The sequence below is a fragment of the Pinus tabuliformis genome, chromosome 5_2, assembly GCF_031772625.1.
Source record: "Pinus tabuliformis cultivar Carrire ecotype Pingquan chromosome 5_2, CPIR1, whole genome shotgun sequence".
Taxonomy (NCBI): Eukaryota; Viridiplantae; Streptophyta; class Pinopsida; order Pinales; family Pinaceae; genus Pinus; species Pinus tabuliformis.
The window spans coordinates 64,370,892-64,442,980 of record NC_142306.1 but is presented as its reverse complement, the minus strand read 5'-3'; positions in this window follow the sequence as shown (position 1 = coordinate 64,442,980).

The window sequence follows — 72,089 nt, the reverse complement described above, 5'->3', positions numbered from 1 at the left end:
GAGTTTCTGACAGGGATAGCTTCTACCCACATTTTGAAATAGTTTGTTGTTATTAAGATCCACTTGTGTTGATTACTAGATGTGGGATTTCTTTCACCAATAAAATATAAACCTCACTGCAAGAAAGGAGCTTCTACTAGTATAGGAAACGGAAGTAAACAAGACAGTTTATGTTTACTTGTAAATATTTGACAAGGAATACAGCTCCAAACCTTTAACCCAACTTGAGAAAATAGTTTAGGCCAATAGAATCTTGCTCTCAGTATCTTGTGTGCAGTTTCCCTCCAAGCATAGTGACCTCCACATACTCCTTCATGAAACTGCTTAATCACTCCTTCTATTTCACTTTCAATCAAACATAGCAAAATAATATTCAAAGGATATTTCCAATACATATTAGCATTAACTATACAATATTTCATAGACTTAAGTCTAAGATATATGCATTGATTCTTTGTGAATTCAGGAGGACACTTGAAATTTTGTAAAAAATGAACAATATCCTTATACCAATCTGATAGCATAAACTTGTCATCAATGTGCAAAGGAATTTCTTGTGGGGTTGAACTAGAAGAGGGTTCTTGTGGATTCTTCTTCCCTTCATTAGGAGAAGGTTCTTGTGTATTCTTCTTTGAATTTGTATCTAATAGTTGCATAATTGAATTAACACCCAAGACTTTGCAATTTGATTCTACTAGTAATTTAGCCAATCCTTGTCCTTTCACTAATTTAGTTGGTTTGATGTCCAAATCAAACTCTAGAATTTTAGCTATCCACCTTCCCCTTTTTCCATTTGTATTAGGTTGAGTGAGTATTGTCTTTACTACATTGTTGGGTATGTTATCACCAAAATAAGAGTTTACATTGTTCCTAGTCATGGTCTTAGATAAGTGTCAATTCATCCTATGTTTTAATGGGTAGGTGATAGGTTAGGAGTCTCAAAGGTCTCATTTTTCATATCCAAATAAAGTCTAACAACCTTATTCCATGTCTCATAAGTCTCACATTCTGTTTAGAAACTCATATCTTAAACCATTTTGAAAATTTTTGGAATTAGCCTCGAAACCATGTTTTCGTAGCGCAGACAGTGTAAAATGTCTATTTTGCACTATGAAAATGCTGCTCTTTTCGTAGCACTTTTCCCTGCGCACTACGAAAGCGCAGATTCGTAGGCAGTCTTGTCAAAACATCAATCCATTAAGATTCCGTTAAATTTTCATTATTAGGTGTCAGCTAGGAGTCAGTTCTTAAGCATGCCACCATCCAAAACTCATCATTTCGAATTTAGGGGTCATCATGATAAGAAATTTCAAATTCAAAAGGGTTGGCTAGTTTCTTTTTACAGTTTGCATGAAAACCCTCAAACAGATTGTTTTTCGAATGGTAAGCTTATGGTAATTTTTTACCAAGGTTTCTCTCATCCATAATTCAAGCAAGGCTAACCACCATAAGAAAGCGAGGTTGATCAACAGAATTTCAAGTGAGGCTGGTTTGTTACAGGAATTCAGAAGCAAAGATGACAGAAGAGAAGAAAAGTCACAGGTCTGGTCATTGTTTAAGAATAGAGCCTGAAAGCACTGAGGTCTTAGTCAGAGATAAATCAGTTGTAGAAGCCTTCAAGAAAGCAGGATGTTGGAAGTTTTGTAAAAAATTGCAGGGAGGACATACTCAGGTGACAAAGGAGTTTGCACTACATTTCACTGGCACAAACACAAAGATTGGAATCCTAAACTTGCAAATTTCTCCAGAGATCATAGCTTTGGTGACAAAGATTCCTAGGGGGCAAGATGTATGGTTCAAAAACTTCAGATTTGACATGGAACCATGTAAAGTGTTCCTAAAGCCAGAGTTTGCAGAAACAGACTTAACCAAGGCAATTCCAAGGAACTACGTCAAAGACACCTATGCCAACTTGCTCTTCAACATTCAATGTTATTTTACCTGTGAGGGCAGATATCATAAGGTTTATTCATATCATTTTAAACTCCTGTTGCATTTTACTGGTATGATTTCTTTAGATTTGCCTTTCTTCCTGTATCAAAGTATAGCTAAGATGGTAGATAAAGTGCAAATGAAATCTCAAGGACATGAAACTTCCCTGTTTCATCATGGTCTAATTAAACTGATAGTTTTACATGAACTTAAAAGGATCAACAGAGGATGGTCTTCATTTTTTTTCTATGTGGTTTTGGAGGGGAAAATTAAGATACAGGCATTAGCCCTAAGGTTAAAGAAACTCCATCAGCAGAAACTAGCAAGTTTGTAATTTCTAGGGCAAAGAGATTTGTTAAGCTGAAACCTAGAAAGAAGGTGAAAGAACAAGTGAGAAAAACATCAGTGGTTATTGCTGAGACTCCTAAATCCACAAAGGAAAATATAGTTGAAGTTAAAGAAAGGCCACAAGAGCAGTCATCTACCAAACCAGTTCAAAGGAGATTGACTAGAATTCAAATTGCTAAGGAGAAGGGTAAATCAGTGATCTCAGGAGAAAGTCCAAGCTTGAAGGGTAACTTAAATGATATTTTAAAAGCCATTGATATTGAAGAATCCCCTTTGATGCAGGTAGATGTCATAGAATCTGATAAAAGAAAGTCGAAGAAGATGAAATCCTCTAAGAAACTGGAATTTGAGGATGATGTTACAGCATTTGTGTTCAAGCCCAGAAAGCCCTTAACCAGACAATCTAAAAAGATACAAGAGTCTAATGTTGAGTTAGGAAAAATAGAAGAAGCTTCTGCTGTTCAGGAAGAGTTGATAGACCTTTCATCACCAATACTTGAAGGTGACAAAAACAGAGTTTTTTCCACTCAAACAGAAAAAGTCAGTTATGAAGAAATGGAAGAAAGGTTAAGAGCAGCCAATAATGAAATTTCTAGATTAAGGATGAGAGCAAGAAGGCACACTGCTGAGAAGACAGATTTCAAAAGGATAAAGGCCCTCTGGGAAGTTGAAAAGGTTTCCAAACCAAAAATAGTCAGCAGTGAAGCTCAATACTTCACTTGGACTGTTCCTGCAATCAAAGAAGCCAAATTTGTAAGGAGGATGAATGCTCAGTTGAGAGATACTAACAGGAGATTGAAGAGACAGATTGAAGACCTAGAAATACAGTTAACAAAATCTGAAGAGAAGGCTACAACAATAATGAAACAAGGTAATGAAAAAGGGCAGTAAAGGATATATCTTAAATCAGTTTTGGTATTAAAAAGAAGGTAATCTATGAAGAATAACATCTTATAAGTTTAAGTTGTTTTGATTTTTGGTGATCATATCAGTATTTATGAAATTCTGGAAATTCCCAAACTGCAGATTTTTGAAAACCATGTTGAAAAAGAGCATACTCAGCAGTTTCGTAGCACGCAACGAAACTGCGAAAGGTGACCTTTAGCACCTTATAGATGTATTAGGAATGTAAGGTCTGATAAATTCCAAGTTTTGATGATTGTTGGTAGACATATGAGGATCATAGATGAAGTTTCAGATGGCAGTGATGCAGAAAGAATGGTTCAAGGAAGTATCCCATAAGTGGTATAAACGTTGTGCTACGAAAACAGAATATTTTCATAGCACAGTCATGTTTCATCCTCTTTTCCATCTGTTCGAGGTTCTCTTTTTGCATAGGTGGAAGAATGAAGTTTAAATGGATTGCTAACACATGCCACATATAAAACTACTCGAATATAAGCATAAAGGATTAAGGGCTAAAAAGGAGGAACTTTGTCTCCTTGTTTTCAGGACAGTTAGGTCATGACTCAGCGGGGTTTGTAACAATACTGGAGATAGCATAAAGCTCAAAGACATGGATTAGTAGCTGATTAAAGAATTTATTTAAGTCATAGATAAGGTTGTTGAAAGCATGTTTTAGGAGTTTCACTCTTATTTGTATCAGGACTCTTAAAGGCAATTAGTTGTCAAGTTGTAATTAAGTAGTTTGTTTTATGAATAGATAGGTGTCAATGATAGGAATTCAAATTCTCCTAAAGATGGATCATAGAATCCAAGGTTGTAAAAACTCTATACAAACCATGAGAATCGAATTCCTCGGGGTTGGCATTTGTATTAGCAAAATAAGTTGTGTTATGGGAGCAGACTGTGTGTTTTTCAACTTAATACAAAGATCAGTTTTACTACTCAAGATTCACAAGGGGTTTATGTGTTTGACGTTTCTATGGCCTTTTTCAATTACTTATTTGCAGTGGTATGAGCTTGTGATACTTAGAATTCATTGGAAAATTCTATAACTTCCTTCACATGCTTGTAAACTGTGTTGATTCACTGTGTTATTGTTTCACTTATAAACCTAAACTTCAACTGCCTTGACTTCCATGTTTTTCTGATCATGATGTTTTGTTGAAGACTATCTTGACTCCATAGCCCAATAAATGTTTGCTAATCTTTGATTCAACCAGTTATACATTTTTGTCCATTTTTATTCCTAGAGTTAGCCATCTAATCATTAATCAAAAATCTTAAACCTATTGAGAGAGCCCTCTCAGGTTGAGGAGGCTAAGCCTCAACCAAAATATTGGTTTGAAAGAGTTACTCGGAGTCTACTTGATCAACAGCCTATCAAGGTCAGATTTTGTGATAACAGGGTACATATGTTATTATTTTAGAATGTAGTACATAGGTTCTGAAAGCCTTCAAAGCCTTAAATAAAGCATACTAGACTTGTTTTTCAATAATATCATACTTTAGTTCTACATCCCTCATGGCTTTACTAAAGAAAGAAATCGGTAACTAAACAATCTTCATTATGTTGTAGTAAGACAGTTGCTATTGTAGTGTGTGATGCAAAAGAGAAAATACTAAAGGGCTTTGAGTAGTCTGGACTGGCTAACATTGGTGCTTCTAAGAGTGCCTTTTTTATCTGGGCAAATGAAAATCTGGACTATGCATTCCATTTAACTTCATGATTCTTCTTGAGCATGTCAATGATCTCCTTTACAATTTCAGCATAATTAGGTATAAATATTCCTAAGAAATTAATATTTCTTAAAAATACTTGAATCTATTTCTTTTTTCTTATTAAATTGATCAACTGAATAGCTAATATTTTTTTAAGATCTATTCTGACTCATTCCTTTGAAATAATGTGTCCCAAAAATTTTCCTTCCTTCATAGCAAATATTGACTTTTTGGGATTAAGAGAAATCCCAAACTTCCTACACTTTTTAAAAACCTTTTTTAAGTGTTTAATATGTTGGGAATCTGATTTAGAAAAAAATTAAGGTCATCGAGGTAAATAACCATGAATTTATTTGTCTCTCCAACAAAATCCAAGTCCGTAGCTCTCTGGAAAGTTGCTCCTGCATTTATTAGGCCAAAATGCATCTTGGCATACATAAATGTACCCCAAGGTGTGGTAAAAGTAGTTTTACTCTTGTCATCTTCATTGACTAATATTTGGTTGTATCCTGAAAATCCATCCAACATTGAAATCTTGTTTGATCTTGTTACCTTTTGAAGCAAATAATCCATCTTTGGTAAAGGATAATTATCCTTCAGAGATAATTTATTCAGATTCCTAAAATCAACACACAACCTTATTTCTCCAATGTTTTTCCTGACAGGGACCAAATTTTCTATCCAATCAGAATATCTTAGAGGTACTATAATTTTTGCATCAAGTAATTTCTTTACCTATTTTTCAATTACTAGCAACAAAATTGGATTAATTCTCCTCAACTTCTGTTGAAATGGTTTGGTATTTGGTTTTAAAGGAATCTTATGTTTAATGATAGATGTATCATATGTCTTCAGGTCTTCATATTTCCATGCAAAAACATCCTTGTACTTTTTGAACAATTTAATGTATTTGTCCTTGATGTCCTGTGGTAGCGTTCCTGAAATTTTGATATTTTTTATTTCTTCTAGAGTGCCAATATTATATTTGTGTAGATCATCTTGTTGGGGATTTATAAGTGAGGAATTAAGAACATCATTTTGATCAAATAATATTTAAAGGGGAAGTAATCCTTTATTGGAAAGCTAAAAATATCATGATAAGTTATCTTCTGCTTCAAATTCTCATCCTGCTAAAATATGTTTTCCTATACTTCCTCATCGTTTTCCTTATCAATATGTAAACATGGAAATTCTTAAATTTCTTTCGGTAATTTCTTCAATTGTTCATCATCTTCGAATATTTGTCAGTTCTTCACATTTTCTGGGATAAAATTTTTGTATCTAACTTCAACTTGATAATAATATTTGGAAATAATCTAGAACTTTGCAGGTACTTACTAAACCTGCCAGAGAATCTGCTTGTACATTATCCTCCCTTGGTATGTCTAAAACATTGAAATCCTGAAAATAGTTTTCTATGCAATCCCATACCTCATTCCTAAAATATTTCAATATGGGATGTTTAGTTTGACAGGAGTTCCTAACTTGTCTCACTATCAACTCTAAGTCACCAAACACTAATAATTTTTTAACTTTTATTCTCTTAGCTAATTCCAATCCAAGAATTAATGCTTCATATTCTACTACATTATTAGTGACTTCAAATTCTAATTTGAAATACTGACTGATAATTTTCTTTTCTAATGAGATCAAAACAATTCCAACTCTAGATCCATCTCTGGAAGGAGCTCCATCAAAATACAATTTCCATATGCCATTCTCTAAAGACTTAGGAATATTTACAGTTTCTTCAAATATATTTTATACAATACATTATTCATTTACGGCTAAAAAGAAGCACCCTAAGTCTTTACCAATGGAATAAATAGGGTGGTTCACATCTTATTTAGCATCACATACTATATTTATAAATCTAACCTCTTTGTACAATCTCAAATGTTCTCCCCCATAAACTGGAATGGTGGCATATGACATGTCTATTTGAAAGCTTACTCAATCTTATCACACCAAGATCTCAACAATAGCATACCAAATGTGGGAGGGATATATGTGACTACTATATCCATTACCACACTTTTTACAGGGATCTGGGCTAAGGTCACTACCAGATCTTTAATTAATCCCAAACATTGCACCTTTTTGGAGTAAAAAATGTACATGTCATGATAAGGTCTTGTTATCTACAGCTATATTTGATCGATAATTATTTTTTGCATCAAATTATGGGATTCCCTAGAATCTAACATACAATTATGGAGAATAAAATCATGGACCTTTGAAGTTACATAAAAAGGAGGAACAATTTCATCCTAAACATCATGACTTGGACCAAAAATAACATAAGGTTTCTCTTCTTGCAAACTTATCACATCACCCTCAACATCCACACTTGAAGACTGAATCCATTTAGACACTTGTTGTTTATAACTAGAATTTCTTGTTAATTCTAATAAAGGAATTGGAATTTTGTCTTTTTCTAATTCCTTTTCTACATTAAAAGAAGTAGGTTTTTCTAGTTTTGAGTTATCTTGTGACTAAGACTATTGTTGTGAATATGAAGCTTCGGAAGTTTTATCTTGTGGTACATTAAAAGTAACTCTATTTATTGGTCTACTTGGATTTTTTCTTGGCCTTAAATCATATCTTTTATTAAGTTCAGCAATTAGAAATTCTGAAGAGAAAAAAAAAAAGCTTTATATTTAGAAACTTCATAAAATTCCACATTCTAGACTAAAGATTGATTTTGGTTCACAAGAACAATAGCACCTTCATAAGGTTGAACAAAAAAACAATTTATATCATCTGCAACTTGTGTTACTTCCTCAATATCTTGGTCATCAATCATTAATGAAGGCTGAATTTGTTGATTTGTATTAGGTCTTTCTCTCTATATAATTTGGGGTTGGAAAGTTATTTTATAAGGTCTTGGAGGTTTGTTCACATTTTGTCACTTGTCTAGGATGATTTTCCATTCTAGAGATTTTGTTAGACAAGTTTCTCAAGATTGTAGTGATCTCATCAATTTTATGATCCTCTTCCTTAGTCTTTGATGATGAACCAGCTTTTGCTTTTTCCTTCAACTTTCTCTCTGCCTTCTTTGGTTTTTCTCTCAACTTCCCTAATGTTTCTCTATTAGCCTCAACTTCTATTGCATCAGTTTGCATATCTTCTAGAGTTGTAGATTTCCTTTCCCTTAACATTAATGAAAAGTCATCATCAAAAGCCTTAGAGAACCTAACTTTGGCTACAGTAGCTAGGGGTTTAACATCTGTAGGCATCTTATTATAAATTTTATTAAACCTTTTGATAAAATTAGATACAGGTTCATTAGGATTTCTTTTGATATCATCAAACTCAATCAAATAATACATACGATCCTTCTTGATTCCTTGCTGATTTATAAAAATATTGGTTAACTCTGCCCATGTATGAATAGAATTTTCTTGCAACTACCTAAACCAAACCCTAAAATTTCCTTCCAATGATTGAACAAACAACCTCATGTATACATCTTCATGTTCTATGTTTAGATTATCTGCAAAGTCTAAGAAAGCAGATAAGTGATCTTTTTCATTTAATCTTGTTTCTCCATTGTATCTAGGTAAGTGCTTTAAATATCCTTCAGGGAAATCATGGAGTTGAGTTGTTGGTGGTAATGCCAATGTTGCATATCTAGTAGCCATAATTCCCCCCCACACCATCCATGGTTGGTCCTGAAGCTAGTTGTTTAGGAGATGAAGACCTTTTTGGAGACTAATGTTTTGGGGTTATGGACTTCTTTGGAGATTGAGGATGGATAATTAACTTTTTAACCTCAGGAATGTTTATCTGTTGATCTCCATATGTAAGTGGATTAAATAAACCTTAAATTATTCTTCAAGCTTATCAGAACCAACGAAAAGGCATGAATAATAGTGGAGATAAAATATCTTGGTTTAAGTTCAAGTAGATGTAAATCAAGTTCAACTTTTATATCAGATGATTCTGACAATGACACGGGGAGTTAAAATGATTTAATTTGGTTAACTAATAGAGTCGTTTGCAAATATATTCCCTTAGAAAGAAGCTCTAAAACTTTAGGAGGTAAATCAGACAAATCAGATGGTATTGGGATTTGTTCTAGTTGATAAGGTTGTGGGAGTAACTCTGGTGGAATAGAAGAAGAATATGCTTCAAGTCTCTGTCTGAGAGAAGTTGTCCGAACAAGTATTTATGGATCCAATAGTAGTGTGAATAATTCAGGATTAGAATGAGATCTAGTGCATTTGCGTGAACCCATATTTTTAACTTATGAAGTAGCTAGGTGAAATATTTTAGCCTACTAGCCTCTTACTCACCATTAAGAGGAAAGTTCATTCATTGTCCCAGGGAAAAATAGCTTGAAAATTTGATCCCCAACAACGATTCCTATCTGATGTTGTATCTTTGTAGACAGTCCTCGACTCAAGAAGTGTGCCAAAGCATCAAGTATGAGGGGTATGTATGAAGTGGATGATCCAAAGATACAAATAATTCTTTACGCTTGTAATCCTTATTCCTTAAGATCAATCAAAGTGTTGGCGTTCCATTATAACAACATATAATCTTTATAGGTTCTTTGAAAGAAGAATGAAGAAGAACTTAGAAGACTAGGGAAAATTTTAAGAACCCCCCCTAAATTTACATGTATAATAAGTGGGCGAATCTCCGTGGTATATAGGAAAAATGGAAGCCGATTTTATCAATAATATGATATGTATATATAATTTTTTGGCGAATCTCTCACCAGGAATGGCGAATATTTTACTCAATTATAAAATCTTGTGTTTATTGAATACACAAATGAAATCATTGCATTTCTTTAAAATATCTTTTGAAATCAAAATTACTGAAATTACATATCGATAACCTAGTGGGTGTAGGATAAAATTCACTCGTGCCATTCACAGAAAGCATGAGAAAAAACCTAATACTATATATAAAACCAAGAAAAATTCAAATTCATGACTTCTAGGGACCTCGTAACCACCCTGCCAATACACAAGTATGTTGTTGTTTGCAATTAGAAAAATTACCCAAATTACAATCTGTTTACTCCAGCATATGTTGGAAAGTTATAGAAGGATGACTAGTGCAATCAATTCATTCCTTTTAGCCCTGGATTTGTTTCAGTTTAAAACAGAAGTATACAAATATACTTGTCCAATGTCTATGCTTTAACCATTCACCTTAAGATGTTTTTACAATATAATTTCCTAAGTCTATTTAATATCTTCATTATCATAAAAACTAACCTATATCCATCTTAACTCCACATCTACCACTCTTAGGGGGATGAAATCTATTTATCCCTCTGAACACTTGGTAGACCCAGAATTAAGATGGATCTAAGATTATAGAATTTCCCCTTTAAATAGTTTATGCTCACATGAATACCATGGGTTATCATAAACCTGGAGCTTAAAAATTACTATTAGTAATTTATAAAAATTAATAAAATTAATAGTTGATTTTTATTTTATTTTTTATTTTAACCAAGCTAAAATGTTTAACATACATTAAATTACAACATCCATTTTTACTCTTGATCGGATCAAATATTTTTTCACTCTATGCTAGTTTTCATATCACGATATTTGATACATACAGAGTAAATATTTTTTCACTCTATGCTAGTTTTCATATCACGATATTTGATACATCCAGAGTAAAGATGGATCTATGCTGGTTTAATTCCCCCATTTAAATAGGCTACATTCCAGGTGAATACCATGGGTCAATACCATGTGCCATTTTTATTTTTATTAATACTAATATTAGGGTTAATAATGTTTTTTTGCATGGTATTAATAACAATCTAGTCCATGGTATTTGTCCCATAGTATTTTGCCCATAGGTTTCACCTAAATATAACGCATTTTTTTAGTGTTGTAAATATAAGGTGACTTATGGAGTAAATATAAAAAAATAAATAAATAAATAAATTATTTGTTTACCATACCTCTCGTTTATTTATATCTTTATTAATTTACCATACCTCTTTTACAAATATGGTATTTGGCCCATAGGATTCACTTAAATAAAACCTCTTTCTTGAGCCTTCATAAATAGAACGAGGGTTATGGACTAAATATAAAAAGAGGTTTTATTTATTTACCATGCGTCTAGTTTATTTATATTTTTATTTATTTACCATACCTTTTGAGTAAGTATAAAAATACGTTTTATTTATTTACCATACCTCCACTTTACTTATATTTTTATTTGTTTACACCCTTGCATGTATATAAGGTGACTTATGGAGTAAATATAAAAAATGTTTTATTTATTTACCATACTCTCATTTATTTATATTTTTATTAATTTACCATACCTCTTTTATAAATATGGTATTTGGGCCTTTGGCCCATAGGATTCACTTCAATAAAACCTATTCTTGAAAATGGGCGAATGGATTCACTTAAATAAAACCTATTCTTGAAAATGGGCGAATGGAAGGTTGTAACTCCTAATTTCAAGGGCTAAATTTACCTTTTTTACCCTCTCCCTTAAAATAAGGTGGGCTATTTGAGGTGATTTGTAAAAATGTACTATGATACAAAATATTCGCCCACTAAAAATTTAAAACCCCTTAATTTCGCCAAAGGGCGAACATTCGCCCCTCAAATTTTCTATGTAGAAGACTAAACATTCTCCCTAAACATTGTATCATCTAATATTAGAAGAAATGCATAGATGAACCTTTACAGTGAACAAAAATACATTTAAGCATAGCATGGAAGCACCAATCTATTGATTTTTGGGTCACCAATTAATCAAATTGCTCAATCTTTACTCAATATAGAAAATAACTTTTCTAGGGATGTCGGGGAGGCTGATACTCAGCCCTTCCATTCCCAATGTCCTACACTACCTCAAAAATAAGCGTAAATAGATTATGAAAATCATTGTAAAACACTCACAAGTACACAAATGTTGTCACAAGTAGAAACCAAAACCCCTTGATTATATTCAGCTAATTATTAAAACAGTATTACAAAAAACTACTCCAGGTATTAACCATTTCTTATTCAAAAATAAAGTATATATAGAGTGTTTTACAAAACATCCTATTTTCTAAAGGATTTACATTAATGCTCAAGTGTCTTTACACATTTATTTATTAAAATCAAAACAATATATTGCGGCATTATAATATTTGCACACAAAATTATTATGAAGTGCATATAAATAAAACTTTTTTGGCATTTTTAATGAAAATTTAGAAATTTTCATCATAACAAGAAAATGGTACAACACCTTCAAATATCCATGCAATCAATAAGCTTACTTTATTTTTACAAGGAGATTCTCAAGCAAGTTGTTCCTAGGGTAGTTGGTCATTTTATGGTGGACTATTTAGTTCCTTGGGGCTAATTTGATGGGGTTTGCCATGACCAAAATAATATTGTTGGCATTGTGTTTACTCTTTTCCTTCCTCAATATCATTATTTCATTTCAAATTTAATATGGGTCGAGGGACTAATAACCTTGGTGAACTTATTTCTCTCTATTTACATGTTTATATTTACTTGAGGAAAGAACAAGAGATATCTCCAACTTTTTGGTGATGCCTGATTGGTAATCAATTGGGTGATTGAAGAGTTCATATTCAAAATATTGAACTAATTGATGTTTTTGAATGCTAAGGAGATTTCCAGAGCTTTCCAAGATATCAAATTCTCACATGTCTTCCAAGAACATAATCAAGAGGAAAATATTCTACAAAAGGAAGGTCTAGAGCTCATAGAGGACCAACTTCTGCTTTCTGAATTTTGTGAAGGCCATTGTGTTGTTAGAAAACTGTGTAATATTGAATATATATATATATATATATATATATATATATATATATATATATATATATATATATATATATATATATTGTGGTTAAGTCTATAATAGATTATTTGGACTTATTGATGACAAAATTCTCTTTTTTGTGAATCAATTGTTTACTCTATTTTTTGTAGCTTCTAGTTCCGTGTTTTCGAGGCATTATGGTATTTGCTTGGAGCATCTTATGATTGTATTTACTATTCTAAATGAATACAAAATATAACAGTCACAAGTAATTAACATGATAAAAAAATTCACAAGGACCATGATCCCTAGTACAGGAGCCCTATATTTGTTGTATTAAAGTTGTAATACAAGCAAGTTTTGGGTAGTGTAAATTCTTATGTACTTTGTTGATTCACTTTTGTACATTTTTCATTATGAAAAGTGCTTGTGTTGTAGCATTTTAGTGTGTTTGTGATCTTGTTTTAGACATAGACTTGATTTTGAAGTGTCAAGGAAAAATCAACATGGTATCAAAGCTACTATGAAGGGATAGCTGAATTAGAGTGTGCACAGCGAAGCAACTTAAGAGGGAGTTGTGAAATTTCGAAAACATGGAGCAGAAATTAAGGACATGCAAATGTGGTCTTGACTGGCTAGGTGATGAGATAGGTTGGGAGGTCTGGTGGAGAACCTGGTTAACAACATTTTTTTATGTGGTAGGTTGTAGATCATGGGCTTCTGATGACTTATTAAAGATTGTTGGGATTGCTCAAGGTGTGGTTTGGCATGAACGAGTTAGCTTTGTGTGAAGGAAAATATGATGGCAAGATAGTATCTTCATTGGGTGGTGAAGTTGCACATTCGACATTGGATTCGTGTGCATATGAGGTATTTGACCCAATAGGATGAGATCTCTTATTGAGCTAAGTTGCAATGGTCTAGAGTGATTAGACCGAGTGTTCGACCATAGCTCATACTAACCTTGGAAGGACACGACTTCAATAGAACTTTCTAGGAGGGAAATCAGAGTGAGTCAGTGGAGGTTATGTAGCCTCAAATGGATTCTAGATTCAAAGGGAGAATGCGAAGGATTTCCAACTTCCTATGGAAGTTTGAATCTTTATGTTCTGGTGAGATTGAAGCAGGGACATTACTAAGAATAGTGTGGTTCATTCTACAAGGTATCCTACAATGGTGGCCACTAGAGATTGGGCTAATGTGGTTGACGATGATGAGATATGTCTGAGTGGTGGAAGTACCTCCCTCGCTAAGAGGGATTGTTGAAATGTGTAGCATGGGAGGTACTCCCACAGCCCCTAGGATATTGGTTTTATGACGAGTTGACCCACATAAATGTGGTTTTGTGGGAAATGTACCCAAGAAATGGGATTTGTAACTAGAGTTGTGAGTGAAAGACCCAAGTGAAAAATGATTATTTATTCATTGGGTGCATGAGGCCACCCATGATGGCCTAAGAGGCACACAGGGCTACAATGGAGTGGGAAAAAACAAATGAAAGAAATTGTGATTCTTATGTTAGTGCCATTTTTGCATGTAAGCTCAAGTCATATTGGGCTAAAAGACATGACCGTTGGTGAAAAGTGTCTCCACTAGGATCATTCTAAGAAGATATAAGATGAAGCTCATTCGGTATCAAACGTGCAATCATATCAAGGGAAAACAATTGCCAAAAGTAGCCACAAACCTCAAGAAGTTGATCTACAAAGAAGAAGGAAGGATATATTTTCTGGTTTCTTATGTTCCAGTATAGGACGAGTTAGGAGTTGTTGGATATGTGGTTTAAGTTCTTTTTTTATAGGTGTTTTGTCTTGGAAAGAAGGTTGTTGGTATCTCTATATGAGGGTTGTCATACTTTAGTGTTGTGTGAGAGGACCGAGCCCTAATTTTCTACTGTAAGGAGGGACGAAATGCTCAAATGACAGCTAGAAGAGGGGTCGAGTATCCTTAGAGTCCATAGAAGGAAGAACAGAGCCTATGTGCTGAGATACAGGGTCCAAGCTGAGGAAAAGGGCCACAAGAAGACTTACCTCAGGGACAAAAGACCTTAGGAAGTTGCTAGTGCAAGACCGAGAACCTCAAGCCTTGTTAAGGTCAATTAAGGGTATCAGAACTTGTGTTTTCTATGTTGATGATTGCTAGGTCATATAAGATTGAAGTATATCGTACAAGAAGATTTAGGACATTATGTTGAAGAGCTTATGTATAGTGAAGTTAAGGATACTAAATCACTGTGTCGTTGGAATAGTCAAGGTTTAGCTAACAGTGATTTAGTGTGTACATCCACTGTAAGAAGCCATATTTCTTGAGCCCTAAGTACAGTGACTTATTAGAAGTTGAATTAATGTTGTGTGGTTGTTTTTCAATGGCCTAAGTACAGAGAATTCAAGTGGTAATTCATTATCGTGAAGGGTGTTGTAGAAGACCTTATGAATAGTGAGTTTTCATGAAGTAAGAGCACTATTATAAGTCACTTTGTGTAGCCCATGAATAGTTACCCTTGGAGAAGCATTGTCACTGAATGCAGGTAGATTGAAGAGTTGGTATGTGCAAGAAAATCTGATGCAGCATAGGACCTTGTGAGCAGTAGAGGAAAAGGTAGTGGAGTAGCATTATACTCTATGATTATAGGTGGAAAAGGACCTGCTAGGTGTTCAAGGCAAGTGGATGTTAATTTTTCTTAGATCTATATTGTTCTTTACTTTAGATAATTGCATTTCATTGTTTATATATTGAATTCACCCCATAACATCATGACATAATTAACAATATATGAAATTATGTAGAAAGAACAATATCATCATCAATGCAGAAAATCATAAAGGAACAATAGAAGAAAAGCATTCACACATAGAGACACCAGGATTGGCCGGAGACCATAGAAAAACCCCATAGGGCGGGGAAACCCTTTCAAATTCTTCTTCTTATTAGATTTTCATAAAAAATTTAGCAAAAAGAGAGAGTACAATAAACCATTCTTCATTCACAAGACTATCTAGAAAAATTAACCAAATCATATCCCAGAGATGAACCCAACAATAATACTAATCAAAATCATGATTCAGAAGCCTACGGTCAACTGTCAACATCTGCGGTCAATTGTCGAAATCTATGGTCAACTATCAAATGAAACCCTAGGACCCATATGCACAAAGAGAGATATATTTGCAGTTGAAACTTTTCGATCGTATGCAAGGGCTTGCGTGCATGCGGCTACAACCGAAATTTTCCTGTAGAAACCCTGTGGCTATGAACCAAAAACCCTAATCACACGTGCGAGCTTCGAACCCTGTAATTTCATACCTATACGAACGAATTCCTCGAAAACGAATTTCAGACCTATGCAAGCCAAAACCAAAGAAGAGAAAAGAAGAATGTTTGATGGTTGTCTCCAAATGCGGGTCACTTGACTTGTCTTTATAGCCATCCAAGGGTGTCCAATTTCACTTTTGGTTTGACCTGTCCTTTTGTGCACATGTGGGTTTCCACATTAAAAATATTTTTTTCTTTAACCAAATTAAATTCTTCCAATGGCTAGAAAGGGTCTTCCTTGATGAGGAAAAATTCCCAATGGAGGGAATTTGTCCCTGAGTTTCCAAATTAATAGTCCCTCTTAGCTAGGGAGAAATTACCAACTGCAACACATGTCCCATCACAAGTATCTTAACATCATCAAATGTCGTCTTTGTTCATCTCTACTCATATTTGTTCATCCTTGCTCATATATGCTCATCCCTTCTTATCTCTGCTTATCTCTACCCATGTGTTGAACTCTAAAATCTAAAAGAATAAGAATTTGACATAAGAGGGGAGCCCAAGCTACCACCCTCAATAACATCAAAAAGCTTAGCTCAATCCAGAACAACATTAGGGAGCCCTTCTCAACCTGGAACCACATAAGCGTTGAAATATGTAACTAGGTTTGATCTTCATAATGACATATGTAATCATGATTTTATCTATTAGATGTAATGACAAAAATAAATTTATTATTGTGAGTCTTAAGGCATGGGTTTCATGCTCAAGATAATTTATTTTATAGGTCAAAGCACCCATTGAGTGCTTCCAGGTTTGTCATTAAGTCATTAAGTTATTGGCATGTATTGATGATAACCTTTTGGGCATGTTACATATTATAAAGAAAAAGAGTCAAAGTTGAGTCAAAAGAACCTCCAAGACCTAGTCATAATGGAAAGATCAAGTCATCCTACACACATGGACAAGTCGGCCTAAAAGAAGAAATTCAACCCTATGAGAAGATTATATAAATGATACTTCGACCTCACTTGGAGATACACACTCTACTCACTCAAGTTCGATCACAAGGACAAGAAAAAGTGTGAAAAAAGAGGAAGACGAAGGAAGAAAGAAAAGTCGAATTGTTTTGGATTTGTTTTTGGGTTACTTCTCTCCACACGTGCAAAGGAATTAGGGTACATATTGTTGCAATAAAGCCGAGTTGCAGAAGTGAATATAGGTCATCAAGAAGAGCTATTTTGGAAATTAAATTCTTTAGGAGAGAGAATATATCCAAGCAAAGGGGAGAGGAGAAGGAATACACCATTATTTCTCTCACGTGCAAAGGCTAGGGTTTTTGTAGAAGAATCTATTGGGTAGGTCGAAGTTGTAGAAGAATCTGTTGCGTAGGTCAAAGTTGCAGAAGAATCTGCTGGGAAATTCAATGTTGCAGAAGAATCTTTTGGGCAAGTCGAAGTTGCAGAAAGAATTTGTTGGGCAGGTCGAAGTTGCAGAAGAAGATGATGAAGATAAAATTTGTAAAACTTGCCAGAAGCAAGGTGTGAATTGGTCTTGGAGGGTCTTAGTCAAGGGTCAAAGGTCTTGGAATTTGTCAATTGAAATTCTATAAGAAGAGAAATAATTCTGGTGGGTTTTCCTCTCAAGTTGGAGAGATTTTGGCCCTGGTTGATCACCTACATCTTGTGTCCTATTGTCTCATTTATTTTACTATTTGGTAGATGTTTGATGATATAAGAATACTAATAATAATCAAGTGAAAGAAGAAGCTTAATAAGTTAAGTAAAAATATATCACAAGAGCTTATCGAAGCTCAAAAAATATCCCAATTCTAGTTGCCCCTAGATTTCTCAATAATCAGGGAGACCAACTCAACCCAGAATCCATTAAAAATGAGGAAGGTCCTATGGGGAACTCTCACATCATGTATATGATAGTGGGGAAGGTCCTATGGGACACTCTGACCCCAAGTCATCTCATAGGGGATCATAGGTCCTCCACCCTATGTCGAGCAATAGGAGAGATATCATATCTCATCCATCCTATTGCCTACTAATCTTCCCAACAATGGCCCTAAAGTTTCATTTGGTAGAACACTTGCATCATAATCCAACTTGGGTGAGATACTTGACTTACCAAATGAAAGTATCACACACCCCCAAGCCTCCTCAACTCTTTTGCTAGACGGGGAGGTCCAATCCCAAAAATCTCGGCTTATGAGTATGATGCCAACTAGGGTATACTTTGTTATACCAAGATAGGGGAGCATACATCTTCCACCCTATGGGTGAAATATAGGGGTGATACCCTATTGTCCAGAGATCCATCAACCCTATGAGCCCTCAATGCTCCATTCCCTCCCTAGGGAGCTCAACCAAGGGTTAGTAGTTATGCTCAGTGTTCTCAATTAGTCCGGACCCTTGCCCAGGAGGGTCACCTCCATCAATCCATGGTGCTCTTTGTAGATCATAAACATATCAACGTGCTCATATCTAGTACCAACTCAAACAATTCACTGAAGAATTCAATCATACTTCTTTATGCAATTCTTTCGAGCAGCAATCCTCTGTTTTCCTATTCATACGAAACATCAATCAAATATTATGTTAAATAAAATACATGTCATAAAAGGATACCTTATTCATCTTCCTTATCATGTAGGCAACAACCACAAGTCTAAGCTTGTCTAATACAACAAAATTGTCTCAATCTATGAAGATATCTATGTCCGAGCTATATACAGGATTCTCTTCCAATTGTATCCCGCTCTTGTTTCTTGCAATATATCATTGGCATATCCAGAACATGCTCAAACAACTCTATAAAGAGATTCATTAACCAATTGTCTCGTAGATATCCATGCTAGCTACAAGTACTCAACCTCACTCACGCTTAAGACTATGAACTTCTATTTCCTTCTCATACAACATATCATGGTAGATACCAAGTTAAATCAGCACCCAGATGTGCTCTTCTTATCAATAATGTTTCTTTCCTAGTCAGCATAAGTGCATCCATGAAATCATACATCTTTTGTAGTATATCTTAACCAAGATTGATTGTCCCATGCAGATTATTTCAAAATATTTTTCCCTTATGGTGGAGGATTCAATCTATTTCAAAGCTACAACCGCAATAAACCAAAATATTCACCCTTACTTTTCCTTTATTTCCATCGTTTATCTTCCCTTCCCAATCAATCTCTATTGGCCCTATTTCAGTTCTTCTGACTCAATTGTACACCAATCACTAGTAAAAATGAAATAGCAATTAATGTAAGCACAGTCGATTGGAAAGCAATAGGCATGGTTGTGATCTTGCAAGCTTGCAATTAGGAATACAAACATTTCAACCTATTTTAGTAGAATGACATGACATCCGTTTACATCCATCGATTTGTGGAGGATTTAATGCAGACTTCGACAGTGATCACCCAACGGAAACCCAATTTGTACTCAAGGTGTTCACTGCAAATCATATATCCAGACATGTGTTCTCAAGGAAAATTAATGCCTCAACCAACTGTCAGTACTCACAGGAATCTGCCAAGTTAGGTTCAACAACATCTCTGCATAATTTCCTTAAATTCAATTCCATAGGGGTGTCCAAGGATTTTCACTCCGCCTTTCCAAATATTTCCACTAGCTTCATGTCATATTTTCCTTTCCAAACTTTTAATCCCAAAAATTAATGCATCATGCCAGATTATTTATTTTAAACTTCGAGGCCAATTCCTTCTCACTTTGATTATCAGAGGCTCAATACATGTAAATAATAGATCATCAATCATATAACACCAAAATAAAAGGCATATCTTGGACCATTTTGAAGTAGAGTTTCGGATCGACACGACTTCCAAGCTTCACCGGGTGGTTTTCAATGTGGACATACCAGGCTCAGGGAGCTTGCTTCAGACCATACAAAGCTTTTTGCAAACATGACACTGACCAAACCAATATACTAAGCTTCAAACAAGTCAATATTGTGCGATCAAATCAACCACCTCTTCTTATCAAGCCTTAACTATAAAACCAAAACTAATATCAAAGCCATGAAAGTTTTTGCCAATATTACTATAAAAAATTTCAATCCAAGTCACCTAGTACTAGGATAAAAGTTGTCTACTGTCTTAACAACAAAAAAATCAATATCAAGCCAAACTTCATCCAATCATCCACGTGATCATAATATGAATAATTTATTTCACTTAATGTAAATGCATATACCAAGGACAAGTCATATAAATGTTTTACATACATTCACTGTGAAATCTCTATAATAACCAGAATAGAAATTACTGCATACTGAGGAGCAATCATTTATCGTCATAATAGCTCCAATGATCAAATCAAAACAACTAACATACTGATATGCATACTATAGACCCATGCAAACACAAGATGAGTTAAGACATTCACATTCTCTACAACATAAATATATTTTCATAAGATAGTAATCATGTCAATTATGAAATTCTCCTCAAGATTTTATTAGTGATGATTCTCTAGATTTCAACCCTGCAACACAAGTAAGAGTAGATTCCAAAAGGTAGGTCACTTCACATTTTCTAGAGAGGTTAACCTTCATTCTAATCCCTGCAACAAATCAAACATAATGTAGACCTTAATGTTCATTTTTTTTCTATAGAACTTTCTATCATGTGCTTCATTATTGTAGGTATGTCATACTCCTAGTGCGCTTTTGGTTTCACGCATAAGCTTTTAGTTTTTATCCTACAGGCTTAGTCACACCCATAGGCCTTCTTCTGTGCAGATTGGAGGCCTGTAGTTGCACCCATAATCCTTTCTTCCAGCGACTGGGGCTTGGACTAGGAGAAACCCTTTCTACTCAAATTAGAAATTTCCAAAACTTTGTCCTTCATCAAGATCATATATTCATGTCCATAAACATTGCTTCGATAATCAAGAGTCTTCTATTCATTTACTGCAAATAATAGGTGTTGGAACCTTATGGAGATTTTCTCCCTCTAAATGGAAAGCCTCTTCAATCATGATTTATGACATCAACCTGTTTATCATAATATTGTTATATATAAACAAAACTATCAGATCATGGAGTCAAACCATTTCAGGTTCTCAAATATATATGCATCATGGTCATAACAAATCATCATTCAACTACTTCATCATCACATATGAACATGTCATATAAGTATATCTTCATACTTCAAGGATCATAATCATAACATCACTTCTTCATTACATTATTCAATCATCAATTCAGGGCATCTAATTCTACCACATTGTGAACTTTACTAAGCTTATCAAATCCTAAAAAAGATCAACAAGAAGATCATGAGTATCAATCTTACTTTGATCATCAGTGTTACCATACTTTACACAAGCATTAATAATAGTATCAAGTTACCATCAAAGTTTTTAGCCTTCTTTATAAAATCAATAAATCCACCATGTCTAATAAAATGTAAGATACTTTCCAAATATCAAGAGCACCAATATATCACTTGTTCCAGAAATAAAACTTACTTTCATATGCATGTATGAGTCATTTATGAAGGTGATATTCTCACCATACCTTAGGGATTAATTTACCATCCAATCTTGCAGTTAAATCATACCACTGAAACAATATACTTCACATACCTTGTAGTATGCATATACCTTTGCAACTTGTAACACTTATGTGTCATTGGTAGTTGTAGTACTTGCATATTGTAATTTCCATATCCTACTTTGAAAATTTTCAAAAACTCTCTGCTCATGTACTTCTTTCCTTTTCCATCATCATCTCTTCGCTTCCTTCACTAACTCTCTTTTCCTACAATTTAGAAGATCCTGAAGAAGGATCTGCTTATTACATCTTATCTGGAGGTTAGACAGATACTCAAATATTCATGTAGGAAATATAAGCAATAATCAAAACAATAAATCTAATATCACAAAGAAATAACATAAATCTAAAAGGTACTTATCTTTAACAAAAAGTGATTATCTTCCACTTGAGTCATCCTTCAAGGGTTATTATTGTCCATTATCCATATAACAATGTTTCCCTCAATATTTCCAATCGTCTTCATCAACAACCAGGCCTAATTGAGACTAGCCCATTTAAGGTTACACTGAAATAGTCACAAGTGCTAGAACAACATCTCATTGATTATGTTATGGTTTCAAGACTACATAACTCAAACCTTTTTCATACTCTAGGATTTCTTCCAAACCCTAACTTCATATAATCCATCAAACCCTAATAACCAGATTACCTAGGCTTTCCTTAAAACCCTAGCATTCTTTTAGGTCTCTTCCATCTTCTCTTGCTTCCATCAATGGTGTCTTCACAGGGGTGATCTTCAATGACTTTTCTTATGCCCAACTCTAATTCCATGTTAATTTTTCTTAGGGTTATAGTATTATTTTCTTTAGATAATTACATTTCATCATTTATATATTGAATTCACCTCACAGCATGATGACATCATTAACAACATATGCAATTATGTAGAAAGAACAATAGCATCATCAATGCAGTAGAACATAATCAGAACAATAGAAGAAAAGAATTCACACATAGAGACGCTAGGATTGGTCGGAGACCAAGGCAAAACCCGACAACGGGGAAAACCCTTTCAAATTCTTCTTCTTATTATATTTTCATAAAATGTTCAACAAAAAGAGAGAGTACAGTAATCCATTTCTTCATTCACAAGATTATCCAACAAAATTAACCAAATCATATCCCAGAGATGAACCCAGCAATAATACTAATAAAAACCATGATTCAGAAGCATGCAGTCAACTACCAACATCTATAGTCAAATGTTGAAATTTTTGGTCAAGTGTCAAATGAAACCCTAGGTCCCAGTAGCACAGAGAGAGAGATATGTGTGCGGCTAAAAGTTTTTGGTCGCACGTAGAGGCTTGTGTGTGTGCGGCTGCAGCTGAAATTATCCTATGGCAACCCTACGGCTGCAAACCAAAAACCATAATCACATGTGTGAGCTTCGAACCCTGTAATTTTGAACCTGTACTAATGAATTCCCTACAAACCAATTTTAGACTTGTGCAAGCCAATACTAAATAAGAGAAAATAAGAATGCTTGATGATTGTCTCAAAATGAGGGTCACTTGACTTGTATTTATAGCCACCCAAGTGTGTCCAATTTCTCTTTTGGGTTGACCTGTCCTTTTCTGTACATGTGGGTTTCCACATTAAAAATATATTTTCCTTTAACAATTAAATTCTTCGAAGGGCTAAAATGGGTCTTCCTTGATGAGTAAGATTGTCCAATGGAGGGAATTTATCCCTAACCTATCAAATCAATAGTGGACTGAAAGGGTTGGTGTAAGTGCTTCTTTAGCAAGTAAGTCAAGTTGTTCTTGTTCAAGGGTATATTCATGGTCATGTGTTGTTGACATCAAGAACTAGTTTTCATTGTATTAAGACTAATTCTAAGGGCCATAGTCCCTTGTACGGTAGCCTTATGTTTGTTATATTAAAGTTGTAATACAAGAAATTTTTGGGTTGTGTAAATTCTTGTGTACTTCATTGATTCATTGTTGTACATTTTTCCATTGTGCAAAGTGCTTGTGTTCTAGAATTTTAGTGTGTTTGTGATATTTTTTTATACACATACCTAATTTTGAAGTACCAAGGAAAAATCAACACACTCAAATTTCACCAATGTGCTTAGATGGAGAAGGATATGTGTGGAAGATAATGGAGGTAATGGTTTTATCAGTTGATTTTATCTTCAATTTTTTTGTATTCTATATATTTTCTTACAGGTGGAAGTTCCAAACCAAATCTGAAGTCCATTGAAGAGGGTCTAATATCAATCATAAACTCAAAGGTCACATTCTATCTAAAGAGGTTCGGTCATTCAATATTTAGTTGGATGACTTTTGCTCATGTAGGGTTGACTTACTCATTGCTCAGAGGGGCCAAGTTACTCTTTCGTAGCTAGTTGAGTTTCATCTTTATAAGGGTCGAATGCAGTTTTTGAAGGCCAAGTTCCAACACCTCTGTGGGACAAGTTTCCTATCTGAAAAGGGGGTCGCATTTTCTCTCTTTGTTCCTACACTAGACACCTTTATTTGAGGTAGAGTTGGGTCTATAGGGCAGAGTTATATTCACTAATAGTGGTTATGTATTCTAGAATCCTATTGGTTGATGTTTGCTGGTGTAAATGGATTGTATTATGCTCAATATACTAAATACATATATGAGGCTGAGTGGTCATTGCAAGGGAATGAAGTTCCTAGTTGTAGCTTTATTGTGCTACTGAGAATCTAAGGTTGAAGTTGACTGTGCATTGAAGACTCCATTGGTTGTGTATATATCAGATTTTTATGCCCACTGTGTTTATCTCTCATATTTACTAAGTTTATGAAAATGGTTATATGTTCATAAAATGTTTTTGTGTATTTTTTGTTGTATTTTAGTGAAAAAAAAGGTGTTTTATGACTGTTATTATTGTTACCAGTGGTGTTCGTTCTTCTTGAGTTTAATATAAACATCAAGTTGTTGTTATCAATCATTCTCATAAGTTATTAGTTTAGAATTGTGTGTATATTTGAATGTAAAGTTAAATAAATACACCTACAATAGTTGTAAACAAACTATTTCACAAAATACCTAAAAGGCCAAGGCCATATAAACTTAAAAAAATTGTTGGGATTTCTAAGGTATTCTTGAAGGGGTATCTTACGGTGGTATTAGAGCATGTTCTTGGAAAGTTTTTAGGTTTGAGGGGAAACCTTAGATATAGAATTGATGAGTCATAAACAACAATGCTTTAGTGGTGTTATTTATAGGATTTATCAAACTAGAGATCCCAGTCCTTTGTGGGAAGAGTAAGAAGAAACACTTGAAACACCTAACAAGGGAAAAGGAGAAGAACTTCCCTCTGAAAAGGACAAGACAATCATGGGAGACAAAGAAAAATAGAAGTTTAACAACTTGTTGAGTGTCATGAATGAATTGGCTAAGGGTCAAAAGGAGATGGTAGAGTCAATGAGGAACTTAGGAAGAAAACGGGGTTCCATCGGAACCCCTACAAGGGAGCAGCCCATAAATACCCCAACAATGGTTAGGGTTCTAATAGTGGAGAGGCTAGCAATGCATGTACAACTATACACAACCATCCTCAAATATATAGAAAATCTTCCAGACCCACCATACCACAATTTCTCAATGAGACAAAAGTTGAACAAGGGGAGAAAAATGACTAGCGAATTCCCTTTTGGGATTTTTTGGTGGAGTATAGGAGGTTGGGATAAGATTTCCAAACTTCCATGAGATTCACAAATTTCTGCAACCATCAGATGAAGAACAAGCCTAAGGGTGTGTTGAAAGCAATGAGGTAGAATAATGAACTCCGAAAGACACTAGGAAAGGTGTATATTCCTTATTTTGATTGACCATCGAAATGCTCAGCTAGATCATGGGTCCAAAAGTTGGACACATACTTTTATTTACATCATATGACTGAGATTTCCACCATTAAGTTTACTACACTACATCTAGATGGGAATGATGGTTTAGTGACCATGGATCATGCCAACATCACCTCATACACTAAGTTTACTCAAAGGCTCATAGAGCACTTTGACAAGAAGGATCCAAAGCTTCATTTCATGGAGTTTGGAAAAGGAAGACTCCCTCTTCATAAAATTGTGGTATAACTCTATATGAAAGGGATCAAGATAGCCTATGGCATGTTGAAAATGGCTTCTCTAGACACATGACAGGTGACAGAAATAAATTTGTTTCTTTTAATGATGTTAAGAAAGGAAAAAATGTTTCTTTTGGTAATAATTCTCCTACTATTATTAAAGGCAAAGGATCTATGGTATTAAAATATAAAACCAAAGCTCAAAATATATTTTCTGTAGATGGATTAATTAATAACTTTTTTAGTGTCAGTCAAATGTGTGACCAGGAACATGAAGTTATTTCAGGTCCAAAGGATGACACAGAGAAAGTTGTAATCAAAGCAACCAGAACTCCATATAATGTATGCAGATTAGAAGGTGAAAATGAACATTTTTATTTGAGAAAGACTAAAGAAATTTGACTATGGCACAAGAGGTTGGGACATCTCAGTTTCATTCAACTAGTTAAACTAAGCAAGAAGGGAGCTATTGACATGCTAAATATAATGCATCCTTAAGATAGCATTTAAAAATCTTGTCAATTTGATAAGAAATTAAGAGTTCAATTCAAAGCAAAAGAGTATTATTCATAAATTCCTTTTGAAATGATTCATACAGAATTTTGTGGACCAATAAAGAGTAAATATCCTCAAGGTGAGCATTATTTTGTACTATTTATCGACCACTACACTAGAATGTGTTGGGTTAGTCTTTCTGAAATTTAAATATGAGGCTTTTAAGAAATTTAAAGTATTCAAGGATTTGGTTGAAAATATAATGGATCTAAAAATCAAATGTATCAAATATGATACAAGGCGTGAATTCATATCAGATGAATTCTTTGATTTATGTGATCAAAATGTCATCAAAAGATAATTCTCTATAGCCAAAACTCCTCAACAAAATGAAGTTGCAAAAAGAATGAATAGAATTGTTTAGCAAATGGCTCATGCAATGCTTGATGAATATGTATTATCTCATACTTTTATGGGAGAAGTGGTCAACGCACTCAACAAAGCCCATGTAATAGTTAACAATGACAAAACACTACATGAACTATGGTATGGAAAACCTGCAATTGTCAAGCACTTCAAGGTATTTGTAAGCAAATTTTTTATCAAAATAAATGATGATAAACTTAGTAAATTTGAACCAAGGGAAGATTAAGACATTCTTCTTGGATACTCCTCCAGAATAAAATGTTACAAATGTTACAATAAAAGGCTTCATAAAATTGTTGAATGTATAGATGTTACAATAGATTAAGGATATGTATGCCCCAAAAGGCACATACAGTTTTATGATGAACATCCTGACACTGAAATCAAAGAAATTATAGGGGAAGAAGAACAAGAGGCATTATAAGAGGAAGACAAAGAAGGAACTGAGCCAGAAAAGACTATACCTAGGTATGTGCAGAAAAGTCCTCTTGAAAGTCAAATACTAGATTATAAACTATGTTAGAGTGCAAACTAGAAGGAAAACCATTGGCTCCTCTAATCATTTAGATTTGCTATCTACATTTGAACCTCAAAAGGTGCATCAAGCAAGCCAAGATGATTGTTGGATTAAAGCCATGCATGAAGAACTTGACCAAATTGAAAATAACCATGCTTTGGATATGGTTCCAAGGCCACAAAATAAAAAATTAATCAGTGCCAAATGGGTATTTAAGAACAAGCTAAATGAAAATGGAGAAATTGTCAGGAATAAGGCCCAATGTGTCTGCAAACGGTTTAATCAATAGGAAGGAATATATTTTGAAATGTTATATTAAAATAAATTATGATAAACTTAGTAAATTTGAACCAATGGCAGATGACGGCATTCTTCTCAGATACTCCTCCAGAAGCAAAGGTTACAAATGTTACAATAAAAGGATTCATAAAATTGTTGAATGTGTAGATGTTACAATACATGAAGGATTTGTATGCCTCAAAAGGAAAATACAATTTGATGATGAACATCCTGACTACGAAATCAAATAAAATGTAGGGAAAGAAGAAGAAGAGGCATCAAAAGAGGAAGACAAAGAAGTAATTAAGCCAGAAAAGACTCCATCCAGGTATGCGTTGAAAAATCATTATGAAAGTCAAATACTAGGTGATAAAGAGGCTAGAGTACAAACTAGAAGGAAATTCATTGGCTCCTCTAGTCATTTAGCTTTGCTATCTACAATTGAACCTCAAAATGTGCATCAAGCAAGCCAAGATGAATTTTGGATTAAATCCATGCATGAAGAACTTAACCAAATTGAAAAGAATCATACTTGGGATCTGGTTCCAAGGCCACAAAATAAAAATGTAATAGGTACCAAATGGGTATTTAAGAACAAACTAAATGAAAATGGAGAAGTAGTCAGGAATAAGGCATGACTTATTTGCAAAGGATATGCTCAACATGAAGGAATATATTTTGAAGAAACATTTTCACTTGTGGCTCGCTTTGAAGCCATCAGATGTTCCTACCATTTGCCAACTTTCACAAATTTAAAGTATATCAAATGGACATTAAATTTGCCTTGTTGAATTGAGATCTAGAGGAAGAGGTTTACATTGAGCAACCTGGAGGGTTTATACTTGGTAACAAGAAGAATCTTGTATGCAAACTCAAAAAGGCTATGTATGGGTTGAAACAAGCTCCCCGAGCTTCGTACTATCATCTTGATAAATATCTTCAACAACAAGGCTTCAAGAAAGGATCGACAAACAACAACTTATATATCAAGACAGACAAGGATAAACTCTTGGTGGTAGTTGTTTATGTTGATGATATCATACTTGGTAGAAATCTTGACTCAATGATTCAAGGGTTTGTATCTTGAATAAATTTGGACTAGAAGACTGTAAACATGTATGTATTCCTATTGTAAGAGATTGCAATCTGAACAAATACGATGATTCCCTAGCAAATAATCAATCTGAATATAGATCTATGATTGGAAGTTTACTCTATCTTACAAGTACCATATCATATTTTATGGATGTATTTGGCAATGTGTGACGCTTTCAAGCAAATCCTAAAGAGACTCATCTTAAAGTAGTCAAAAGAATATTCAAATATCTACAAGGAACTCAAGACCTTGGACTATGGTATCCGAAGAATACAAATTTTACACTTCATGCATATACTGGTGCAGATTGGGATGGAAGCATTGACAATCAAAAAAGTACCCGTGTTGGAGCTTTCCTTTTAGGACAGGCTTAGTTTCTTGGTTCAACAAAAAGTAGATCCTAAAGAGACTCATCTTAAAGTAGTCAAAATAATATTCAAATATCTACAAGGAACTCAAGACCTTGGACTATGGTATCCGAAGAATACAAATTTTACACTTCATGCATATACTGATGCAGATTGGGATGGAAGAATTGACAATCAAAAAAAGTACCCATGTTGGAGCTTTCCTTCTAGAACAGGCTTAGTTTCTTGGTTCAACAAAAAGTAGAGCTCTATTTCCTTATCAACTACTGAAGCAGAATACATTGCAACAGTCACTTGTTGTACACAACTACTTTGGGGGATTCAATATCTATAGGACATTCAAATCAACTATTCATAATCTCTGTCTAGAAATCTGGTTATGCATTCAAAGACAATAGAGGAGTCAATAGGAGGCAAGGCATCCCTAGAGGCATGTACTAAGAAAAAAAAACATCAATTAGAGGATTTGTTACAAGCATACAAGGACTTTTTTTGATATACTAAAGGATTACCCCCTAAGAGAGAAGTTGAGCATGAGATCCAACTATTTCCAAACTCCCCATTACCCAATATTGGTCTGTACAGGCAGTTTGTTATAGAAAAAAGTGAGGTGAAGAAATAGTTGCAGTAGCTTCTGGAACAGGGTGTCATTCGACCAAGTACATCACCATGTGGGTCACCCATCATCATTGTGCCAAAGAAGGATGGGACTTGGCAGATGTGTATAGATTACAGGGCATTGAATAAAATCATGCTCAAGAACAGATACCCCTTGCCTAGGATATACGATCTACTAGATCAGTTGCAGCAAGTAAAGTATTTCACCAATTGGACTTAAAGTCTGGATATCACTAGGTTCGAGTCAAAGAAGAAGATACATGGAAGATCATCTTCAAAACCAGGAAAGGTTTGTATGAGTGGTTAGTTATTCCTTTTGGCCTATGTAATGCACCAGCTACATTTATGAGATTAATGAATGATGTATTGCGCCATTTTTTTAGATTCATTTGTTATTGTCTATTTGGATGATATACAGGTATATAGTGCTACCTAGGATGAGCATATTTCACATTTGACGTAGGTGCTAGAAACATTGAAGAAGCATCAACTACTAGCAAATCTCAAGAAGTGTGAGTTTACGCAACAAACATTGGTGTATTTGGGATATTTTATTGGTGGAGGGGAATTGAAGATAAATCCTTCCAAGATGGAGGCCATCATGAAATGGTCGGCACCTACTAATGTTACTGAGCTTAGGATTTTCATTGGAGTAGCACAGTACTTAAGGAAATTCATAGCCTCATTTTCAGCAGTAGCAGCACCTCTCCACGCCATAACAGCAAGTGGCAAGAGTTTCCAGTAGGGAAAAGGTCAGCAGAGGGCATTCGATGAGTTAAATAAGAATATCAGTGAAGCACCAGTACTAGCATTACCAAACTTGCAATGGCCCTTTCAAGTGGATACAGATGTGAGTGGGTATGCTATGGGAGTTGTGTTGATGCAGGGAGGAAGGTCTGTATGTTACCATTTTGAAGTTTTTCATGGGGCAGTTCTTAACTACCCTACCTACGATAAGGAGCTCTATGCCATGGTGCAATATGTGAAGAAGTGGAAGCACTATCTAATGGGAAAGGAGACAATAATTCACAAGGATCATCAGCCGTTACAGTACCTGAAGGCCCAGAATAAGCTACAATAGACCAGGCATTACAAGTGGATGGGGTTTTTACAACAGTTTCATTTGGTGATCAAGTATAAGAAGGGAAGCACAAACAATTTGGTCGATATGATTTCAAGGCCACCCACATCAAATATTATATTTTTGGGGACTCTTATGCACATGGAGCCATTCACCCATGATGCATACAAAGAGGCATATTTAAAAGATGAGGACTTCAAGGAGGTGTATCAGCAATTCCAGAGTCAGACTCATGTGCAAAATGGTGACAAAACCATTGACTAATATCTCCAGGATGTATTACCCTACAGGCTCAATAAGCTATGTGTTCCTAAAGGTGGGCATTTGAAGCTGATTAGAGAGGCTCACACCTCCACGGTTGCAGGGAACTTTGGTGTAGGGAAGACTGTGGCTAACTTGTAGAGGTATGTGTATTGGCCCAAGATGCAAGAGAAAGTAGCTAGGTTCATAAGAGGATGTATTCTTTATTTTACCAGCAAGCCTAGCAACAGGAGACAATGTCTGTATCATCCCTTACCTATACCTACTCGTCCTTGGGAAAGAAGTTCCATGGACTTCACAGGAGGTTTACCGAAAACCAGGAAGGGACATGACACCCTGTTTGTGGTAGTTGATAGGTTCAGCAATATGTGCGTTCTGATTCCTTGTAAAAACACCATCAGCAGAGAAGAAGCAGAAAACTCGTTCTTTGGACAGGTTTGGGTACACTTTGGGATACTAAGGAGCATCATTTCAGACAGGGATACAATATTTCTCAGTGCATTCTAGACTACATTATGGGAGAAGATGGACACGAAGTTGAAGAGATCTACAACATTCCATCCACAGACAGATGGGTAGACAAAAGTAGTCAACAGGACTTTGGTGCAACTTCTGAGAGGTTACAACTAGAAGCATCTGAAGGCCTAGGATGAAAATCTGGTATGTATACAACATTTGTATAACAGAGCAATCCACACTTCTATAGGAAAGTCCTCATTTGAAACTTGTTTTGGATATTTGCCACCTTCACCTTTAGATATTGCATATGGGCAGCAAGGAGGAGTGAAGGAAGACCTTACAGGAGATGCTTTGAGGGCTGAAATATTTATAGAGAATAACAAGAAGATCTATCTACAGGTACAGGAAACATCGCAAAAATCGCAGTTGAAGTATAAGGCTAGGCATGATCAGCACGGAACAGAGAAATCATTCAAGGTGGGAGACAGAGTATGGCTACATTTGAACGAGAGGTTGTAGGGACCTGGTAAGAAAATCAAGGCTCTAAGGTATGGTCCCTTTGAGATACTGGAAAAGGCGGGTAATAGTGCCTATTGACTCAGTTTACCACCATATATGGGCATTTACTCAATTATAAATGTAGATAATTTGAAACTCTATGAGCCTTCCATGCTAGATCAAGAATAGGAACAGGTAATACCTTCTGTGTAGGATTTGGCACTAGATGCTTAGGCAAAGTTGACAAAAGATACAGTTTTTTTGAAGAGGTCCAGAAATACAAGACAAGGGAAACAAGACCTTTGGAAGATTGGTTTGAAGGGACAACTTCTAGGCAAAGCTAAATGGTACACCAAAAAGAAGGTGGAGGAAAATTTTCCTCACCTCATTCAGTAAAATATTTTGGGGACCAAAAGCCACCCAAAATGGGAAGGTGTGATCCCACTTGGATCAGCATATTGTTTTTCTTCCATCTCAATGCATTTGGAGTGAAAAAAGTGGAGGAATCAGCTCACAGGACCATTTTTACCAACGGGGCCCAGTTTGGCGAAATGGGGTTTGAAACCTTTCGGGAGCATTTTGAGGCATCAAACGATGTTTTTTGGGGGTAAAATTTGCCACTTAAGCGTGGAACCTTTTCATTTTATTCATAGAGATCTTTTCAACAGTGCAAGAATCCTGTCAATCGGAGTCTGTATGCAAAATTAATACCACTCAGAATTTGACCTTCCTGTTTTCACACCTATAGTTCAGGAGGATGTCACATCAGCCCCCATTATTCATGGAAAAGGGGCTAGCCACGTGTTTTTGATGTAAAAGACTCTAAAAGAGTCTATTTTATAACTCTAGTTAAGAGTTGATGTAGTAAAACTTAACCACTAGTAGGCTATCGGGTTGTGTTATAATCGGGCCACTAGGAGGAAGAGGCATTCCATTCTTTTGAGAGAATTTTGTTCCATAGTTGAGAAAAGATAGCCAGGGGAGATAGGAGGTAGAGCATAGATAGAGGATCTGTGCACTGTCACGTAGCCCATGAGCCACAGACATTACTTCTTTGTATCTGCAGCCATATTTCGAGACAGAGAAAGAGAGAAAAGCGGCCTCACCTTCTAGCTGGGTTTTCTCTCGAAAGGGTTTCCAAGAGAGAATATATTATGTCATATGTGTGTGAGAGAATTTTTTTATTCATTCTCTACTTTTTTGCATAATTTATATTCGCGTGCATGCCCTAATTATAGTAAAATATACAGATATAGAAATTAAATAAAACTGTAATATTGTAGAATCTCATATTTTTTTAATATAATATTATCTGATCTGTTGTGACGAACTGTCGAGTGGCATATCCCTGGAATTTTACAGATCATTTGGTATCAAAGACGATTTATTTGGGTATTTTGTGGAGATTGCAGGGATCTAGATTGGCAAATTGTAAAACCCTAATCATGGGCGACGAATCTGTAAACGAACCTCGTGATCCTGCAAAGGTGAGGTTTTCACGGCTCAAAGAACAAGTCGCAGATATAAATCGCAATTTCGACCTCCTCATGGCAGCCTTAAGAAATAAGTTGGGGATATTTGGAGAATAAGGGGGTTCTAATGCAGAGGGTAAATTAGAAGGGGGATCAGGAAATTGGGAAGACGTAGATAACCAGCCAAAGAAAGAACCTGGAAAAGATCAACCCAATTCAAGTGCTATGAACCAATCCCTATTTAAAGTGGAAGAAAAAGTCTATATCAAGCCATACCATGGCGAGATCGATGCTTTGAAGCTGAACCACTAGTTGCAACAACTGGAAGTTTATTTCAGTGTCCATCAGATCGAGGAAGGGCAGAATATCTCATTCACGCGACTGGAATTGGAGGGCCATGAACTGACTTGGTGGGAGAGCCACATGAAAACCCTGAGGTTGGAGGGAGAACCTCCAGTGACTATGTGGGAGGATTTCAAAACCCTCATTAAGTCACAGTTTTATCCCATTTGTTACATGGAATACCAATGGATCTGTTGGCATTACTTCAGGAAAAAGTCGAGCCAAAGCGTGTAGGAGTACACTACAGAATTTAGAAAGATGGCTATAATGTTGGGTATCTCTCTAAAGAACCCAGATGTACTCCTCAATTATTTGGGGGGTCTGCACTGCCATCTGCATGAGCAAGTGATGTTGTTCAAGCCCAAAACAGTGGATGAGGCTTGTGTACAGGCACAGTACCTGGAGAACATAGGCCTGAAAAGAGTGGAATCAAGTGGATCAGAGAAAAAGGAGAAACAAGATGCTTCTAAGGAGGGGAAGAAGAAGCAAAGAGGGGGAAAGATAAAAAGACGGCAACCACAACACACCAGCGAAAATATCCCAACAACCACTGTAACAATGATGGCCATACAGAGGAGAAGTGCTGGAAGTTGCATCCAGGGCTAAACCTGAAGAACAAGAAGAAAGATAATAAGAAGAAGAATCCCATGGCCACTGATTTGAACAATCAAGTTGAAAGAAGCTCAGACATGGATGAGAAGATCATATGTAAATCAGTGCAGAAGGAGGTGAATCTGAATAGCCTTCAACAATAGGAAGAGAAAGAAATGACCAAAATATTCCATGTAAAGATAGAGGTTAAGAAGACAAATATTGATGCTCTGTTTGACTCAAGATCGCAGGCGCATCTCATTGCAGCAAATCTGTTCAAGAAGTTGGGGTTGGAAGTTCGTGACTGTTGGCTAGTTGAATTGTTTATTAATTAACAATCAAGTACCACATTAAATTGTCAACCTGGGAAAGTCTTTTTATTTCAAAGGCTACTGTGTACTGTATGTACTTAACTCTAAAAGCATTAAAAAGTTGTAGTATACGTAATTCTCACGTTATGTCATAACAGTGTACTGTAAAGATAAAATGAAAGCAGTTAATTTAAGATAACAAATCTGAAAAGAAGAATGGTGGATGCTCTGTTATCAGAGGATCAGGACCCTATCCTCCAAGCAAGGATGTTCAGCACCTGCCCCTGTAACCAGATTGCTAATACACACTTAAATTCTAATTCACCGGTGAATTACAGCTTCAAACGATTAACAAAACAGAGTGCCAGCAAAAAGGAAATTATCAGAGGTAATGCTACAGAATCCAAAACAGAGTATCAGCATAAAGAAATCACTAAACACACTTACACACTTGACAGAAAAGTAAATGGGTGAATCTTGTGAGGAAGGTGGGCCCGGTCCCTCTCACAAGATTCCCCAGAACACAATTGCTAGATTAAGTACTCAAAACAATCTTCTATTCATCTGCCAAAAGATTCAGTACAATAAAAGTTCAGACTTTGTTGTTGTCTTTTCAAAATTCCCCTTACAAAACTATTTCTCCCCCCCTTCTCTAATGTAGATGTGTCCTCTTTATAGAGGAGACATCTATTACAATAGATTATCACAGTTCATTCAGTTAGCCAAAAATAAGAGTTACAGAATGTTGTTATAACAGTGCAACAGTGTATTCTTTCTTGAGTTTATTTCTGTTACGCAGCTGGTAACCGAACTTCGACCGTCCTCTTTGGATCCTCGTATTATCCTTCGTCGTTCCCCATGGTTGTTGTTTTAGTAAACCCGTGCTATTCTTGATACTTTAGCAACTGTAACTGTGTTTTTCCCTTTTTGGACAGTTGCTGATCATGCCGCGTCAGCGTGGAATTCTAGCGATCTCCAGATAGTTGTCGTTTGTTATTTCCAATTGTTGCAAAAATAGCATTCTCCTGCTTTAGATGGTTGCCGTTGCTGGCTGTAGCAACTGCGTAGTTGCTGCTTCCGGTGTTGCAGCAACTGCGTAGTTGCTGTTTCTAGTGTTACAGCAACTATAAATTATAATTCCTGCAGACTTTAGACAGTCCAGCGATTACTTGGCAACTTAATTAACTTTTCCAAAGATAAATATAAAGATATTCACGAATATGCAATGAACAATTAAACATATAGATATGCAGAGAGTTACTTCGTACCTTGGGGTGATTAAGTCATTATATAATCAAAGCTTTCAACCTATGACTGAAAAAGGATAATATTATGGCAAAAATATAAGGTTAAAATTGGTCAATTCTGAGTCCTAACATCCCCCCCAACTGAAGAGATTGCATGTCCCTATGCAATGCTTACTCTGAGTCTGAGTCGGAGTACTAGGATGAACAGTGTAGATTACTGAGACAATAGTTATAGGAAGTGGCATCAAACTTCTTCCTGAACCCACAGACAGTCTGTATTTGCCTCCATGCTGCTGCTTCTTCCTTGTTGGATAATCCAAACTGGCCCTTGTATTGTTCACCAGATAACCATAGAAGTGGAAATTTAAATCTGTAGCCCATCCAATTTTCAACACAGTGTTGCATGCATCTAACATAGTAAGGTACCCTTGAGAGTGCTACCTGTAAATTAGGTGGATTATAAGGGTGATATTCCTGCCTCTCCTTGGGGCAGTTTTCCCAAAACAAGTTATTTGCCTTGACAGCCAAGGGTGCCTTAGTTCTCACATAGTGTTGACAGTCTCTTAGGACCACTGCTTGTAGTTGCCTGACGTGGTCCTTCATTTCAGGATCACTTACCATTCTTAGATGTTGTGCAATGAAGGTGGTTTCGTTCTGCGGTTCAGCTCTAATCCACAGAAGGCAATTCTGTTCATTATGTTGAGCTGAGGTAAAGGCGTTCTGCCATGTAAGTTGGTTAGCTAAAAAGGAGATGAAGGCTCTCAACTGTATGTCGCCAACAACAGGTATCATATTCATGTTTCTTTCTTCGGACATGGCTTCATTATGGAGATAAAGCTCGCATAACAAATTTTGATCATTTTTAGGTGCCTCTGCAAAGGTTTGCATAAATTGCTCTGATGTAACCACCTGATGAGGTCTACCTTCTCTAACAGCCTTTATCTGTAAGAATGTGAGTCTTTCCCTCAAAAATGTTGCATAATTGAAAGAGGGTTTCCTTGTGGCAAGTATTCTTTGGAATAACTCAAACATCTGGGACAATCTGGCTTTTAGCTCCTTAATTTCTTTAGACTGAGCTCTACACTGCTCAAGTGCTTCCCAGTTCTTATATGCATGATTGAACCAGGTCCCCTTTTGCTGTTGGAATGCTTTGCCTTGTGACAGCTCATATTCTCTCCACCATTTTCCTTTTAATTCCTGAAAACTATCTGTTTTTGTGCATGCATCACTAACAGAAGGAAGTTCTGTTTGTGTAAAGGTATCAACAAGGGTAATCTGTCCTGTGATAATTGGAGTAGGCCGGAATGATCCAATGTCTTCCTTTCCATTTCTAGCTACTGTTTCTTCTTCATGTTCTATATCCTGTACTGATTCCTGTGTATTTGCTTCCTCTTCTTGTTCTATGGCGATTTGGGCAGGCCGTGGTGACGTGTCCTCTTCTTTATTCCCTGTTACCTCCTGCATAGTCTCTGGAGAACTTGTTGGTTCTTGTGTTTCAACAAGTTCTTCTATTTGCTCCCGTGCAGTTTCTGGAGAACTTACTGGTTCTTGTGTGTCAGCAAGTTCTTCTGTTTGCTCTGGTGCGGTTTCTGGAGAACTTACTGGTTCTTGTGTGTCAGCAAGTTCTTCTGTTTGCTCCTGCACCATTTCTGGAGAGCCTGTTGGTTCTTGTGTGACAACAGGTTCTTCTATATGTTCCTGCACCTTTTCTGGAGAGCCTGTTAGTTCTTGTGTGACAACAGGTTCTTCTGTCTGTTCCTGCACCTTTTCTGGAGAGCCTGTTGGTTCTTGTGTGACAACAAGTTCTTCTGTCTAAGCAGAAGGTTGTGGTGTTTCCATCTGTGTAACAACAGGTTCTTTTGTTTCCACCACAACAGCAGGAACTTCATTCATTGGTTCTGCCACTACCTTGTATCCTGCTTGAGTAAATATCTCACCACAATTGGCACACACATATTCATTGTCCTTACTCTTCTTTGATGCAGATGCTACTCGTGCTAAAATATGCAGGTTAAATTCATTTTGATAGGCTTCCTTGACCCTTATTATTTCCTCCTGGTAGTCCTGAATCTAGGACTTCAGAAATTCAATTTCTTCCTGCAGAGCAGCTATGGTAGGTTGAGCTTGTGGAGTAGCAGGTTCCAGTGGAGGCAGAGGTTGTGCTTCATCATTGATTTGATCCCTTATACCCTCGACAGGTGGTTCTTGTGTGTCACCTGGGGTAGTGGTTGTTTCTTGTGTTGCAGCTTCTTGGCCAATATTTCCTTGGGTGTCGGCAGCTGGTTCTTGTGTGTCAGCTGTCCTAAAATATGATGTCACGAAACTGTGAACACTCTGCATCTCAGCCTCCGAGGGTGAGGGAGAGGACTTTCCAGGGCTGGTGGGAATGCAGGTCTTTAAGGTGATGGGTGGTGAGCTAGGGAGGGTATGGCTAGGAATTTCAGCTATTACAGACGACCAAGTCCTTTGCTTTGTGTTGTAGGGAAAAGTATCCGATTCGGATGACCCTATCCCACTCTAAGGGTGATAGTACCTCAGCAACAACTGTAAAGAAAACTACTTAAGGTTTACTTCTTTATGAAAGCAAGAGAGAATGAAGAAATGCACTAACCGTTGCCTTGCGCTTAATGTCGAATCCAAACTCTTCTCTTTGCTTGCTTGCTCCTAGCTCCTTGCTCTTTTGCTGGCCCAGCTACAATGAGATCCTGCAAAATAACAAAGAAGGAAACTACAAGAAGCATGCAATCATAACTGATTCAAGGATTAGCATAAATCAAATATACAATTATCACAACATATCATTGAAACAAGTGCATATAGAAGAACCTCAATAGCTTTTATTAATAGAAGAAGTAAAGTTCTGAGAGTGTTACAACCATTGAAGGTCCCAATCCAGCAACATCTCCCAGCAGAAAGAATTTCTCCTCTTCACCTCCTTCAAGCAATCACCCAATAGTTCTATAATGAAACCAACAGCATATCATTACTTTGCACAAAATTCCAGCCTCTTGAGCTCATAGGAGAGAGCTCAATATATAGATGAATTGAGAAAGGATGAGTCAGCTTGCAACTGATGTGTAGCTGCCTTGTGTCCTCTCTCTCTTCAGTTGATCTTCAGTTCTTGAGTCCACTTGGAGAACCTTGCTTCCACTTGGAGAAACAGAGCCTCTGACTCATCACAAGGCGAAATCCCTGATCCAAGTGTCATTTTTGGAAGATTCCAGAGCAATGACTCAGTGTGCCACTTGTCCCATCTCGCTCAGCGCAGGTGGCCTTTGTTCTACCTGCTTTGCAACGCAGGTACACCATGGAGGAGTTGAGTTTCAGCGCAGAAGCCTAGTGGAGCACCTGCTTTGATTTCAGGATTGCTTGTTTTTGAGTGTTTTCAGGTGGAGAACTGATCTGAGAGCTATTGGTTTGCTGACCTTGTTCCTCTAGGGGTAGGAACATCATGTTTAGGGACTTTGGATCCCTTGGATTATTGACAATTCATGCCTGATGCTGCAAGGCACAAAATTGTCTATAACAGATGCCCCCTAAAGTATGAGGTCGTTTATCGGGTGAAATGCTTTATTAGGAGGATCCGAAGTTCATTCAATCTGCTGAGAAGTGTCCTGTAATAAGATACAATACAATACATTATCTTTCATACTTTTTCATGATCTAGCTGAGGCGGGCATTTCCATGCTCAGCTTTATAAATTCATTTTGGTACATAGAACAGACGATCGTCTGATGGTAGACTGATAATTCTCTGCTGAAATTATCATCCTTTGAGAAGGATGATCATCTGCTGCAATGATGTACATATCAAATGTCTTTATATCCTGAATATATATCGCAGCCCGGATGGATGAAACTAGATCCAGGGTCTTCAATCTCTTCCGATCTTCACTCGATGTACAAGTCGATCCATGTGAGAATTTCTTGAAGTCGAACATGGAAAGACATCGCTTGATTACCGGTCAATGATGTAAACCCTTAACAAGCGCGAGAGGAATCACCGATAAGGATGATGACCCTCAAGGTACAGCAGTACAATTCACATGGTGGGAATAAAGGACTTGGCGTCGACCACCATGCAAAATCTTCTGGTCGAAGGTCATTGATGTATACCTGTCGCCGGAAGTGAGAAACTTGCCATTGAGGCATGCAAGCTTCAAAGTACTGAAGGGGTTGTTCCTAGATCAACTCCTTGGATAATGAGCTGATGTCGACAAGGAGCGATCCGTCAAAGGAGGGCCTTAATAAATCCCACATCATTGACACGGAACGGAGCTAGTGATTGTGATGAGGTGAAAACAAACTGTGATGTATGATTCAGGGTGGCGGTCATGAAATGGATGAAGGACAATGTATGGCAGTGGATGGGACACGGTTGACTCTTTGCAGAACAACATCTCTTGAACATATAACGACACTGATGTGATGGATCGGTAGCATTACCCCAACTGTGGATGGTGTGGCGAGGACCATGGTGATGAGACCGGTGAATGAAACAACCCAACCCGATGTGATACGGAGGACAAAGTGTCATGTTCAAGAGTGACTTGCTACCATTAAAGCTGTGAGGTTCTCCCAATTTTTCCCCAGTCATTGCTGACCAATACCTCTTTATTTTTGTCAAGCTTGAGGAGGATAACATATGCTTGTTCTATAACCTGCCCTTCGGGCAAGCCCATCGCTATGTTTTAACGAGCCTAGCGATAGGGAAACTCGTTCTCGTCTAAAGACAAGTTTGTCGCTATTTAATAAATTTAACGAGTCTAACGACAAGGATAACTCGGTCCTTTTCATTTTTAGAGAGTCTGAAAAGGTACATAAAGTCAACTCCAGAATTCCTTTTTCGTCATCTAATCCCTTAAGTCTGAAAAAGTATAAAACAATACAGAAGGGATGAATTTTCGGTACTTTTAACGAGCCGAACAAAACAAGCGCTCGATGTTTTTGTGCAATAATCCCTCAGGTCCAAAAAGATTAAAATCTAGAGGAGGGATAGCTCTTCCGGTTGTTTAACGAGCTGGAAGGCTAAAACTCGGCAAACTTTTCATATTTTACGAGTCAGTGAAAATAGCTCAAAGAAGACTCGTCTTTTGAGGAACGAGTGATGAACAGGGCAGCAGCAGATTCCAGGTACAGGTTGGAATATTCCAATCACGGCAGTGTCACAAGGATGGCTAAGTGAAATCACTCTTCGCAGCTGTTCCTCAAAATGGGTAAACAAACATATGGAGATGAACGATTGGCCAAATGAACGGATGGAGGTGAGATTGGAAGAACACGACCAAAGGCTTTAATATGGCTGTCAAAGGTTACATTTACCAAGGTTATTTACCAGGATGGGTTCGTTTTTTAACGAGCTTGAACACTGCTCAACCTTATGTTTATTTTTTAACGAGCATGAACTATGTGCTAAAACTGCTCGGTTCTTGATGCCCCCAGCATAAAAAATGCAGACGAGGCATATGCCCCCTAAACCTTAAGGGGCAGTTCATTTTTTAACGAGCTTGAATGCGACCAAACCTTGCTCAATTATACCAGTCATAATACAAGAAACGCCTCAGGTGAGATAGCTATTTTTTAAGGAGCTTTATCTCACGAAGCTATGCTCCTATTTGGCAAGTTTTGACTTTTGCCCCACATCCTTTCTTTATGCAAGCTGGAAACGGCTAATCCTACGAGTTTAACGGGTTAGACCTACAGGTTTAAAGGGAGGACCTAAAAATTTAAAAAATAAATAGTCGTCCCGTGCTTGCACTCCAAAAGGTTTGCATGCCCCCAGGTATAAAGTATAATTTCAAGGCTACCCCTCCTCCGTCCCACCTCTATTTTTCTACTTGTCGTCTTGCTATATTTTTAACGATACTTGTCTTCTCGTTATTTTTCGGTGCCGATGGTACTTGTCTTCCCATCAGTTCACTTTTTGATTTTTGCAAGATCGCAACAGATAAAACATTGGCGTTACGGAGGGAGGTTTGACTCTTACTTATTATCCGAAAAATGGTTTTATTTGCTGCCGCAAACTAAACTCTCTCTTCGGCGATGTCTATCACTAGGTTACTAAAGACGGTGACCACTTGTTGCAGCAATTTCATCTCTTTCTTTGGAGGCTGCCCCTACTTATCCTTCAAAACATATGTTTTAATGGGTGAGGCTTGCCTTCAAAGATGGTGGCTACTTGCTACCGCAAATGGCCCCCTTCCTCGGTATCCTACTTACCTAGACAAGGGGAGCGAGAAGCAGATTATCTCACTCACATAACTTTGACAAAAGAATCTTATCCTAGAACAACCCTCTCTTCCTTCTTTCGGACGGGGTACGGACTAGTCATATTCTTCTGCGGAAATCAACTTTATACCCAAGGTTTCCTCTGCCCAAGGCAGGCCAGGGTGCATGCCCCCTGGGTCCCAGTTCTTTCTTCCGAATCACTCGCATTCATCGGGAAGTAGAACCGGGGGTGGAGGCATTCCTTGAGTGAATAAACCGTTAAGGGATGGTATTTGACTATTTGCGATGCGTGATCCTGGAAATGAAAGTTGGTCTACGAGCTTGACCATTCTTCCTTCGTGCGGAAAACACATAACTCTAAAGAGTGAGGACACTATTGCCTCCATGCAATATATATAGTCTCGTCCAAGGAGTAAGTTATAAACCAAGGGTCCTTGGACGACCATGACGTTCATATGAACTGTCTTCCCCTTCAATGTAATGGGAACATTGGGGAGAATCCCTAACGGGCGACTGGTTCCTTTATCAAAACCTGATAGATTTCTCATCTCAGGTAAAAGCGCCGGGGAACCCAGTGCTTTCCAAGCAATAGAGGAAAGGATACTCACAGACGCCCCTTCATCAATGATAGTTCCAGCCATTACCATTCTATAGATTTGGACAATGATTCTGAATGGTATACTGGCTGGTAACCGGGGTCTGCCTAGTTGATTCCAATCAAAGGATACAACTAGGTTGCTTGGTGATGGGACCGAATACACGGCCGGATACGACCCTGACGATGTTACTTCCTGCGACAAAGGAATGGGCGCATTGCCCTGATGCTCATTAGAGTCTGTGTTGATGAAAAGAATATGGACGGTGTCATCCTTATTCTCTTCAGTGAGGGTGTCATTTGAAGATGAATCTTCAACGACGGTGTCATTTGAGGATGAAACCTCTGAAGGAAGAACCGGGTCAACTGCCGTATCGACCTTTAGACTTTCGTCTGGTCTGGATTCAGTTGGTTCATTCTCAATGACCGACACTTCAGCTGACCACTTGATCGGGCCAGCTGGATTTTCAACTATCGAGGGATTAGGCACGAGTTTTTGGTATCCAGGAGGAAGTCGTAACGGTGATACCGGACGATCTTCCAAAACTCTCTTCGCCTCATCTAAGAATGGACATCGGTGAATGGCGTGGTCGCCTTCACACAACATACAGGGTGATCTTGGTCTCCCTTTTCGTCCTTCACTCTCGCTAGTTGATGGACTGCAATCAACATGACTACCAGAGGTTGATGTTACCGGATTGTGCAACCTGGGGGACCAGTCCCTTAGTATCCGGGGAATACAAGGACAATCACGATGGAAGTGGGTCCCTTTGCAAATGACACATGGCGATTTAGGCTCGGTCGGTGCAGTGTGTGGATTTTTGTCAGATGTCTTTTGCTTGCCCCCAGTCGCCTTCGCCATAGGCCCCTTCTGCTTCTTTTCTCTCTTCTTCTTTTCCTTCTTCTCCATGGGAGGCTGACTTTTGCCGGCTCTACCCTGCGAAGATGAAGGATTAGAGGAAGAATTGTAAGAGGTGGAAGGCTGGTGGGTAGCTCTAGACTGGTCTGACTGTTGATTCGACTGCTCAGGATTAGTGGCGATTTGAACTACATTAGTTGAAAAGAGCCATACAGGTAAGCCAATTGTCAATCCTGGAAGTGACAATGTGGCCATATGAGGCGCACCAACATCTCCCCAAGAGGAGAAGGGATTGGGATTTCCGCCAAGGTGACTTCCTTGGTTGGTGGGCTCCATACTTTTCAACTGAAAGATCAACGTGGGAATAACAAGTGATTATGTTCCGATTAAAATAAATTTTATTAACGACGCTTTAGACACAACTTTGCTTTTTCATGTTTTAAGAGTCGAGAAAAAGCTAAAGATGACTCTAGTCGCCTTCGATGTTTTAACGAGCCCGAAGTGACAAATGCTCGGATGGACTTTTTCAGTTATAGAGTTTGAAAAAGGCCAAAAGAAACTGCTCTGGAGTTTTAGGCAGAGGGTGTGCCAAACCTTTCGCAAAACCACGGAATACGTTTTACGGTACGTGTGGTCAATCTTCGTGAATGTTGTGTTCACTGCATTGCAATCAGTAGGGCGGTCGACACGGATTCCTATGGATAAAGGCTTTGTTCCTATAGGGGTCTCCCAATATATACGCGACGGTACGTGGGAGCACAAGTCCGTATTAGTGCCACCGACTCTCAGGAGGAATCACCCACCTTCGTAGAGATCGACAGTCACTAAGTTTAACGACGCCGGAACACGTCTCTACCTAGACCTCTGTGTGTTTTCGTTATGTTACAAAGCGTTGTTATGTAAATTGAATTTATTTTAATGTTGATCTCGCTTAGTAGTTTGCCTTTAAGGATCACCACGAGATGTATGTAACAAATTCCTGAATGCAGTCTAAGATGAGAAGCAAACTCTTCAATCTTTCAACTTTGAAAATCTTAACTACTGAGGGAGAAGAAAGGCAAATCTTTTCACACAGATCATAGAGCACACACTAATGCAAAATTTCCTAAATCGTCATGCAAGCAGTCAAATGCAAAATGCACAATGCATGTATTTTCTTTTCCCTTTCTTAATGTTGATGTGTTACAAAAAGAAAGTTGTTATATAACTTTGATTTCGATTTAAAGCGAAAGTAAACAAGCTAGTCCAAAATCAAAAGACACCTTAAGATTTACTTGTTTAATCACTGGAAATACATGAAATCAAACCATAATGACAAAAGTAAAAAGACTAATCAGCTATGGACAGCAAACAAGCTAACTCTTTAGACCAGCAAAATGCCTAACACAGGTTCAGATCTAAGAGGCCAAAGCAAGACTAGTTCACTTTCGTTATGGGAAATTGTAAATGATGGAAGAAATACAAAAGAACAAGTACAATTTCGTTATATAACAGAGGCGGAATGATGGCAAGTAAGGTTGGTTTCAGAATAGGTGCAAGACTGGTAACTGGCTGCAAAACTATAGTGAAAACAGGCAGGAAAAAGGGAGGAAACCCCAACTGCACAAGGCAAAATTGGGCCAACGCAGGTGCTGCACAGCCAATCTGGCTCTCAGCGCAGGTAGCCCCTTCGGGACCTGCGTTGCAAAGCAGGTAGCCTGTGTACTACCTGCTTTGGAAAACGAAAGTTTCGTTTTCACAGTTTCCGGGTCACAATTTTCTCAAAAATTCACAGTTTTTGCTCAAATCAGAAGCTATCAGTCAAGCACACACTAAGGGATGACAAGGAAGGTGAAAAGCTATCACTAAGAGCTTACAAGGATCCTTGTAGATCAGCTCTTCAAATCATGAACATGCTCAGAAATGAGCTAGAGTAGCTGCCCTCTACTTCGCTTTTGATATAGTCAAAAGCTTTTCGATTTGGTACTCTTTTGTTCAGGAAATGAATAGCAAAATACTACAAACAATCAAACAGATACGATCCCCAGCGGAGTCGCCAGTTTGTTGTAGGGAAAAGTATCCGATTCGGATGACCCTATCCCACTCTAAGGGTGATAGTACCTCAGCAACAACTGTAAAGAAAACTACTTAAGGTTTACTTCTTTATGAAAGCAAGAGAGAATGAAGAAATGCACTAACCGTTGCCTTGCGCTTAATGTCGAATCCAAACTCTTCTCTTTGCTTGCTTGCTCCCAGCTCCTTGCTCTTTTGCTGGCCCAGCTACAATGAGATCCTGCAAAATAACAAAGAAGGAAACTACAAGAAGCATGCAATCATAACTGATTCAAGGATTAGCATAAATCAAATATACAATTATCACAACATATCATTGAAACAAGTGCATATAGAAGAACCTCAATAGCTTTTATTAATAGAAGAAGTAAAGTTCTGAGAGTGTTACAACCATTGAAGGTCCCAATCCAGCAACATCTCCCAGCAGAAAGAATTTCTCCTCTTCACCTCCTTCAAGCAATCACCCAATAGTTCTATAATGAAACCAACAGCATATCATTACTTTGCACAAAATTCCAGCCTCTTGAGCTCATAAGAGAGAGCTCAATATATAGATGAATTGAGAAAGGATGAGTCAGCTTGCAACTGATGTGTAGCTGCCTTGTGTCCTCTCTCTCTTCAGTTGATCTTCAGTTCTTGAGTCCACTTGGAGAACCTTGCTTCCACTTGGAGAAACAGAGCCTCTGACTCATCACAAGGCGAAATCCCTGATCCAAGTGTCATTTTTGGAAGATTCCAGAGCAATGACTCAGTGTGCCACTTGTCCCATCTCGCTCAGCGCAGGTGGCCTTTGTTCTACCTGCTTTGCAACGCAGGTACACCATGGAGGAGTTGAGTTTCAGCGCAGAAGCCTAGTGGAGCACCTGCTTTGATTTCAGGATTGCTTGTTTTTGAGTGTTTTCAGGTGGAGAACTGATCTGAGAGCTGTTGGTTTGCTGACCTTGTTCCTCTAGGGGTAGGAACATCATGTTTAGGGACTTTGGATCCCTTGGATTATTGACAATTCATGCCTGATGCTGCAAGGCACAAAATTGTCTATAACACTTTGGTAGAGAAGCAGGGAATTAAGACATTTTTCTTTTCCGACTGGCTTTCTTTAAGATAGGGATGGTGGCAGAAATAGCAACTGCTTTAGCCGAAGCCCTAGTTCTTCTTCTTTTTGGTGGGGTTCCCTTTTTCTGCTGTATTTTCCATTTGAGGAGAGTAATAGGGATGTTATCTTCAGAGTCATCGGTAAAAATACCAAGTATGGGAATGGAAGGATTGGTTCTATTGGGGGATGGGATTGTTTCTGCGGGTATTTCTACCACTGATTGTTCATTTTCAGCAACTTGTGGGGGTGTTTGCTGGAGGACTTCTTTGGACATTTGTTCTGGAATGTCGTCTGCTTGCTGAGGGATTTCTACGATTATTTTCTCAGAATGTCCTCTGTTTGCTGAGGGATTTCTTCGGGTATTTGCTCAGGAATGTCCTCTGTTTGCTGAGGGATTTCATGTTCCGGCTGTGGAATTTTTGCCTCTTGGTGGGGATTAATGGGGGGTGGAGGGTTATTTAAGGCGAGGCCTCTATTTATCAGCAATTGGGCTAAACGGTGGTGTTTCAGGGAAAGAAGCGGACGCTTTGCGTTGACAGTATAATGTGACATATTTTTGAGACATCCCAATAAATAATATGGCATATTTATCAACTGACCATTCCTTAAATGATTCAACAAGACAAAATCATGCTGGTAAATTACCTGGTATCGGCCTTCGCACGTCAGATATTGCTTCACAAATTCAGCAACTTTCGGCCACGGTTGAGGTAATGACTGAAGTGCTATGCCTCTGCCCTTGGGTTCTACCTGCTCGCCTGGTTGAAGAAAGTCCTGTTGCGCATTAAGGATCAAGTGCTTCCTACTGAACCATCGTATGCCATTAGCTGGTAGCCCGGTAACTTGGGCTATGGCTTCCTCCGTGACTGGAATTCGAACTCCTTGAACGACAGAAAATCCCTCTGTTAAATTGCATGAAAACTCGAGGACTTGTTGCGCGTCGAAGTCTGGAAGTCTCCTGAAATAATCTATCCATCCTGCTTACAGAAAGATCTGATAAACCTCGGGATAGAGCTCAAGAAGTGTTGTTGTGCCAGGTTCATGTGTAATGAGGCTTCCTCCCATAGCTGCTATTTCAGTGAATTTCACAGTTCAGAGCCGAGCTTCCGAATTCAGTTCAGAGTAAACCGTTGCAAATGGTAACATGTCGTGATAAGGTGACTTTTACATATTACCGGGAGAGTTAAGGGCGGCGGTAGTTGGCGTAGTATGTAATTATGAGAGCGCTTTGGTAATCCCCCCCCCCTACGCGTAAGTGATATGATTGGAAGTACAATTATTTGGTAGTCCTATCAGCTTCTCCGCATTAACTATTATTTAATGTCCATACATAATCATGCGTACCTTTATGTTTTACCTTTTTGGTTGCTGCGTCAAAAAATCTTGTCTTATCTTTTACTGGATCATAATGATTACAGCGGGTCTAGGAGCCTGGGGATACCGGCGATTTTTAATAATAATGACGGGAAGTGATAGTGGAGTATTGTAATCATCACAATAAGTGGCTTATTTTATAAAAATTCGTTTCTTGGGGCTGAGGTGATAAGACTGGTGTTTTTGTAAATGAGAGGATTGCTAAAAAGGTATTACGGGATCGGGAAGTGGTGTTGCAGCAACGGGATTCGGTGTTGCAGCAACGGGAATTGGTGTTACGTCATCGGGAAAAGATGTTGTAATAACGTAAAAAGGTGTTGCAGCAACGGGGATCGGTGTTGCAGCAACAGGAAATGGTGTTGCAGCAACAACAATCGATGTTGCAGCAACGGGAATTGGTGTTGCAGCAACGGGAGTTCCAAATCCGCAAAGTGATTCCTTTAAAGCTTTCATTCTCAGCTATTTTCCACAACTCAAATCTGCAAAATACTGAAACATAATATGGTAACCCTTGGCAAGGATTATTAGTAGTTAAAAAAGAATATCTAATCTAAAAAATGCATAAATAAACAAAGATTTAAGTGCTTTGAGGGACAACAAGTTCCCCCGGAAAAGAATACTGTTTAATTGCCATGCAAGTGGCTTTAAAATCTTCTTTAGAAACAGGCCTCTGATATAGCGGAAGTCGATAGCAATTCACTAGTAGCGGTGTTCTGCTTCCATCAATTGTTAAAAGTCTAACTGTCCCATTTGGAAAAACATCATCCACTTCATAAGGCCCTAACCACCTTGTTCTTAACTTACCTTGGAAATTCTCAAAACGGGAATCATAGAGTAGAGCCCAGTTACCTTTCTGAAACTGCTTTTGCTTGACGGTTCTGTCATGCCACCTGCTTCTTTGTTGTTGTATCATGGTTGTCTGATGGATGGCATCCAGTCTTTTCTCATCCAATTCTTGAAGTTGTTGTAACCTGGTTGTCTGTGCATCAGTCAAATCAAGGTTAACAGCTAAAGCAGTTCTTAAAGTTTTGATCTCAAACTCTACAGAGAAAATAGCATTCTTTCCAAAGACTAATTCATAGGGTGAAAAACCTGTGGTATTCCTCCAAGTAGTTCTATAGGCCCATAATGCCTCGGGCAACCTTTGAAACCAGTCCCTTCTATTCTCCTTTATTGTTTTTGTTAAGATGGCTTCTATGACTTTATTGGTGCTTTCTACCTGCCCATTTTCTTGGGGGTGATAAGGTGTAGTCATTTTGTGCTTAATATGATATTTCTGAAGCGTATTTTTGAAGCCATGAGAGTTGAAAGGAGGTCCTCCATCTGTGACTAATTCTCTAGGCAATCCAAATCTAACAAAGATTTCTTCAAATAAAAATGTTAGTACTGCTTCTTCATTAGCTTTCAGGAGTGCCTTAGCTTCTACCCATTTAGTCATGTAATCTGTGCATACTAATATGTACACTCTTTGATTGGATGGAGGATTAATGGGACCTATAAAATCTAATGCCCATTTCTCAAAAGGTTCAAGAATTACCTGGGGATTGAGAGGCATTTCATCCCTGTGATTAGGCTGGCCCATTCTTTGACAGCTATCACAGGCCTTGACATATTTTCTAGCATCTTTAAAGAGTGATGGCCAATAATAACCCATTCTGAGTACCTTGTGTGCTGTTCTTTTATCTGCAAAATGTCCTCCACAAGGGCCATCATGACAAGATTTTAGTACATCATAAATTTCATCTTCACCAATGCACCTTCGGATTTCCTGATCAATTCCTGTATGGAAAAGACACCCGCTTATCCAGCTGTACCTGGCACTTTGCTGGATGATCTTTCTTCTTTCCCTGTGTGATAGGTGTGATAGTAATTTTCCTGCAACTAAATAATTGGCAATGTCTGCATACCAAAGTGAGTGAGTAGATACTGCAAATAAATATTCATCAGGAAAAGAGTCATCTACTGGAGCATTTTCATCAGTTTTTAATCGAGAAAGGAAATCAGCAACTACATTTTCTTTTCCTGGCCTATCTACAATTGTGATGCCAAATTCTTGCAATAATAACAACCATCTGGTGACTCGGGAATTTGTAACTGATTTATTCATCAAATATTTAATGGCCGAGTGATCAGTATGCACAAAAGTAGTGTAGCCAGTAATATAATGTCGAAATTTATTTATTGCATAAATAAATGCTAGGAATTCCTTCTTAGTGACTGTATAATTTAATTCAGCTGGTGTCATGTTCTTACTGATAAAATAAATGGCATAGGGAAGACTATTTTCTTCCTGACCCAAGACAGCTCCAATTGCAGTGTTTGAGGCATCAGAGGATATATGAAAGGGTAGTGCCCAATCAGGTCCTCTCAAAATGGGAGCTGCAAACAATTGATGTTTAAGTTTATTAAATGCTTTTTCACAATCATCAATCCACTTAAATTCAGCATTCTTTATTAATAACACAAATAAAGGAGAAGCTATTTTGGAAAAATTCTTAATAAATCTTCTATAGTATCCAGCATGTCCTAAAAAGCTTCTTACATCAGTTTGCATTTTGGGGATAGGGAGAGTCTGAATTACATGTATTTTAGCTGGATCAACTTGAATTCCTAGGAATGAGACAAAGTGACCCAATACAATACCTTGATTCATCATCATATGGCACTTTTCAGTGCTTAAGGCAAGGTGTGCTTCTATACACCGCTTAAGTACTTTTTCAAGATTCTGCAGTGCATCCTCAAAAGTCACTCCATAAGGAGTAAAGTCATCCATAAATATTTCTAATGAATCATTTAGCATATCAGAAAAAATCCCTATCACTACTCTTTGAAATGTTGCTGGAGCGTTACATAGCCCAAATGGAAGTACCCTGTAAGCAAAGGTCCCCCAAGGGCTAGTAAACGTGGTCTTGTCCTGGTCTTGGGGTGCAATCTTAATCTGATTATATCCACTGAACCCGTCCAAGAATGAAAAGAATTTCTTACCTGCCAAATTATCCAATACCTGATCAATGAATGGTAAAGGGAAATGGTCTTTCTAAGTGGCTTTATTCAGTGCTTTGTAATCCACACATACTCTCCATTTACCATTTTTCTTAGGTACAATTACAAGTGGGGAAACCCACTCACTATCAGATATAGGGTATATAAATCCTGCATTCAAGAGTTTTTGAAGTTCCTCCTTCACAATTTCCCTTAGATTGGGATTCATTCGCCGCTGGGGTTGACAGACTGGCCGGGATCCTTCTTTAATATAAATCCGGTGAGTGCATAGCTCAGGGGAGATCCCTTTCATGTCTGTATAGTCCCATGCAAATGCTTCTTTATTTTCCTGGAGTAACTTTATTAATTGTTGTTTTTCATTGTCAGTTAAATTAGGATTTATATTTAATGTTTTGCCAGGCTCAATTTCTATTGTTGTACTTTTGGAGGGGCTCATCTCAAACTTTCTGGACACCTACAGCCACAGACTCCATTTCCCAATGACACTTAACTCTTTGAGGACTACATCACAGAGACCTGAAAGGAATTCTTCAACCAAAATATAAATAAAACCTGTGCTCAATACCTAGCCTAAAACATTATCATTACAGATACAAATCATAAAGAGAGAGCCCTCTCTGATCACCGTTTGGCTAGAAACAGTGATTAAAAGATTGGTTAGTGGTTACCCCGGCCGTATTCCCTTGGGAGTCATAGGGAACAACCTGGGTGTTAACATAATTGGCGACTCCGCTGGGGAACTATCAAGATTTTCTCAATTACTATCTATCTTCCAAAGCTACCATCAAGCCTGAAACTAGCCAAGAGGCCTTAGGACTGTTTCTGCAAAACACAGGGACAGCTTTAGGGAAGAGCTAACTAGGAAATCTTCATCCTAGCTTTGAAACATATATAGTCATTCCAGAATCCTTACCTAGTCCTTGTACATATATAACCTCCTGTATAAAGTTCTAAAAGAATACTTAGAAGCTGGCTCCCAAAAGAAACCCAAGGCACACTAGGGCAAACCCTGACCCTGATCAACCCATCATTGTTGATAACCCAAATATCATTCCAAAGAACATAAGGAGACAGCAAAAGCAGGAGAAGCCTGCTGATTCAGATATAAGTTCAGACCAACCTATCCTCATTCCAACTCCTTGCAAAGTCCTTTTCCGTTCCACACCTAATTCCCCTAGTTCATCATCAACCCCTCAAAGTCCTCCTCCCCCATTCTCACCATCTGCACATACTCTTTCAACCAGTTTCCCGCTTGTTACCCATCCTATTAACCCTGTTACACCTGTAATCCCAGCTGTCCCATTTGTTCCTATTAACCCTATAAACCCCATAAACATGGCTAACAGATATGCACCTCTGCAGATACCAGCCAATGCTCCAGCTCTACCCCAAGACTACCAAACCAAAATCTCATTTTTTGACTCCCATGGCCCTTTGACAGCTGTCCAGCATGCTAAGAAGATGCAAGACCACTTTGAGACCTATGAAATAGATGATGACAGTGTTAGGATGAGAATTTTTGTCCAAAGCTTTACCGGGGATGTTAGAACTTGGTTTAGATCCCTGAATGCAAATTCCATTGCAACCCCTGAGGTCCTGTACCAAGAGTTTACCAACAGATGGGAGAAGAAGAAAGATCCTCTACACATACTCGGTGAATATAACACTATTAAAAGAGGTCCCCAAGAAACAGTTTTGGAATATTGTGCTAGGTTTAACAATGTATATAATGCTATCCCCCAGAACTTAAGACCCCCTCCTGATTTGGCCCTGTATAACTTCCCTGACGGTTTTGACTCTGATATGGCCTATCAGCTGAAAGAAAGAGATCCCCCAACCCTTGCAGAAGCTCAAAGAGTTGCAGTCACTATAGAGGCCAACCTAATTGCCAAGAGAAACAGGGCAAAGCTGGAAAAGAAGGCTGGCTTCAGAGAAGAGCCCTCGGGCCTTGATCAAAAGTTGGATGCAATACTAAACAGCATGAAGAGACTGGGTGAAAGAGTGGAATCAGTTGAAAGAAAGTCATCATGGGAGGCATCACAAAGCAATCCTCCTAGAAACCCAAATTTTAGGAGAACGCAGAACCCAAACATAGGAAAAACAAGTGCTGACCAAGACATTAGACCCCCTTTTCAAGAAAACTATGCAGAAACTTCCGTAGCCAATCAGCTCAATGAAGATCCTGAAATCAACTTAATGGGTCTGGATGGTAAAAGCCATGTTTTCTTAACACAAGAAGACCATGAGGAGGATGAAAGCAAAACATTCCAAACAAAATCAGGAGAATCCTTTGACTTTAAACAAGGATATGACACTGCTGTCTATGAAGTCCACAAGCAATACAAACTAAGGAGTAGGACTGTGAATGCAAATCAGCCTGAAAAGACAAAGGAGAAACAGCAGTCCAAAGAAACCATGGTCACTGAACCTAATGACAACGCAAACGTGCCTACAAAAGAAGTAGTGGTTGAGGAGGTCACTGAACTACTGTCCCCACTACAACAGCCCATGGCAACCCCGTCCTCTCACCCCAACCCAAACATCACCCCTCAAGACATGAGTATAAGGGGCAGGTTTCAGAATCAAGATGAAATCCAACAAGAAGATTTAATGAACAAAGAAAGAACTGCTACCCGTGACTCCAAAACCCAAGTTGACAAACCCTTTGACCTAGGAGCAGAGATTGGCAAGTTAAAGGTAGCAATTCCCCTCTCAGAGCTAGCCAAGCATGACGTATACAAGCAACAGATAAAGAAATCCCTACAGCTCACCAATAGTAAAGATGATGTAAATGTGCTAGATGACACTCCAGAATTACTGTTTGGCCCAGAGGTAGATGGAAAAACAGTAGTCACAGGGGTTTTACCTTTTTATGTCAGCCTGCATGTACATGATAAAATACTGCACAATGCAATGTTTGACTCAGGTGCCTCTCACAACCTTATGCCAAAAGCTGTCATGGAAAGATTAAACTTGGATATAACAAGACCATACAAAGACCTGTTTTCTTTTGATTCTAGTCAAGTCAAATGTTTGGGCCTAATAAAAGATTTATGTGTGTCCCTGGTTCAATTTCCCAACAAAACCATACTAATGGATGTTGTAGTTGCTGATATCCCACCCAAATACGGGATGCTCTTATCAAGATCATGGGGAGCCAAGCTCCAAGGCTCCCTGCAATTAGATATGTCATATGCAACCATCTCTGTCTTTGGGCAACCAAAAAGACTTTATAGGGAAACACTCATGAAGTATATGGTCAGCAGTGAAGAAAAGCCTCAAAATTTTCCAATATATGCTGTCCATTCGGACATAGACTCCTTCATCCTCTTCAATGACAGCGCAAGCCTCTCAAACAATGACATTAAGACCGAAACACTCATACAAGAACAAAACATTGATCAAACAAGTAGCACCTGCCAAACTTCAATCAGCCCAACAATACACATTAACCCTCCTCTAGTTGTCAAAGATTGTCAAACAAATGATGAAATTATCCTAGGAAACAAATGGGAAAAGAAACCCCAACTCATGCTCACATTGCCATCCCATGAACAGAATTTTAAATCTCCTGTTCAGCAAGATATTCTGTGGGTTCTAGAGTTTGATGGCTCAGTCAACAAGTTAGGGGCAGGGGCTGGAGTATGGATACATAATAAAGAGAAAGATTATGCAGAAGGTAGGGCTTACAGATTGAAGTTTAGATGCACTAACAACATGGCAGAATATGAAGCTCTGCTGTTGGGCCTAAAGCTAGCAAAATCACTACAGGCTCCTAAACTCTCCATCATGGGAGACTCTGATCTAGTAATTCAACAAGTGAAAGGAAATTTTGTTACCAATGACAAAAGATTGAGGTCCTATAGGTCTGCTGTAATTGAAATATTAGAGACTTTCTCCGAGTTTGTTATCACAAAAATTCCAAGGGGCCACAATCTCCATGCACACAGCTTGGCAACATTTGCCAGCACCTTCAAATTCCCATTGGAACCCAACAATTGTTTCAAGGCAGAGGTCAAATATAGGCCTTCTATTCCAAACAATGTCAAAGAGTGGCAAGTATTTGAGAATGACATGCAAATAAACAACTTTTTAACCTTGCAACAAGAGTTCACAGGATTAAATATTGACCTTGAGACAGCAAGTCAATCACAAATGCTTGAGACAGCAAGTCAATCACAAATATTTGAGGGAGCAAGTCCATCACAATTACAGTTTCAACAGTCTGCCCACCCAATGTCACCTAGAACAGCCAAACAATTACTCAGTCCAACCATTTTCAACAAAGAAAACATTCAGCAAATTCACCAAATTGACTGTGAAGAGGTGAGCAACGCTGAAGATAAAATCATACAACTCAAAGACAATTTCCTTCCTGTGGGCCTTACCCCACTAGAGGATATTTTTGACTCAAATGACATCCCTAGAAAGCCAAAGATGCAGCCATTGGATGCAAGAGTTGAAGAATGCAACATTGGTACTGTTGACAAGCCTAAAATAATAAAGCTATCTGCCTCTTTGCCCCCTGATCAAAAGCCCAAATACATTGATCTCTTTAAAGAATTTCAAGATGTTTTTGCTTGGGGTTATGAGGACTTGAAGTCTTATGATACCTCTGTCATCCAGCATACCATTCCCCTCAAGCCTAATCAAAAACCATTCAAACAGAAACTGAGAAGAATCAATCCTGTGCTCCTTCCTTCCATTGAAAAAGAGTTGCATAAAATGTTCAAAGCTGGTATCATAGCACCAATTAGGTTCTCTGAATGGATTTCAAATTTGGTCCCTACAAGAAAGAAAACTGGTGAGATTAGACTTTGTGTAGACTTAAGAAATTTAAATCAAGTGTCACTCAAAGACAACTACCCCTTACCCAAAATGGATCACATTCTTCAAAGAGTAGTAGGGGCTTCAAGGATATCATTGCTTGATGGATTCTCAGGCTTCAATCAAATCCTAGTACACCCTGATGATCAAGACAAAACTGCATTTACAACCCCATGGGGAACTTTCAAGTATGTGAAAATGCCATTTGGATTGAAAAATGCAGGGGCAACGTTTCAAAGAGCAATGGACATTGCTTTTGCAAAAGAGATTCATGACTTCTTGGTCATTTACTTAGATGATCTTACACCCTTTTCAAAATCTGACCAAGAACACTTGAAACATTTAAGACAGATTTTCATAACATGCAGGAAATATGGTATTTCCTTAAACCCCAAGAAGTCATTATTTGGCTTGGAAGAAGGGAAACTTCTAGGGCATATTATTTCAAAAAATGGCATAAGAATTGATCCAGATAGGATACAAGCTATCCTACAAATGCCTCACCCAAGGAATGTCAAGGAATTGCAAGGATTCTTAGGGAAAATCAATTTTTTAAGGAGGTTTATCCCAAATTTAGCAGAGTTAATCAGATTACTAAACAATATGCTAAAGAAAGATTCAAAGGTCAAATGGACTGTTGAAGCAAAACAAGCCTTTGAAAGTATAAAGTTGGCCTTGACTCAAACCCCAGTGTTAACCAATCCGCAGTTTGACAGAGACTTCATCATTTTCTCCTTTGCCTCCCAACATACTATTGCTGCTGTTTTATTACAGAAAGATGACCAAGGGAATGAGAAACCTATTGCCTTTTTCAGCAGAGCTCTTAGAGATGCTCCTCTAAAGTACCAAATAATGGAAAAACAAGCCTATGCCTTGATCAAAGCTATTAAAGACTTTAGGATTTACATTCTCTACTCCCATGTTGTGGCTTATGTACCAAGTCCTATTGTCAAAGACATTCTCACCCAAGAAAACTTAGAGGGTAGGAGAGGAAAATGGATTGCCAATATACTAGAATTTGACATTGAAATAAAGCCTACAAAGCTGATAAAAGGGCAAGGTTTGGCCAAATTAATGACAAAAGCAAATTTCCAAGCCTTAGATATCAACCAACTGGACAGTGAAACAGAGCTGGCGACTCCAAAGATCAATGTAGCCTTTGAACAATCTCCTTGGTACTCTGATATCTGTTATGTGTTACAAAACCTGTGTGCTCCCTCAGGACTGTCCAGAACTAAGTGTAGGTTCCTAAAAATGAAAACAGCTAGATTTTGTGTGATGGATGGAAATCTACTGTGGAAAAACCATGAAGGTATATTGCTGCACTGTCTAATAGAGAATGAAACTAACCATATCATGCAAGAATTCCATGCTGGAGACTGTGGTGGACATTTGTACTGGAAGTCCACTGTGGACAAGATATTGAGAGCTGGTTATTACTGGCCTACTATGTTCTCTGATGTGAAGAAATTCACAGCCTCATGCCACAAATGCCAACTGTTTGAAGGCAAAAGACAGCTGCTGCCACTTCCTTTGAAGCCCATTGCAACAGAGAGACCTTTTCAACAATGGGGCTTGGATTTCATTGGGGAAATTCATCCCTCATCTTCAGGGCAACACAGATGGATTCTAACAGCAACAGACTACTTCACCAAGTGGATTGAAGCTGCCCCATGCAGACAAGCAAATGATTCAGTAATCATTCAATTTTTGGAAAACAATATACTGGCTAGATTTGGCTGCCCAGACAAGATAATAACAGACAATGCTGCTGCCTTCAGATCCAAGAAGATGGTGAACTTCTGCCATAAATTTCACATTACTTTGGGCCATTCTACAGCTTACTATCCTCAAGGAAATGGCCTTGCTGAATCATCAAACAAAAGTTTGATAAATATCATAAAGAAAGTGCTGGAAGAGAACAAAAAGAACTGGCACAAGAAACTAGTAAACGCTTTATGGGCAGACAGACTAACAACTAAAAGATCAATTGGGACCAGCCCATATGAGTTAGTCTATGGATTAGAGGCCAGATTTCCTTCATCACTAGGAGTGCCGGTTATGAAACTTCTACAAGAAAGCCAAGCAGAGCCAAATGACATGCAAAGAAGGATTAACCAGATAATTTGTTTACAGCAGACCAGAGAACAAGTTTTCAGCAGAGTGCAGATACTACAAGAGAAACTGAAAAAGGCCTTTGATAGAAGAACCAAAGCAGAAGATTTCAATGTAGGGGACAAAGTTCTAAAGTGGGATGCAAGAAGAGAAGAGAAAGGGAAGCATGGAAAGTTTGACTCTTTATGGATAGGACCATTTGCTGTCCAAGCAGTGCAAGGTAATAACACCTACTTCCTCAAAAGTTTGACCGAAACTGACTTGGATGAAGGTCCTGTCAATGGCAGGATGCTGAAGCACTACTTTGACTATTCCCCATGAGTGGAACCTAAAGATTCATTGTATATATACAGATGTACATATTATCTTCTGTTTTAGATTGTAAATAGCAGTTTTCCCAAGTAATTCACCAAGCAGCAAGAGGCTGATAGAATCAGAGGTCTTCCAAGAAAGAAGCACACCATTTTGACACATTGAGGCAGCTAGTTTCAAAGATTGGTATGGGCAGCTAAGGAGCAAGGCAATCTGACCTGCTGTTCTTGGTCTTTCAAAAGAAAAACCATCCCCATGTGGAGCCACTGTTGGATACCTATACCAATAGGTTTCATATTTCATGATTGGCAAGAGAAAGTCCAAATATGCTCTGCTTTGAGTTCACAAAGATCCCATATTTCCTAAAGAGCAAGAAGGTGTGTAAAGTGTTTCAAACGTTGATGACCCTATTACAAATTTTGATGGATGATCCAACAGTTTAACCTGGATCATGCCATGTTTCAATTTTGTGTTATAGAATAGAGAAAGAAGTCTGTCCAAACAGCCTAATCTTGGCAGACAAGTAGTTTAGGTAGAGAAGAAAAGGTTTCCAACAGCTCAATCTGGGACCTTGGAAGAGATAAGGTTAGAAGTAGATAGAAAAGAATAAACAAAAAGCCAAAGAAAAGAAAAGGCAAGTAAGGGTTTGCAAGTCCAAGTGCACCCTCCAAGGAGAAACAAAAAATGCTAGGTAAGCAGCTGGGTAGGTAGTTGGGGTTGCAGAAAGGTATCCCTATCATTGCAAGGTGGTGATGGTGGGCAGCAAGGCAAGAGATTAACAGCTGGGAGCATGACTAACCTCCCTCTCCCCCTTCATTTCATTACTAACATTCCCTTTCTTTTAGCTGAGATTTATGGAGAAAGATCATGGTTTTTAGGTGCTTCTGGTTCATTCAGAAGCCACATTTCTTGTCTAAAATCTTTTCATTTTGATCTACTCTCAAAACTAAATCAATTTCATATAAACTCAGTGAGATCCCCTTCATTTGCTCCCTTCATTCATATTAACACTAATTCTATTTGTATAAATCCTCATATCGCCTCTTCCCCTAATATTACTAACACCAAGGTGTATAAATCCCAAAATCTTATAAATACCCACCCCTTTGGCATTATAGCCAATAAAGTCTCGAGTCAGGGATCAAATGACACCAGGTCATGTTGATGAGCCTAGGCCAGCTACCCCCTCTCCTCCATGAGCTAAATTCCCCTATTTTTACCCCTTTGCACATAAAAACCCCATAAAGATCCTAAATCCCCACCTTACCCGCTTCAAAGGGCAAATAAGCATGAAAACCCACTTTTCCGCCCTATAGCCAAGGTTAGCGCATATAATGTTTTTTAAATTTACATTGGAAAATCATATAAAACCCGATTATATACCCCCGCCAGCTTCCGTATACAGCGCACATGTCAGCTCATCCGATGACCGTTAGATCAGACCCTCCAGATCTGACGGCCCTGGTCGTGTCAGAGTCTGTCCGACGCCTGACAGTTAAACGTACTATCCCCCTGTCATCTCATTCGTCCGATCACCGTCCGATTATCCGCTGCAGATCCAACGGTTATCCTGATGTCGGAGCTCATCCGCTGTACGAGACTTATCTCCCGACGTCCGTATTTGAAGGACGTCATCCCACTGCTACGTGTCCTCACCACCACGCGTCGGAGGTACAGCCGATGGATACCGCCCCCGTACAAGAGGCGGTACGATATGAAACCATTAGCGGTTTCCGGATTCCCTCATCCCGCCTACCCACGTCATCACCGCATCAGCAACGCGTCAGCGCCCCGTCACCCAGGTACGCTGCCCCGTCGACCTCCCTGTCCCTGCCATTGGTCCAACTGTCCTGCCATGTCACCGCCACCGTGTACCAACCAGACAGCGCCACGTCACCCGATGACGTCAGCATGACGTCATCCGACCTTGACCCCACCAATGACGTCATGCTGACGTCAGCACGAATTCGCGCCAAAAACATAAAAAGGTCTATTTTAGCCAAAAGTTCGCGTTTTTTGGTCATTTTGTGTATTCGTCGTTATTCTGCTCTGCATGCAATCAACGTCCAAATTGTTTACCAACCTGCTAAACTGACCAGAAGACCTCCAGCGCACCCGTTCAACCTGCGGTCACGACCTCTGCTAGCTGTTTTACCAGGTATTCCTCATCATTCATCCTCTGTGCGCCTGCAATTATCTATTTAACGCTTTAAGAAGCTTAAAGGAAGCCGAAAATCAGAAATTTACTACTGAATTCCTCAGTAAAGCATTGAAGTTCCAATTATCACTTCGGAAAACACCAGCCGAGCCTTTTCCCAGTGGCATTCTGCTAAGAAACCAGGCCCTGTCTGCGCAATCGTGGCAGGCGCATTTGAAACCAAATTTTACCATTGAAAGGTGCCAGAAAAGCTAAGCTTCGCTATTAATTGCCATAAAGCAGCATTTCAACTGCTGCAGACCCTGCATTCACCTTTTCTCAGGCACTTTCACCCTTCTCTGCAAAGAAACTCTGTTGTTATTGATCTACATAAGTGACACAATCCCTAAGCAAAACAGAAACCTCAAAGGAAAGTCATGGACCCCCCTGTAGCTCCCATAGCCCTCAATGTGGCTCCCCTAAATGTTCCTAATAGAACATTTGACACCAGAGCATTGGCAGACCTGGACTACAAGATAGCAGAGGAAATGCTGAGCAGAAGCAGGTTCCATCTGCAAATATTAAACGAGATAAAGATCAAACATGAGAGGGGGACAGACATCCTGGGAATTTGGGAGTCATTCCTCCCAATATTCAAACTTCCTCAGGTTAATCAATTCCCTGAGCTTGTGCACATAGTTGCTGAACACTATGATGCATCCCAGAGAGCAGTGCTAGATGCTGAAGGTTCAATCCTGTTCCTCATTACCCCTGAAGCCATCAGGGAGATGTTGCAATTCCAGACAGAGCATAAGTTGGTCCCTCTGTCACTAGCTGAGTTAATAGTACAGGGAGCCAGAACCACAGAGGCCCAAATCACTAAGGTCAACCAGCTCTTCATCAAGGCTGACACTTTGCAGACTCCTCCCATCAACTGCGTTTACCTCAATCAATTGGGCCAAGACCTGGTTGACATGATCAGTCCCATCCTGGGATATGATTCAATAGAACATATTGATGAAACAGTTATACAAATGATGCTTATGTTCTCCCCAGGAAGGAAACCAATCCACTATGATTATGCAACATACATATCAGACAAAATGCATGAACAGTTGATGAATTTGCCAAGAGAAAGAGTGTTTAGGTACACCTCCTACCTATATCATCTGCTCATATACTTTCAGCATGATAAATTCTCCTTCCCAAAGAAGAGAGTAGATGCACAGGGCAATCTGAGATCAGTAGTGTATTGGACATCTGTTTTCCACGTATCATGCTACTCTCCATACACCTACTGTGAGTTTATTGATCTTTTCATCCATCCAGCCTTGACTCTACTGATTGGTTCACCTCCTCCTAGACTGACAGAGGACATGAAAAGGTGCCTACATTTGTCAAAAGTATACAGTATTGGGGACTGGTATCTTTACCAACACCACACCGTCATCAGAATATATGGGTGTGAGTTACCCCCATTTAGACTACCCAAATTTGTGCCCATGAGGCTATTTGCCTTAGAATACTTCAGGCAGTTTGGCTATGTGGATATGTTCCACTTCTCAGGCAGAGGCAAGAAAGCACAGCTGAAAATCAAGAGCCAACTTGGCCATTTAGTCTACAATGAAAGGGATGAAGGGTGGAAGGAGGCAGATAGAATACTGGTGGGATTTGGTTTGAAGTACAGTTTTATATGGAAACCCTATGACCCCAACAACTTCATCACAATGAGGAGACTCAAATATAAACTGTCTGCTTACGGTCATCATAGCCTCCCCCAAATTGAAAAATATGCCAATCAAAGCAAGTGGAAAAGGGGAACTCTAGAAGAAGATATAACTCAAAAAGAGCTTGATCAAAGAGCTCTGAACAATCAAAAGAAGATGGCTGACCTTGAGTTTTATGCACAGGTCCCCTCACTGCCAAGCACACAAATTGGAGCAGCAGCCTCCTCTTCAACTACTCCACAGCAAACTACAAAAGTTGCTGGAAAAGTATCAGAAAAAGGAAAGGAAAAGGAAATGGAGGCAGAGCAAGAGCAACAGCAGGAACAGCAGCAAAAACAAAGTCAGCAAGCACAAGAACAAGCAGAAGGGTTACAGCAAGGGCAACAAGAAGACATAGGACAGCAAGAGGAACAGCAGCAAGAAAAACAAGGGCAGGAGCAGCCTGCCCAGCAAAAGGAAACAGTGGATACTCCTCAGACCACTGAACAAGTCATGCCTACAAGACAAGACTCTACATTTGATGCCTCGGTCCTCCAAACCCCTCAAAAGGAGGACACATTTGTCTTTAGGAAAAGGGAAAGAGAAACTCCCTTGACATCCTCTATCAATCAAGGAGAGAAAAGGCAAAGACTCAACGATTGTCCAGAAGAGGATATAGCCATCAGAGAAGCATTGGGCATGGGCCCACCAAGTCAAGAAATTTCAGCAAGTTCCTCCCAGCAGGAACTAGACAGGACAATGGGAGGGGAAGTCAGCTCCTCCAGCCAGCAGAAAGAGGAAAGAGTGAGCATAAAGCAGCAGTTCATAGACATTAAGAGTAGGAGTGACCCAATCAAAGTTCAATTATACAATCACCTACTTAACATGGCTCCTTCCAATCAGCAGAGACTCATGTCTGCTTTTGATGTAGGTGAGGGCAAACTGACATTGAGTCATTTTATGCCTACGGCACTCAAGCCACAGTCTTCTGCTGATTATCTCAGGACCAATTTAGAGGTCCTTGCCAAAGACATACACCCCATGGACAAAATTGAGTTGCATAAACAAACAGGGGAAATGGTGTATGCTTCATTGGCCGATAAGACCTTGGACAACTACAAGTTAACAAGCAGTCTGAATGCTACAGCTTCCCAGCTGGAGCTAGAGAGAGCCTCTTCTCAGGCCAAAGACAACAGGATCAAAACCCTGGAAGAAATCATCATAGAGATTGGGCACAATCCCAATGATATTAAAGGGATACAAGAGATCTTAAAAATCAGAGATGCTGATATGGCTGCACTAAGGAAGAAGGTTAAACTTCCAGCCACTATCCATCCACAGACCGATGAAGTGGCAAAACAAAGGTATGAGCAGGATTCCACTGCTCTGTTAATTTCTGTTTACAAAGAACTTCTGAAGGCACAAGAAAAATTGGGGCAATATGAGGCCACACAAGCACCTCTGAAAGGATCATCAACACAAGCGCAAGAGGGGCAAACATCTCAGCCCCCTCCACAGGTCATTAATCTTGAGGAGACTGCTCCTACTACTGCACCTCCACCTCAGCAGGTTGAACAACCAGCCACATCTACTTCAGCAGCACCCACCAGCACAGATCAGAGCTTAGACATGCAAAAGCTAAAAAGCGAAATACAAGCTTTAGAAGCACAAATGATGCAGCTGAATGAAACTAAGGAGCAGCTGGCCAAGGTGAATGAAAGGCATGACAAAACAAAAAGAGAAGTAGGAGAGAAGGCCAAAGAAATCAAAGCTCTTAAAGACAAAATCAAGGAGCTTGAGAAAGAGCTAAAGCTAGATAAAATCATAGCCGAAATCAGAGCAATGATATGGTCCAATATTGGTAAGTCCATCAATAACCAGTGGCCATACATTGAGACAATCCATGAGCAACTGGAGCTCATTCCAAAAGCGCAGAGGGAAATCAGAACATCAAGGGCCTTATTGGGGAACATGCCTGAAATTGCAACAAAAATGATCAATGTGCTCAATCATAAGACAAGTTCTCAGTTGACCATCATGGGAATCGCAAACAGAACTGATACTATCCAAATGATCAAGAGGGTTCTTACTCTTAGAAGTCTGGTGCAAACGTTAGACAGAAGAACCCAGGATATGCAAACTGAGGTAAACAGGTTCTTTGAGAGGTTTCGGGTATTGGAAAGTAAAGGACTCCCTAGCTTGCTGAACAATGGAGGGAGATTATTCACCCATGAAGAATATGCCAAGAGAGTGAATGTTTTTGCCTCATCACAGGTAAATGAGAAGGCCAGCACCTCAGAAGATACAGGGCCTATCACAGGACAGATTTTCTATGGTAAGATAGAAAATCTACTTTTTATAATGAATGAAATGAATCATCTATTTGATGTAGCCCCCAACTTTTTCAAGTATACAGAAGCTGAAGAGACAATGCAGGCCATCCTCAGGCATCAGCTTCCTACACAGGAATGGTGGACAGATGCCATCCAGAGAATTTTGTAAACATTAAGCCATGCATCAATTTCTGTTTTTTCTATAAATTTTGATGGAAAGAACAGTCAGCAAAATCAGCAGGCATCATAAAGTCAAAGCTGAGCCAACTCAGCAGATGGAGCAGCCAACAAAGCAGGAAAGACAAACGCAGCTGGCAAAGCCGAGAAATTCATTGCGCAGGCAAAAGTAAATGCGTACCTACAGGATCGATACATAGTAATGTAACCGACTCAGTGACTCCTTAAAGTCAAAACAATCATCTGACAGACATAAAGGGCATTTACTCTGCATTTAACGTTGTAATAACTCCCTGCCTACTTTCTGAACACTACTGAAGATATTTTCTCTCTCTCAGATGACTCAATGCCTGAGATATTTTGTATACTTATTTCTATATAAACCCCTGCGCATGATAGAGCAGACGTTGTTGTAATTTTCCTTGAAGAGCTCTCGCTTGCTGTAAGATTCTCAGAGAAATAATACAAAGGGAGAATGGAATTTCCAAAGCTTGGTGTACTTTGATGCGTTGTGGTGAATGGTGAATGTTGCAGGATTCCAGACTGTTTTCATAAAACAATAAGTTTTCTCAAATCTCTGTATTACATGTTTTCGAGTCTTTTGTTCTCTTTTATTGTTCAGATGTTTTACACTTAATAGCAAAGTAGAAGAATGGTTCCAGGACTTAATCCATGATTACCCTGAACTCAAACTGAGCTATTATCCATGTTTTCCTCAGATACAGTAACAGAAGTGTAATTCTTAGTTGCTGCACTTTGAAACTGTATCTTTCGCTGTGATAGACATTCCCAGGGATTCAAGTTTGCCCCTGTGACATCTGTCTTTTCTCATAACCAGTCGGTGGAAACATTTAAAAAAGTGAGTGAAAATTCTTGAATGCTTTCATTGTTTTTGTTTGTCTTACCTGTTCCCTGTTATTAATCAAAATTTGTTCTATAAAACATCCAAATGGCCCTGTAAGTTTCACCGGTTCATCTCAAAGTTTCTGGACACCTACAGCCACAGACTCCATTGCCCAATGACACTTAACTCTTTGAGGACTACATCACAGAGACCTGAAAGGAATTCTTCAACCAAAATATAAACAAAACCTGTGCTCAATACCTAGCCTAAAACATTATCATTACAGATACAAATCATAAAGAGAGAGCCCTCTCTGATCACCGTTTGGCTAGAAACAGTGATTAAAAGATTGGTTAGTGGTTACCCCGGCCGTATTCCCTTGGGAGTCATAGGGAACAACCTGGGTGTTAACATAATTGGCGACTCCGCTGGGGAACTATCAAGATTTTCTCAATTACTATCTATCTTCCAAAGCTACCATCAAGCCTGAAACTAGCCAAGAGGCCTTAGGACTGTTTCTGCAAAACACAGGGACAGCTTTAGGGAAGAGCTAACTAGGGAATCTTCATCCTAGCTTTGAAACATATATAGTCATTCCAGAATCCTTACCTAGTCCTTGTACATATATAACCTCCTGTATAAAGTTCTAAAAGAATACTTAGAAGCTGGCTCCCAAAAGAAACCCAAGGCACACTAGGGCAAACCCTGACCCTGATCAACCCATCATTGTTGATAACCCAAATATCATTCCAAAGAACATAAGGAGACAGCAAAAGCAGGAGAAGCCTGCTGATTCAGATATAAGTTCAGACCAACCTATCCTCATTCCAACTCCTTGCAAAGTCCTTTTCCGTTCCACACCTAATTCCCCTAGTTCATCATCAACCCCTCAAAGTCCTCCTCCCCCATTCTCACCATCTGCACATACTCTTTCAACCAGTTTCCCGCTTGTTACCCATCCTATTAACCCTGTTACACCTGTAATCCCAGCTGTCCCATTTGTTCCTATTAACCCTATAAACCCCATAAACATGGCTAACAGATATGCACCTCTGCAGATACCAGCCAATGCTCCAGCTCTACCCCAAGACTACCAAACCAAAATCTCATTTTTTGACTCCCATGGCCCTTTGACAGCTGTCCAGCATGCTAAGAAGATGCAAGACCACTTTGAGACCTATGAAATAGATGATGACAGTGTTAGGATGAGAATTTTTGTCCAAAGCTTAACCGGGGATGTTAGAACTTGGTTTAGATCCCTGAATGCAAATTCCATTGCAACCCCTGAGGTCCTGTACCAAGAGTTTACCAACAGATGGGAGAAGAAGAAAGATCCTCTACACATACTCGGTGAATATAACACTATTAAAAGAGGTCCCCAAGAAACAGTTTTGGAATATTGTGCTAGGTTTAACAATGTATATAATGCTATCCCCCAGAACTTAAGACCCCCTCCTGATTTGGCCCTGTATAACTTCCCTGACGGTTTTGACTCTGATATGGCCTATCAGCTGAAAGAAAGAGATCCCCCAACCCTTGCAGAAGCTCAAAGAGTTGCAGTCACTGTAGAGGCCAACCTAATTGCCAAGAGAAACAGGGCAAAGCTGGAAAAGAAGGCTGGCTTCAGAGAAGAGCCCTCGGGCCTTGATCAAAAGTTGGATGCAATACTAAACAGCATGAAGAGACTGGGTGAAAGAGTGGAATCAGTTGAAAGAAAGTCATCATGGGAGGCATCACAAAGCAATCCTCCTAGAAACCCAAATTTTAGGAGAACGCAGAACCCAAACATAGGAAAAACAAGTGCTGACCAAGACATTAGACCCCCTTTTCAAGAAAACTATGCAGAAACTTCCGTAGCCAATCAGCTCAATGAAGATCCTGAAATCAACTTAATGGGTCTGGATGGTAAAAGCCATGTTTTCTTAACACAAGAAGACCATGAGGAGGATGAAAGCAAAACATTCCAAACAAAATCAGGAGAATCCTTTGACTTTAAACAAGGATATGACACTGCTGTCTATGAAGTCCACAAGCAATACAAACTAAGGAGTAGGACTGTGAATGCAAATCAGCCTGAAAAGACAAAGGAGAAACAGCAGTCCAAAGAAACCATGGTCACTGAACCTAATGACAACGCAAACGTGCCTACAAAAGAAGTAGTGGTTGAGGAGGTCACTGAACTACTGTCCCCACTACAACAGCCCATGGCAACCCCGTCCTCTCACCCCAACCCAAACATCACCCCTCAAGACATGAGTATAAGGGGCAGGTTTCAGAATCAAGATGAAATCCAACAAGAAGATTTAATGAACAAAGAAAGAACTGCTACCCGTGACTCCAAAACCCAAGTTGACAAACCCTTTGACCTAGGAGCAGAGATTGGCAAGTTAAAGGTAGCAATTCCCCTCTCAGAGCTAGCCAAGCATGACGTATACAAGCAACAGATAAAGAAATCCCTACAGCTCACCAATAGTAAAGATGATGTAAATGTGCTAGATGACACTCCAGAATTACTGTTTGGCCCAGAGGTAGATGGAAAAACAGTAGTCACAGGGGTTTTACCTTTTTATGTCAGCCTGCATGTACATGATAAAATACTGCACAATGCAATGTTTGACTCAGGTGCCTCTCACAACCTTATGCCAAAAGCTGTCATGGAAAGATTAAACTTGGATATAACAAGACCATACAAAGACCTGTTTTCTTTTGATTCTAGTCAAGTCAAATGTTTGGGCCTAATAAAAGATTTATGTGTGTCCCTGGTTCAATTTCCCAACAAAACCATACTAATGGATGTTGTAGTTGCTGATATCCCACCCAAATACGGGATGCTCTTATCAAGATCATGGGGAGCCAAGCTCCAAGGCTCCCTGCAATTAGATATGTCATATGCAACCATCTCTGTCTTTGGGCAACCAAAAAGACTTTATAGGGAAACACTCATGAAGTATATGGTCAGCAGTGAAGAAAAGCCTCAAAATTTTCCAATATATGCTGTCCATTCGGACATAGACTCCTTCATCCTCTTCAATGACAGCGCAAGCCTCTCAAACAATGACATTAAGACCGAAACACTCATACAAGAACAAAACATTGATCAAACAAGTAGCACCTGCCAAACTTCAATCAGCCCAACAATACACATTAACCCTCCTCTAGTTGTCAAAGATTGTCAAACAAATGATGAAATTATCCTAGGAAACAAATGGGAAAAGAAACCCCAACTCATGCTCACATTGCCATCCCATGAACAGAATTTTAAATCTCCTGTTCAGCAAGATATTCTGTGGGTTCTAGAGTTTGATGGCTCAGTCAACAAGTTAGGGGCAGGGGCTGGAGTATGGATACATAATAAAGAGAAAGATTATGCAGAAGGTAGGGCTTACAGATTGAAGTTTAGATGCACTAACAACATGGCAGAATATGAAGCTCTGCTGTTGGGCCTAAAGCTAGCAAAATCACTACAGGCTCCTAAACTCTCCATCATGGGAGACTCTGATCTAGTAATTCAACAAGTGAAAGGAAATTTTGTTACCAATGACAAAAGATTGAGGTCCTATAGGTCTGCTGTAATTGAAATATTAGAGACTTTCTCCGAGTTTGTTATCACAAAAATTCCAAGGGGCCACAATCTCCATGCACACAGCTTGGCAACATTTGCCAGCACCTTCAAATTCCCATTGGAACCCAACAATTGTTTCACGGCAGAGGTCAAATATAGGCCTTCTATTCCAAACAATGTCAAAGAGTGGCAAGTATTTGAGAATGACATGCAAATAAACAACTTTTTAACCTTGCAACAAGAGTTCACAGGATTAAATATTGACCTTGAGACAGCAAGTCAATCACAAATGCTTGAGACAGCAAGTCAATCACAAATATTTGAGGGAGCAAGTCCATCACAATTACAGTTTCAACAGTCTGCCCACCCAATGTCACCTAGAACAGCCAAACAATTACTCAGTCCAACCATTTTCAACAAAGAAAACATTCAGCAAATTCACCAAATTGACTGTGAAGAGGTGAGCAACGCTGAAGATAAAATCATACAACTCAAAGACAATTTCCTTCCTGTGGCCCTTACCCCACTAGAGGATATTTTTGACTCAAATGACATCCCTAGAAAGCCAAAGATGCAGCCATTGGATGCAAGAGTTGAAGAATGCAACATTGGTACTGTTGACAAGCCTAAAATAATAAAGCTATCTGCCTCTTTGCCCCCTGATCAAAAGCCCAAATACATTGATCTCTTTAAAGAATTTCAAGATGTTTTTGCTTGGGGTTATGAGGACTTGAAGTCTTATGATACCTCTGTCATCCAGCATACCATTCCCCTCAAGCCTAATCAAAAACCATTCAAACAGAAACTGAGAAGAATCAATCCTGTGCTCCTTCCTTCCATTGAAAAAGAGTTGCATAAAATGTTCAAAGCTGGTATCATAGCACCAATTAGGTTCTCTGAATGGATTTCAAATTTGGTCCCTACAAGAAAGAAAACTGGTGAGATTAGACTTTGTGTAGACTTAAGAAATTTAAATCAAGTGTCACTCAAAGACAACTACCCCTTACCCAAAATGGATCACATTCTTCAAAGAGTAGTAGGGGCTTCAAGGATATCATTGCTTGATGGATTCTCAGGCTTCAATCAAATCCTAGTACACCCTGATGATCAAGACAAAACTGCATTTACAACCCCATGGGGAACTTTCAAGTATGTGAAAATGCCATTTGGATTGAAAAATGCAGGGGCAACGTTTCAAAGAGCAATGGACATTGCTTTTGCAAAAGAGATTCATGACTTCTTGGTCATTTACTTAGATGATCTTACACCCTTTTCAAAATCTGACCAAGAACACTTGAAACATTTAAGACAGATTTTCATAACATGCAGGAAATATGGTATTTCCTTAAACCCCAAGAAGTCATTATTTGGCTTGGAAGAAGGGAAACTTCTAGGGCATATTATTTCAAAAAATGGCATAAGAATTGATCCAGATAGGATACAAGCTATCCTACAAATGCCTCACCCAAGGAATGTCAAGGAATTGCAAGGATTCTTAGGGAAAATCAATTTTTTAAGGAGGTTTATCCCAAATTTAGCAGAGTTAATCAGATTACTAAACAATATGCTAAAGAAAGATTCAAAGGTCAAATGGACTGTTGAAGCAAAACAAGCCTTTGAAAGTATAAAGTTGGCCTTGACTCAAACCCCAGTGTTAACCAATCCGCAGTTTGACAGAGACTTCATCATTTTCTCCTTTGCCTCCCAACATACTATTGCTGCTGTTTTATTACAGAAAGATGACCAAGGGAATGAGAAACCTATTGCCTTTTTCAGCAGAGCTCTTAGAGATGCTCCTCTAAAGTACCAAATAATGGAAAAACAAGCCTATGCCTTGATCAAAGCTATTAAAGACTTTAGGATTTACATTCTCTACTCCCATGTTGTGGCTTATGTACCAAGTCCTATTGTCAAAGACATTCTCACCCAAGAAAACTTAGAGGGTAGGAGAGGAAAATGGATTGCCAATATACTAGAATTTGACATTGAAATAAAGCCTACAAAGCTGATAAAAGGGCAAGGTTTGGCCAAATTAATGACAGAAGCAAATTTCCAAGCCTTAGATATCAACCAACTGGACAGTGAAACAGAGCTGGCGACTCCAAAGATCAATGTAGCCTTTGAACAATCTCCTTGGTACTCTGATATCTGTTATGTGTTACAAAACCTGTGTGCTCCCTCAGGACTGTCCAGAACTAAGTGTAGGTTCCTAAAAATGAAAACAGCTAGATTTTGTGTGATGGATGGAAATCTACTGTGGAAAAACCATGAAGGTATATTGCTGCACTGTCTAATAGAGAATGAAACTAACCATATCATGCAAGAATTCCATGCTGGAGACTGTGGTGGACATTTGTACTGGAAGTCCACTGTGGACAAGATATTGAGAGCTGGTTATTACTGGCCTACTATGTTCTCTGATGTGAAGAAATTCACAGCCTCATGCCACAAATGCCAACTGTTTGAAGGCAAAAGACAGCTGCTGCCACTTCCTTTGAAGCCCATTGCAACAGAGAGACCTTTTCAACAATGGGGCTTGGATTTCATTGGGGAAATTCATCCCTCATCTTCAGGGCAACACAGATGGATTCTAACAGCAACAGACTACTTCACCAAGTGGATTGAAGCTGCCCCATGCAGACAAGCAAATGATTCAGTAATCATTCAATTTTTGGAAAACAATATACTGGCTAGATTTGGCTGCCCAGACAAGATAATAACAGACAATGCTGCTGCCTTCAGATCCAAGAAGATGGTGAACTTCTGCCATAAATTTCACATTACTTTGGGCCATTCTACAGCTTACTATCCTCAAGGAAATGGCCTTGCTGAATCATCAAACAAAAGTTTGATAAATATCATAAAGAAAGTGCTGGAAGAGAACAAAAAGAACTGGCACAAGAAACTAGTAAACGCTTTATGGGCAGACAGACTAACAACTAAAAGATCAATTGGGACCAGCCCATATGAGTTAGTCTATGGATTAGAGGCCAGATTTCCTTCATCACTAGGAGTGCCGGTTATGAAACTTCTACAAGAAAGCCAAGCAGAGCCAAATGACATGCAAAGAAGGATTAACCAGATAATTTGTTTACAGCAGACCAGAGAACAAGTTTTCAGCAGAGTGCAGATACTACAAGAGAAACTGAAAAAGGCCTTTGATAGAAGAACCAAAGCAGAAGATTTCAATGTAGGGGACAAAGTTCTAAAGTGGG